The sequence below is a fragment of the Crassostrea angulata genome, chromosome 6 (assembly GCF_025612915.1).
Source record: "Crassostrea angulata isolate pt1a10 chromosome 6, ASM2561291v2, whole genome shotgun sequence".
NCBI classification, from domain to species: domain Eukaryota; kingdom Metazoa; phylum Mollusca; class Bivalvia; order Ostreida; family Ostreidae; genus Magallana; species Magallana angulata.
This window is the reverse complement of record NC_069116.1, coordinates 33,770,777-33,842,865: the sequence shown is the minus strand read 5'-3', so window position 1 is coordinate 33,842,865 and position 72,089 is coordinate 33,770,777. Positions and strand designations below refer to the sequence as shown.

The window sequence follows — 72,089 nt, the reverse complement described above, 5'->3', positions numbered from 1 at the left end:
ACGTTGTTTTGAGTGTTTTGTGATTGCGTTCGCAAACGGAAAATAGTTACAATTGGACTGACGCATTGAGAAAAGATTTATACTGGAAATTAAGACAACTTTTCTTCATTTTTAAGTCACTGGGAAAACCTCGCTTATTTCATGTCTGCAATGCAAAATCACCGTAGCCATTTAATAAATTTCAGCCATGTAATTAAACCTGACAAGCTTAGAGGGTCCAAGGATAATTCATCGTTTGAACGCTGTGATATTGATGAAAATCAAATAGAACCGTTTTAACAAGAGCTTGGACTTTTGGTGGGGTGTTTTTATCTAGTTTGTTCATCAAAACAAGCTGTCAATCATTGACCTCCTTTCTTCCAATTCGCTGAGAGAACCTCATTAATATTCATACACTTTCAAAACCGTTTCTCTGCTGTGTGAAACTGACGCTGTTTAAGCGAAATATACATCCCTGGTTTAAGTCAGACGAGTGTCATTGCGTTCAATGTATGCATATCTATTAGCCAATGGCTGGACAGTTAACCATTAGCAGACCCCACCTTCATCAAATCGGAGTTTATCAACTTCTGCCCAAAGTCCAAGGTCTTGTTTAAATGGTTCTGATTTAAGAAAAGTGCTGCATAACTATCTTGGGACAGAGTATATGTTTGACCTCTTTGATTTGGGTTGTATGCAGTTTCTTTTCTGTTGTGTTCTTTTTTACCAATTTTAACCGAATCTATCCATTTATATTCAACTAATTCATGAACAACTACTGCCCTTTAAAAACATATGCGAGAAAAATAAGAAATATCGCAAAATGACACACAAAAAAAAACATCTTCTGTTGAACATTGTAGTTTTGACATGAACTGATCTTCGTACTCCGCGTGACCCAAATAATATAAACATTGACATCACGTCAATCGTCATCATCAGTTAGAGCGCCTGTGAGGGTATCCAACCATGCGAACTCATTGGGGAGATTGCAAGGTAATAACAAATTGTAAAGAGTTTTTATGTGGCATTATGTGGATCTTTCTTTTCGCAAAATTTCAACACATCGGATATATCTACAATTATTATGTCGACATACTATATACACGGTATGGGAACCAGTACTTCTCTTTATTACATGATGAACCTCGCAGAATTTAAACATTAGCAGTTTATTTTTGTTGATGTAGGGTAAATAATTATTTGTACAGAACAACAATATAGTGTTTCTTTGCTTCAGTTTATACTAGTATAGCTTTCTATACAAATACATTTCCAATTCCCAGTGTCTTTGTCTGTTATAACACTATGAATCAATTTTGTAACGTATAATCTAATACATTTCAATATTACATCATACATTTGCTGAAAAATATATGAATATATGTAATAAGGAATCATTCTTTGAAAATAATGAGATGATAGAATACAGTCGGGCGTGAGCAAATTTTCTATAAATCCTCTCGGACTTTGTTGGGTTTGATCACCCCTGGCCTTATTTGATCACCTCAAAATACTCAAAGAATGAATCCTAGAACTATTCCTTAAAATTGTATCTCAATTCAAAATTTGTGAAGAATAAAAATAAATAAAAGAAGAAAATGTAAAATTATGCACATACGTCGGTTCATAAAGCGATGGTATTACATGTAAGTTTGTTTTTTTCTGACGATGTGGCCGGATGCGTGAGCAGTCACATTGATTGACTATATTTTATATCAGTGTTGATGTTTTTACGGCCTCTCTGATATTGACTAAATAGGTTTGGGCCGACTATGGCCTTCCCATGTCTACCACCAGCAATGAGGCCTGCAAGTTATTCGACGCTTCACTAACACAGGTACAAATAACTTTACAGCAACAATGTCATATTTAACTGATAAAATGTTGTCTTAAACGTTGATTTACATGAGTACTGGAGAAGGTTACAGGCATTGCAGAAAATAACTTACCCTCTTAAAGTTATTTCATTCTTAAACAAACACCGTAAATACATGTAGTTATCAAAATAGTTCATACATTATCCAGTTAAAAGCCCTTATTGGTTTATAGGGAAAGAAATAACAATTGGTTTTCTCAAGTGCTAAGTATTTCTTATGATATATCAGGTTTAATTTAATTCTTGTCTCTATAATTGACCTTATTTTTATGAAGCATCCAAAGATTTTTGAAAGCTACTATTTAAATAAGGTATGATTTTTACAGTCATGTGGAATGTATAACGAGCCATCAGTGGGTGGAATTGAGAACAGCATGAAACAAATGCTGGCGAGTGATCCAGATTTTGGTAACGTATAATATGTAAGAAATTTGGTAGTTTAACATCTGTTCAAATTCTATTACAGCCACAGAGTAAAAAAAAGAAGTTTGAAATTACACTGTTCGATTAGCCTCTCTATAGTTTAGCGACGATGTTGATCAAAAATATCATTAAAATTGTTTTATCATATTTTTGTTTGTTTTACATTTATCACTAAAAAATGATTTTCTACGAATTTCGTCCTTGTTCTTTATTGTAAATATCAAGCGAGGTTATCTTTTGTCATCTTATTTGATTTAAACCGAGAACCTAGGATATTTGTATTATTGTTTATTTAAACTGAGAACCTAGGATATTTGTATTTTTGTTTGAAACACATTTGAAAATCAGTGCAGAAATAATTATGTATAATTTTTGTGCAATTATTTGTACAAATAAGAATGCCTGTTTAAAGCTGTAACTAAATTACATGTCTACATTGCATATTTAAATTAAAAAAATAAACAATTTGTTTTGATTTTAATTTAAGTCATGGGTCACGTGCTAAACAATAATTTGCAGCTGGGAGGATCGGAGAAACCACTTCACTTAAACCCAGAGTTACAGGCGAAAATCACCCATTTGAATTCATTGAAAGAAAAAGTGCAATCTATCACAGAAAGAGAAAGGAGACACATAGATGCAACTAATCTATTTGCTCAAGGGTAAAATATATTATTAATGATTTATTGATTGATTGATATATATGATATAGTCCCTTGTCTTGATTTCGATGAAGGGGGTAGATAAAAAATTTTCCTCCAAGAAATGTAGGACTGCCGAAATGTTTTTGGATTCAATAATCAGAATACCGATATTGATAGTGATGCTCGTGTAACTATCCAGGAGGCGATACGAAGCTATCCAGACCTGGGAGGATATCCTGATCGACTATCCCACAGACATGATGGCCGTGCGGCAGGCCTTTCTAGGAATGATTAACATGGGCCTAGCCCAGGAAAACAAGGACATCCTGACGAGGATATTGCCGTACTATGACGTCAATACACCTGGATACAGGTCAGTAGATATTAACTGTCATGTTGTAAATTTTGAATTTACTGGGTGGCAGTAAATACAAATTTTTCAACATGAAAATAATGTATTTACTGCCACCCGATAAATTAAAAATTTACAACATGACATAACAATGCCATGTACGCGTATACCCCAAACTATAATAGAGCATTAGTAAATTATATCGTCTTATTCTGAAAACAATTTAAAGCACAACACTTTCATGAAGCTTTTTTGACTTTGCATCGAATTCCCGAAAATGTTACATTATATAATATACATAAGCAGTTAATTTGTTTAATGACCATTTCAAATATATTTGTTTGCTATATATCCTTATATCACCAAAACCAACCCTAATCAAGCAATACTAACACACTCCACCTGCAACAACCCAAGCAGTTCATGATTTGAATTTAATTTCCGTTTAACAGCACAGTGTTGGGATGGCAAGCATTTTGTTTGGAAGAAAACAATCTCTACGATCTCGCAGAGAAGACAGCTAGAAAGGTAATTCAATCTAATGTCTAATATTTATTATTGAAATTTTCTTGAAAAATATTTTGTCTGAAAAATATATTAAAGTATTTATAAGAATTTGCCGCTTACGTGAATGGCGTGACGTGGAAATTATAGTCCAAAGGAAAAATCCTCAAAAAATCCAAAAAGCTACATGTGTGTTTCATATTTACATCAACCAAGAATATTCAAATGCTAAAGTGATACAAGTTTATGCTTGTAATCTTTTTATATGAAAGTTAGCGCTGTTCGATGGCCTGAATTTAAAGCTGTAACCAATGTCCATGGCATACAAATAGGATATATATATATATTAGGTTAAACCTTCAACTTTTTATCAAGAACAGTCTTACTACATGTATTGAAGTACCTGAGTGTATATCAAAATGATGAAATTCTTCATTACTTTTGAAAGATATTTTACAAATGGTTTTCGGATTATAATGGGTAATTGTTTAAATGACACACATTCTCCATTGTTTTAGAGTCTGGAATTGGAACGTTGTGAAACATACGCCTCTCACACGCTCGCGCACGTGTATCTGATGCAAGGCATGCACGACAAGGGGATCGAGTTTATGCTGTCCACAGAGAACGATTGGAATGTACGTTTTATTTTTCTGCAGTTACACTTGTCAGAAGTAAAAATAATCCCTCATACACATATTTTTTGTCTGCAACACAATTAACAATTGCAACAAGATTAACAATAAATACATGCTTCAAAACTCAAGTTTGTAATGTCAGTATCACAGGCGACGATTGTAAATTTCTGAATTGAAACTTACTGTTTAACTCCTTTTTTTCAGAAATGTGCATTTCTTGCGTGTCATAACTACTGGCATGTCGGACTATTTCACGCAGAAAAGGTACGAGCACCATGACAACTTCTCGGGTTTTCCGACAGACGGAAAACCTCAAATTTATACATTATACCGATGATATATTTAATTATTAAGGTTGTATGGGACACCTCTATATTGTGACGTACTTCCTATCGCAATAAACAATAAAATCAAGTATAATTTTATAATATTTTAAGTTTTATGATATAGAACTTAAGTAGAAAGGAGAGTTTATTAAAATACTGGCACTTAATATATCATCTATGTTATAGGAAATATTCAGTAATGTGTTATAATTATAAAAATTATCAAACAAAATTTGTAGTTTGTACCATTGCATTTTTTAAAGGGAGATTTTGATTCTGCATTGGAAATATTTGACACACAGGTAAGAATAATTCTCATAATTTTTTCTTTGATCCTATTGTACCCTCAGCCAAGAAATAGATTTATATTTACACCTAAAATGTGACATAAATGTGACGATGTATGAAAAAACACGATTATCAAATCTTAACATAGGTAGGAGTTAGAACACAAAAATCCAAGAGCGATTTCAATTTCACGGATGCGTCCCATTTGCTCTACAGACTAAGACTGGAAGGTATTTATAAAAAAAAAAAAATAGATCCTTTCTTTATGTTATACACTCCTGTATTAAACAAAGATTTTGAATATTAAACCAAGCCCCACCGCGTCAGATATACATAGTCTCATCTTTTGAATTGAATTCAGTGTATATAATATGGGGAAACTAACAGATTGAAAATTTTATTATTGGATGAATTGAATTAATTATACTATGCAGGAGTGAACGTTGGACAGAGGTGGTCAGTGCTGAATGAGACGAGCGATACCTACATGTTTCAGCATGGCATCATGTTCACCGAAGCCCATCTCTTTTTAAAAAACGCTTGTGGTGACGATAAGAGTGTAAGGGAAAAACAACTCCAGTCATTGAAAGAATACATAAAGTGGGTATTATTTCATAGCGTGTAGTTTTTAGTGTATTTTTATATCCAGAGTTTAAATCAAAAGAAATTAGTCATATCAAAACATTTTGGCCTTCTGTGGCCTTAGCTCTTTTTTAAATTACAATATTCATAATTTCGTTAAAGGTTTTTTTTTTTCATTTTTGGTGTGTAATAATAACAAAAAAAAAACCAGTTAAATATAATTTTGCAAAAAATTATTGTAAGCAAAGAAAAACAATGCCAAGTATTTTCAAATTTTGAAACTCATTATGTTCCACTAACCAAAAACGCAGGATTGTTTTCTTTGCTTTTGTGGCAGCATATTGATGTATCCTTACCTTTCGTGATGTAGGGATAGTGGAACATGGGACAACAAAAGTATTGCAAAAGAAGTAGGCATTCCATTGTGTGAAGGAATATTGGCCTTTGAGAATGGTGAATACCAACGAGCTGTAGAAATCCTGTATCCTCTACGTTACAACGTTATCAAAATAGGCGGAAGCAATGCCCAAGTAATTGATTAAGATTGAAAGTTTAAATTAAAGATTGCATATAAAAATTTATAAAATTTAATAACATTTTCTTTCACATAACAGAGAGATGTGTTCAACCAGATTCTGATAAACGCCACCTTGAAGTCAACTGATCCTAAACATCATAAATTAGGAAGGTAGGTCATAAAAAATTTAATTCTTGAAGACTTTTCAATAGAAACCATTTTTCTTAAAGTCAATGAAAGCCTCCAAATCTTGAACATTTGCTGAAACATAAAAGCTTGATTGTACATGCAGGATTGACTTTTATGGGATGGTCCTTTCAGTCGGCACGTGACCAAATCCAATAAATCCCTTGGGCTTTATCACATAAATTTGATCACGTACTGACTGTTACAGTAATGATAACTCCTAAAAATTCAAAGAATGTACATATTATTCTTTAATACTTATATTTACATTATTTGCCAATTATGAAACATACGATTAAAATTAGTGATTTTTTTACATTATTTCTATCAAGCACCACGCTTTTGTGCAAACAGAAACCATCATTTAAAATATACCGATCTTTCAAGTGATAAAAATTGTATATGATTATTACTGCGCATTGCAAACCAACTACTTGGTGCTGTTAAACACGCACATTTATGGCAATGTGCCAATGACGGAGTTATCACAGACAAAGACACTGTATAAATAAGTTAGACAGAAGCATAAACCAATGCAAATACAAATAAACGATGCCTAAACAATTTCTTTTTTAATTAACCAGCATTCGAAGATTATATTTATAAAAGGATTTTCTAATTTTCAGGATGCTACTAAGCGAACGCCAAGTTGCCAAGATGAGCGACAGCTGGACAGAGAGGATGATGGCTAAATTGTAGCTGAACACGGATGATAAATTTTACTTAAGATTAAAATATTGACTGCTATAAATACCAATGGAGTAACATTTGTTGAGACTGAGTACTTGTTACAGTAATGAATACTCAGTCTCAACAAATTCAAAAACTTATGACACGCATGATCAAAAGCTAGAGTACGAAATGAATTCCGGTGTACTACTTAATTTTGGTAAGAAATTAAAAAAAAACAAAACTTCAAATCAATCACAAATTGACTTAAAATGGTATTCATGACCATGAAAATACATGTTATTACATCTAAATAAGAATACGTTAACTTTACAGAAGTTTTGGCACATGCTAGATAATTCTCCCTAACCTTTTTTACACTCTTTTGATGTTTTTCTTTTTAATGAAAAAAAAATGTATCAAGCAATACATTCGCTGTTTAACATATTTGTTTGTGGTTTGTTCGTCAACACAATGCTTTAATGAGACTTAAAACACACTAAAACATTTTTCACAAACCCAATAATCATAAAAACCGATATATGTCCTCTGACTGATTTTACGTGAATTCAATTCTTTATCATTTTCTTTGTATTATTTGCAAGGTTTGTTTATGATTCATCATACATGTAATGTGACTGAATATACATGTACTAATAAAACATTAAAAGAAAAGTTACGTCTTATTTACGAAAGATGAATTTAACTGGTTTTATGTTTAACTATCTGTTTATTTCATAATCTTTAATATATATTTTTTTAAATATCTAAAATTATTCATACTTACAATGGAATAATTTTGTTTTTAGCCAGGCAAGCTTTATGAAAACCCATTATTTGTAAAGCTTTAACTGCAGACTTCTGCAGAACAATATTTTCTAAGAACCCAAATTTGATCTGAGACTCGCATTCTGACGATTGTTCGTATAAGAGCACATTTTGTGGTTTATGTTTTTTTTGTTATGCATAAAAAAATTTCTATTTAAAAAATTGCTCTAGTTTTGGACTGATAAAATTATGTGAAAACAATTGATTAGTACCATTAAATTCTTCAGGAAATTTACAATTGAAATCGTTACTTTACTTGCCTCAGGCTTTTTCTTAAACATGCTTACCGAATGCCGAGTTAAGGTCAGACGACACGTTCCTCAATTTTAGATAACTTTTTCAAGGAATTTGTTAATGGTTTACTACTACTTTGACAAGCTTTCTTGCAAAAAATTAGGGTACCTTACCAAGCATTTCTGCAAAATACTAGAGTATGGAATTTCCTATATAATCTTCTTAAAATACACTTGAATTGCTGATATAAAAATGAATACATCTACAGCACAGCGAAATTCACTAGATTAGAAATATATATCCGCCTGGGCGGGGCTTTAAACTCACGACCTCTAGAACCTATACGCTTCTGGCAGTGAGCGGCCACGGATCTAACCACTCGACGATGTACACATATAACCAAATACAAGTAAATTTTGATCATTTTTAAAGTAATTATAAAATTAATATTTTTTATTGGAACTCTTTATTACGAGGAGATACAAAAAAGATTCTCGAGGAACGTGTCGTCTGACCTTAAATTCAAAATTAGTCTGCCGTTACATACATTACTTTGCCTTATCTAAATTATGTAACTTTGATCTGCAGAAACAATCATTATTTTAAATGTTGGGTATTTTTTTTTTGGGGGGGGGGGGGTGGGGGATGGGGGGTAATAAATGTGGAAAGACGAATAGGGCCACATTTAAAAATATTTTTATCTCGTTATTACGAGAAAAGATTCCGTTATAACGAGTTAATTATCTCGTTATTAAGAGAAAAGATCTCGTTATTACGATAAAGAGATCTCGTAATTTCAAGATAATTAATTCTAAATTACGAGTTATTTATCTTGTTATTACAAAAAAAGATCGCGTTATTACGAGAAAAGAGATCGTAATTACGATTATTAATAATTATCTCATTGTTACGAGGAAATATCTCATTATAATAAAGTACATAGTAGTTGTTATTTGATTTATTATTGTGAAAAAAATACATATTTGATATGTATTCCTCGTTCAATAGATCCATACCTCCAAGTCGATTGTTCACCCTTTCAGTCTATTTGTTGTCGATCATCCAGAAACATTAATTCAGCTTTGATTATTTTTAAATAACAACGATCATATCATATCTACAAAAAATAATTGGATTTGACATTTTATCTTATTTATATATTAATATTTAGTGTAAAGAACTTCATATAATTTTACTTTTTAAGGAATATTACAATTCCACTCAGAAGTAAAAGTAAATACCAGGTAGTCTTAGTCATAAAAACACAGTTCCACCAGTTACAGATAAATATATAGTTTCAATCATTGATATGCGGGATTTACCCCGGACTGTGTTTGTATGTTCATACATAGCCTATATTGAAAATAACTTTTTTTGTATGTTAACATTCTTAAGTTATTTTCATATCTATAAATTGGTCAATTGATTTTTCAATTAATCTGCTTTGCTCCATCTGAATTTTTTTTTCACTAATTTAATGAATGCCTTAATATATATTCATCCATTTTACCCAAAGAGACTCAGAGATTACATGTAGAACAATGAAATGCGCCATTTTATAGAGGTCTTTTCTAGTGTAACGAGTTATTTTCTCGTAATTACGAGATCGTTTCTCGTAATGACGAGATCGTTTCTCGTAATGACGAGATAATCAACTCGTAATATGGAGATCTTTTCTCGTAATTACGAGATCTTTTCCCGTAAATAACGAGATAATTAACTCGAAATTACGAGATCTTTTCTCATAATTACGAGATTTTTTCTCCTAAAAACGAGATAATTAACTCGTAATTACGAAATAATAAATTCGTAATTACGAGATAAAAATATTTTTTATGTGGCCCTAATCGTCTTTCGAAGAGGAACACAAAGCAGCAAGAGAGATCATTACCGTTGCACAACTGTTACCACTATCAGAAGAAAGTTCATTAATAAAACTTTTTAAAAAAAAAAATAGGATTTCTTAGAAGTCTTACGAAAGACGAATAGGGCCAGCGGAAGAAATTGGGATCCAGAAGAAAAAAAATATATCGCCCAACGTGGGGCTCGAACCCACGACCCCGAGATTAAGAGTCTCGTGCTCTACCGACTGAGCTAGCCGGGCTTGTTATGCAACAGAATGTAATAATTTATCGTTCGATTTTCATTTTCATACAGTACACAAGTATTTTTTTCTAATAAATATGGTATTGAGATGTATTTTATTATCAAAGTTATATAACATGTTGTGTTAGAAGTTCCAGGTTTATTTTCAGTACAATCATATACAATATGGATACGATATGAATACCTTCAAAATACTACATATTGTATTTTTATTGACATATTATTTTTTAACATTTATGAAAACACAATTTATTGATAGCACTACAGGATTCAGCATTACAAGATACAAGAAACAATTTTTGCTACTTAAAGACAAATCATGAATATTATGGTTATCATACTTTAGGTGCATTCAGAGTTGTACAATTGGTGGATTTGGAAATTGGCATTTGGTTGCCATCGGTGAACTATGATTGCCAATGGTAACCAAATGCCAGTACCATTTGTATGAGGCGCCGTTTTTATATTTTTGAGATATTTTCTGATGAAAAAAAATATAAACATACCTTTACAATATATACAAAAAATAAATATTTAATATCAAGAATTTGAATTATTGATGATTAAAAAATTATTATTATCAAAAAATGATTTTTGATATCAATAATTCGAATTCTTGATTTCAGAAAATGAATATTTGATATCAGAAAATCGATTTTTGATATCAAAAATTATCGTTAACTAATTGATATCCGTATATCAAATTTTTTATATAAAAAAACTCATTTTATAATATCAAGAATTCGAATTTTCGATGTCAAAAAATCATTTTTTGATTTCAGAAAATACTATTAATTTTTTTTATTTCAAAAAATCGATTTTCTGATATTAGAAAATCGAATTTTAGATATAAGAAAAAACCAAATATTTTTGATATCAAAAAATGAATTCTTGATATCAAATAATCGAATTTCTGATATTGGAAAACTATTATTGATATCAGAAAATCGATTTTCATATAAAAAAATCGATATCTATAAAAAAGAAAAAAGAAAAAAAAAGATCGTATTTTCTGATATCATAAAATCGATAAAATTCGAATTCTTAATGTCTGATATCAGAAATACCTCAAATATATTTAAACGGCGCCCCATACATTTGTATTAATTTTAACTCGTAGAACTATGAACGAAATTTGTTAAATGAAAACAAATGGTAGCCCTTAGTTAGACTTGGCCAACCAATAGTTACTATTTTATACCAATGAAATAAAAAAAAAATAGACGAAAAAAAGTTTATTCTTAGACCAGTTTTAAAACGTCCTTACAAACACAAAGTAGTCAAAATTATCTCGCAATGATTTACCATAATAGCAACACAAGCATGCTTGCAGAAACTTCTCTACAACAAAGAGAGGAGATCAATAGAATAAGAAACTATTATGAACAATTTACCCCCTGGATATATGCCTGATGAATTTAGAAAACATTTCAGACTTACAAGAGATTCTTTTGATTGCTTATCGACGCAAATAGGCAATTGGGCCAGAAGTTGACCCTATTAGGGATACTCTTATGTTCCTATGGAACACAGGTGAGTTCCGAAAGTGTACAATTTGCTATATAAATGCAAGTAATAGTCATCTTTTATATTCTGTGACCAAGATGAATTCAAATATATTGCTTTAAGCCTTTAACAAACATTTGTACAATCCACATCTTTTTTTCAATCATCTACCAATAGGTAATCTCGAGAGTTTCCGGTCATTGGCGGATAGTTTTGACTTAGGAAAAAGCTCATTTCACTTGAGTATTTCAAGAGTTGCAGGAACATTAGTGGACGAAATAAACCATCTGTTATACAGTGGCCTCGTGGTGCAAAAGCACAGGAGAAAATTTAAGTGATGCATTTGGAGAGATTTAGGAATTCCTCAATGTACTTGTGGCAGTTGATGAATCGCACATTCCTATTAAGGCTCCCAGAGAAAATCCTGATGCATATTATAATAGGAAAAAGTTTTATTCAGTGGTTCTTTCAGCAACATGTGATGCAAATTTACCATGATCATCCGAATTGTTTGTCAAGTCGGATGATCTGTTTCCCCCAGGGTTCTATTTACTTGGGGGTTTAGCTTTCCCACTCCTAGACTGGCTTGTGACACCATTTATAGACTTTGGTAACTTAACAAAAGGCCAACGTCTCTTTAGTGAGTCACAGCCAGACTAGACAAGTTATTGAGAGAAGTTTTGGGCTTTTGGAGGTCAGATTTAGACGTCTCCTTAGGTTTGATGCTTGTTACATGAACTTGATTGTCAACTCTTATTCTTTCAGCTTGTGTTTTACACAATATTTGCATCAAAGTGAACGAGGAAAATTTTGATCTGTTTGATGATGATAACACCGAAACCATGCATGTGATAATGCAGAGCCAGACCTAGTGGCTATCAAATGAATGGTGTACGACTAAGAAATGACGTAATGCAGCATCTTGTTCAATTAAATTGAATTTTAGAGTTAGCCACTCAACAATAGACATGCTGTGTCGTTTCAAAAACAGAAAACATGTTTTGTTTTTAAGCACAATTTATAGCAAAATTTATCAGGAAATAAAGTTACAAAAATAAAAGGTGAACAAATTTCATGAACATGATTGTATGCAACAGTATATAATTTGAAATGGAATAGCTTTCCTTGCTGCGGAAAAATAATTGATAAAGGCATTGCAAATTACTCGTACATGCATCTTACCAAACAGACAGCTTAAGATAGCTTTTCAATTATTTTATTCAGCATTTTGCGATTCGTGCATTTCCTGTAGAGTATTCAGAAACTTGTCATCCCTTTCTTCTAAGATTTTGCGCAATTCCTCTGTTTTGTTTTTCTTCCTCCTTTTCCTGGGGAGGAGTTGTGTTTACCTGTGATTTTTCATCCTCTTCCTCACCTGAATCTTGAGTGCCAGTTTTCGTAAGAGAGCCTCTAGCTGTTTCTGGAGCAAATGTTGGGTCTTTAGATAGAACTTCTTCCATTTCTTTTTCAAGGAGGAAAGGTCGTTGCCTGTTGTTTCCCGATTTGTTCGATTCCCCGATATATTTTCTACTATTTATTGTGAAATGTGTTGTATAGGAAACATTGTCTGAAGTTCTATTGTAGATCAGATATCCTTAATCAAGATTTTGTCGTTCATTAAAAAGCAGTTAAAAATCGTAAGGTTGCTCAAACACAAGTTCAAACATATTCTTAAATAACTTTGAAATTTCAAATTAATTTAAACATGTACATCAGTATTCGAGTCAAGAAATTAATTTTTTAAAAATAACCATTGATAAAACACCATAGTGAAGGCTAAAACCAATTTATAGCATACTTATTTGATGTAAAATTGTGAAGAACTACACAAAAGTCACTAAAACCAACACAAAGCAAAACAAAAAAAATCTTCCTTTTTTTTTATTTATTTATTTATTTTTTGAAAAGGTGAAAATCAATCATTTTAGTACTTGATGTGTTTTTGACCATAACAGCAAGACAATTTAAGAAAGCGAACTCCAGGAACTTTTACCAGAGTTAATTTATTCACACCACATCGATTTTGTTTTATTTAGTCTAATTTCAATGAATTTACCCTGACCTTCAAAAAGGCAAAGATCAAAATCATGTTAACCTTTCTCAGCTTTATTGTAAATACAACGGTAATTGGTTACTTGAGTCAAATTTATATCTGTATAAACAAAACATAAGGTCTGAAAAAATTATATTACTGACTTCAAAACTATTGAGATGAGTCAGGAACGTCTTCGGGAATATATTTATATGTTTTAGGACCATAATCATTGGAAAACCTATAAAATTCATTGGAAAACCAACAGTATAGACTTGTGAGAAATATTTGACAAACAGTAAATCAACATTGTTATACCTAATTTTCAGCCAAGTTAATAATTTTATATAAAAGTAATACTAGAAAATACTAGTAAATGTTATTCTACTTCTTGAAAATAAAAAGTACAGGTACACAAATTACCGACCCTTTCCCCAATTTGTTTAATTTTCCATCCCTCCTATTTCTCTTAATTGCCCTCTTTTCCCAATCTCTTACTCTGTATGTAGCTTACATTTTTAAAAGTCTATGTCCCACGTCCCTGTCGAAGGAGGTAGAAGCGGGTTATGTCGACTAACGGTGGTATGCTTGCAGCATTAGGCAAAGCACTCGTTCTGCAATGAACATGTACACGGACTACAGAAACAGACACAGAGAGAAACGTATCACCTGGTTCACCACTGGGTAACATCGGAAACGAACGCATAGCGTCTAGAAAGGAAAATTCACTAGGGAACTACTAGACTTAGAAGCTATCTTCTGAGACCAAACAGTAATATCAACATAGCAGCATCGAGTGTGCGGACTGTGTTTGAAACTAGCAGTTCAATACAGATCGCTAGAGATGAGGCAATATGACATCAGCATTCTTGATAAAGACAATGTAATTTGGACAGGCTCGGAAAAATGACTTGTAATATTGGTGAGACCATCATAAATTCAGGCAAGGATGATGATCGGCAGTGCGACGTGGCAATAATTATGAAGATACTGATAGAGTGGTACCGTACCCATTAAACACATTAATATCAGAAAGATTTAGTGTCATTCCATAACGAATGATACTAATAATGACGAAAAAGATATTTTTGCGACCAACTTTGGAGTGTGTGACAAAGAACTCCAAAACACGATATGGTGATAGCTATTGGAGACCTGAACGCTTAAGTTGGAAGTTACATCGGCAAGGAGGCATATATGGATGCACATGGCATTGGAAAGATGAATGAAAAATGGAGAACGTCTACTAGATTTGTGTGAGATGAATGGGCTTTTGGTTTGCAACATAATCTTTGCATACAAGGACATATTTAAGTACACTTGGGTTTCCCCCAGATTAGATAACAAAGAATCAAGTCGAATGCACCATGATCAACAAGAGGTGGAGGAGATAAGTCATAGATGCCCGGACGTACTGAGTTGCAGTCGTTAACAGTGTTTATAACTTAATTGCATGCCAAAATGCAATTAAAGTTAAGGGCAGCTAGGAAAGTACAAGGACGGAGGAAGTGATGTGAATAAATTTAAATAAGCTGAGATGAAGGAATCCTTTAAGCTAGAGTTGAGGAACAGATTCTCTACATCAAAGATCATGGATGATGAAAACGACATCAACGAAAAGTGGAATAACTCCAAGGACTATCTTACTTCTGTTGCATCTGGCACCCTGGGATAGGAAAAGTGTAAAAGAAGAATGGATAACATCTGATAAATAGACGCTTGTATCAGAAAGAAAGAAGATCAGATCCAAAAAGGCTCCAGAGGGAGTCGAACCCTCGACCTCCAGTTTACTAGACTGGCGCTCTAACCAAATGAGCTATGGAGCCTTCATATTTGTATTTAACTTTAATAACATCGATAAGTATTGGTTTTATTATTTAAATTCTTAACAAATACCCACATATTTTGTTGTTACTGTGAAATGTATAATTTATTTTGGCAAATCGACTTAATTTTGTTCTACATTAGCTGCATAAAGATATGTTTTCATAAGTTTAATCTTATCTTCACTTTTATTCGGTATTATACTAAATACGTTCTCATGTGCCTTATCACTACACGTTCGTCCTTTGTCTGGAAATAATCACCAATAGTCAACACTTCCTTCAAATGTCCACACCTAAAATGAATTAACAGTTGACTTTAAAGGGTGTTAAGATAACTTGGTTGTGCCAAATCTCAATAAATCATCATAATCTAATATATATAATAAACATTAATTATTTGTGAAGCTTTTGAGAAGACGAAAGTAAATTGTTATTGTTTGCTATTGTGGGCTCCCGAACTTCAACCCTACCGTCTTTGAAGATTTTGGTTTTGTCAGCATGGAAAATAGCTGTAGAACGCTGTTACACTCATCATACGGGTATCTTTCCGTGGCACCTGACAATAACCCTGACATAGAAGGACCACCTCAACACACATAATCACCACAAGCTTTTAACAGAGGCATCAAACATGACTTCGACAAAACAAAGTTGCGCGTTTTAATCTCCAACTTCCAAAGCATCAAAGCTAAAAGAGACTATGGAACCTATTGTGTTACTGTATATAGGGTTACTGTTGCCCTTTTTTATTTTCGTCCTCCTTCAATTGAAAACGGTTTCGCCCGTCTTAAAATCGCCCAGATAAAGTTGTTTGTCTGGTGTGAATTGGTCATCATTTACCATAGAAAACAGAGGAAATACGGCAGTGAAACAATGGCTGGTACCTGAAAGAGAAGAATGTTATGGATAGGCGATGCTCCGTCAAACAAGTCAGTGGTATTCGTGACAATGGAAGCATCGGGCATCTGACGAAATCGTAAAAGTTTAGGAGAACGAATTTTCGATTTAAGGTTGTCTGGGACATCTGTCCATATTAATGTAAATCAAAGTTGATTACAATACTCTCACCGGGTTAGAATTTTTAAATTTTACAACATTTCACAAAAAATACTTTTCAAAAAAATAATTTTAAAAGCAAAAGTTTTTAAATCGCCATCGAGACTTGAAATTATGACTTACAGACTCTTAGTGAACCATCTAACCCACTGCTGTTACGCTATTAGGTGTCAGTTTTGGGAAAGAGACCATTTATATTATTACTCTTGATCATATTTTGTATTTTGATAAATTTTAGTAAGTCACAATATGGTGATGCCATGTCGTTCAGGTAAAGTTTGTGATGCATTTGACCCATGCATTGGTAAAAGTTTAGCAGAGCGTAGTTTCGATCTACGGACCTCTGGGTTATGGGCCCAGCACGCTTCCACTGCGCCACTCTGCTGAAGGCTCCAGGGGGAGTCGAACCCTCGACCTCCAGTTTACTAGACTGGCGCTCTAACCAACTGAGCTATGGAGCCTTGATATTGATGTGATCGTCTTTGATGAAAATCAAATCGACATTAAATATTGGAGCTTAATTCTTCTTCATATACCAAAACCCTTAGTTTATTGTAACTATAAAAAGTTTATTTTGTAGTTTATCATGTCTACTAAGCTTTAATTCATTTGAACAGGATAATATTTTCTACATTGACTGCATACAAGTATGTTTGTTATCCTTATCTTTATGTTGAATAGTACATAGATTTCCACGGGCCTTATCGCTACAGGTTAGCCTGTTGTCTTAAAACAATGACTCTACGCCAGACAGTTCCTTCCAAGTTCTTTTTCACAAGTGACTTTACAAAGTCAAATGTCAATATATCCTAAAATACAATCATACTTTGTTTCAGTATTGGTTCAAATTCTTTATTTTAAATTGATATTTTTCACTTTTACATTACAGTATTTACTAAACATTGGAGAAAGTTCTTGATTGTGTAAAATTAAATTTAATGATTTGTTTTAATATGCACCTCTTTTGACCGATACCATGACCATATCCCTTTAAATAGACCAGCTTTTTAACTAACTTAGCTATTGGGCCACATTATGCATACCTTGATAAACTTAATTGATTGTTTCAAAGTATGGATATATATCTCGTAGCTTTTAAGTTACTTTTATTACCAAAATCTCCATTTTGTTGTCTTTATCGTATGCACTTCATACATTCAACGCACATTAAACTTTTTTCTTTTTAACAAGGCAATATATTTCTACATGCCTTAATACCACATATATTATTTACGCACGGGTATGACATTGTCCTAAAAATTATTTTGCAAATACAAAGTGTAGTACATAGTGTAGCCTGAAAAATAAACAAAATTTTTAAAATTATGATTGGTTAACTTAAGGCTCAAGATATGTCTAAGTTCTATTATAAATCATGTATGTTGATGTTATTTACTATTTTCATGAATAAAGTATCTGCTACACATGAGCAAGATTTACATTATTTGGTATGAGTATTAATTAAGGTACAAATAATTGTCTTTAAAAAGAGCTGCTTAGTAGAAACCTGCATGTGTCAGTTTACTGATGAATTTTTACCATTTTTTTGTACAAATATTTGATAAGCAATTCAGTCAAAATATTGTTATGTTTTGGACATTTGATTATTCATGTACTTATACATGTATGTGACCCAATCCCAGCCTTAGCAATAGCTGAAAACCTCACACGTCGCAATGCTAACAAAAAATTGTTCAAATATGTACCGTTACCAGTCTTTTTTTTTTCAAAAACGCTCGACCTTTGACTGTTCGTTTCTTGAAAAGAAAAATCTGTTTTAAGCTTTAGATTTTACTTGATGTTTGAAAGATATTTTGATAAGCATGTCCTAAATATTGAATTTTTCATTAGATCAGTGACCATTATCAAGGACTGCAAATGCATAACTTATTTGTCCTCAGATGACATATTATAAGCATCACCCCATTATCTGCCATTCATCTAGTAGACATTAGGGCTGGGACGATACTGTACTGAGCCTATTCGGTACATATCACGATTCATGAGGTGCGATACGATACATATCACGATACATTGCAATTAAATGAAAACATGAATAAAAGTTTAAAATTTATTCAACCTGCCGATGTATTACCGCATGTCCAAAGTTATTTTGTTATATTCATAATGAGCGTTGCACAATTTACAAATTACTTTAGTCTCGTGTACACTAGTTTTTCATAAACAAGTACTCCAAAAGTTTTCCACACTCCATATTTAGCTTCCTAACAGTTTTGACAACTTTACGAGGTTTTCCGCCATCTTTGTACTTTCATATTAGGCGCGCGGACTAAAAATAGCCGATATATGGAGCTCGGATATTTTTGAAAAATTAAAAAATGTTCGGTAAGGTATCGTTGTATTAATGGTAAATGTATCGATCCAAATATCGTCAAAATAAATACCGCGATGCACCGGTGCATCGGTGGATCGTCCCATCCCTAGTAGACATGTATGACCTGGTTATTTTTTTTTTTATAAAAATAGCTGTTTTTCATTAATCTACATAAACAGTGTTAACGGTAAATGGTTTTTAACAAGATATAACTGTGCTTTGATTTTTCATCAAAGCATGAGTTATTTGTTTTATGTATTTTCGTTTTGAAAATGCGAGATATTATGTGAAAGTAGGTTTTATATGATAAGAACTAATCGCATGTTTTACAAGATAATTAATCAACAAGCAACTAATTAACGTAACACAAACGGATAAGGATTAGCATATAGATATGTTCGTTGCCTCTGAATGAGAATCATGAAATTTACAAAGTTTTTAAATTAGTTTGGTCTCTCGAATGGGGGAAAAGTACAGGTGTAAATCTATTTCTGTTCTTTATTTTGGAGACTCTTGGCAGGTTTTTTTGGCATTAGTTAGGTAAACATGTGTTTTTGAATGTTTTACATGGCGAATTAATTTACATTTATTCTACATTATCTTCATTCTAATACAATATTTAAATGAATATAATATACGACGTGTTGTCTGACCTTGTGATATTTAACAGGGGATCTGTAACAGAATATTTCGATCTGATGTAAACCATTCAGAAAAATTTGGCATATTTAGGCCTATATCAAAATGGTTATATTTTTGGTTGTATGTCCTTAAATGGGATAAAAAATTCAGTTGTCATGGATTTATACAAATCAGTAAATATGGAATAAATTACGAAGACGAATTTTTTAGTCTCATTAATTTTTTTCTATTTGAGGAATTTTTACCCATTTTTTTTTTTTAAATTAAAATTAGGCCTTGTCACAAAAGATGCCACGCCACAAACATGAATTTCAACATCTTCCACACCGATTTCGGAATTATTAAATTCTTTATTGTTTAGTTGTGTTTTTATATTAAATTAGATTAAAATAGACCAAAGAAATCCATTTACTTTACATAAGAAGCTGTTCGGCAAATGAAGTAGTTGTTAGCGCATGTGTGGCAAGAAATCCAGAGGGAGGGGGCATTAAATTTCAATTATAAATGCAAAACAATGCTTCGTTAGGTACACGTTATATATCATAGATATCATTATTTAAACGCATTTGTTATCCAGTCAAATTGTGGAGATAAAAAAATGTTTGTGGTTATACTTCGTACATAGTAATTTGTCGCGCAACCTAAGAAGTGAGTGCATGGTAATTATATTCCAGCGGACTTGCGCAAAAAATATTTTGCAGATCAAGTAGAATTTGTAATGCCCAGAGGATAGAAATCAAAATCTTTGTTTTGTTTATTAAAGTGGATTGCGTTCATTGCTTCTGTTATTACTGAGATACTTTGTATAGCCTCGATAAACAAATGGGTTTTTTTAATGATATAATGGCATAATCTGAAATTAGTATTAGGAGAGTTAAAAGGTCATTTAAATTACAGACTCATATTAAATCGATCCCATTAGAATAGTGCTATTTAGTTCGGGGAGTTGCATAATTATCAGAGTAGTAGTTTACAAATACAAGAAACTTTTTTGAAGCAAGTTTAGAATAAAGGTCCAATATTATAATTCGACTACATTTCTACGCGTGGAAATGAAACCCATTATTTGAAATGTTGACACGATTATTTCTTTATCATATTTCCATTTTAAGGATGATTGGAACAACAAGAAGATGCTCAGAAAGGATATATCTGTGTATATACAATATTTACAACATGTAACAATGGATAAGGTTGATATCAAACAGAAAGCTAAGTTTTTTTTAAATAAGGTTGACTCACAGAGATATGGTATGGATTCAACAGAACATAGCTGAAATAACAAATACAAGGGGCAAAAATAAGGACAAAGTCGACATGGATAGTTTTGGAGAAATGGACTTGTCTGATACAGATGACGCTGAAGCACGTGTCCTCGATTTATTCAGAGGCGATTCCATGGAACTGGATGAAAATGTGTACGCACGATTTTGATCAGAAATCACGGTAGTCATTTCTTGGCTTATATTACTGCTGACGTCATCTGATTTACTGTTAACGTGATCATTTTCGCTGTCGTCACTGGTTTCAGACGTCATATTCGTTTCTTCTGTCGAAAATATGATGCTTGTGAAATTTGATTCCTGGCTATAAACATTTTCTTCACTTTCATTTACTACGGTGTCAGTTTCTGTACCATTTTCTTTACTTTCCAATGCATTAGTTGCATTTCCCGATCTTTCAGTGCCTTTGTTTTTATTTCTTCTGCTATCTGAAGATTTGGTAGTCATCTCCGTATCATGCTCGCGGGACATTATACTAGCGTCATTTTCTGGTGCAAACATTGAGTCATTGCTGACGTCATCACTGGTTGTCAATGGCGCCGTTGGTCGATTGGTATTTGATTGGGTCTCCTGTAATGACGTTATCGTCGTTGATTGGATTTCTGATATCATACTTTTGGGTAGAAAGTCAATTCCTACTTCCTTTAAGAGGGATTGAACAATAGTGATCCAGTTTTTATCAGCCTGTCTTGGCATGATGATAGAATCATTCACAGAATCTCCTGATGTAACCGGAAGGACGGACAAACACTTCCCGCCAAAGATCACATGATAAGCACCAATATAATCCCGAAGATAACCTCTGCAGGATCGCATCTTCTCCTTATAGCACGTTGCTGTTGCAGCTGATATTCTGAAAGATAAAATAGTTATACAATAGCGTTGAAAAAGAATCGCCGGCATGTAAACTTTATTACATCAATCATTCAGTTATCATTAAGTCTTGAAGTATTTAGAGGTGCAGTCTATTTGACTGGGAAGAATACTACTAGAAAGGGTCACACTTACATACACGCCAATCTCCGAGCGTCGTAACTGTCGGTTTTGTTTTGCATGTACAGTCCAGTTAAGGTTTGTCTTAAAGGCATTGTCAAAGTCTTCACACATCTTCTAGCGCGTCTTAGACTAGCACTATTGATACATTTCAGTTTTCTACGAAACTCTGTAATGATAATGAAAAAATTATAACCAGTTGTTTTAACTTTGCAAAATCATCGCTTACTGGATATGTATTTTGGAATTTCTTTGTCATCTAGTATGAATTGCATTGACATACATAAGTGTAAAATATGGGTGGTTTTTTTTATTGTTAAAGCCTTGTTATTAAAGTTATGTCATGAAAAATAAATGCTATGTATTTGATGTCCTTAATGTAAGATTGTTTTGAAGGGCACAAAATGTAAACATTAAAGATTTGACTATAAATTATTTGATTTTATACTTTTCAGCTTTTTGCACATTGCAATCGATGTCCTCTTTGCCATTTCGAAATCAAAAGTCATAGAGAAGAACCAGTCCGAGGGACTCCGAAGTGAGTTGTTTTCGATAGAGTTCTGGACACAAGGTAAAACACGTTCATGTACTCTAAAAAAAAAGGAGTAGTGTTGCTTCACATGTCAGTGGGAAATAATGATTCACAATAAGCGCTCATAAAAATAGAGAAGTTTTTTCTAAATGCTCAATAACTGAAAATCAATCTACATAACAAATCTGACATGTCGCACATTGATTAGTTATAAAATCTGAGTTCTTTGTTACAGCAATGATATCATAAGGACAGATAAACCTCTTAGACTATGATTGTCAAAGGAACGTGAGTTATAGTATAAGTCCTAGATGAGGTAAATTTTAATTTCGTCCTTGACTTTAAGGGCAATTCTTGTCAGGTTGTACTTTGTTTGAATTTAAAGAGAATAACGCTTGGATGAGAAGGCATTTTGTAGATACTAGTAGGTGAATGATAAGCAACCACTTCGTGATTTTTGCATATTAATGTTTATTAATATGACTTGTAAACTTATTTGAGCCATACTGTTACCTTAAACATAAAAAAACTTAATTTAATATATGTCATATGTTATCATTGATTAAGCAAGTACTACAGGTAAAAAGAATAAAATATTCATAAATACTTATTACGGCTGATTGTTAACGATTTAAAAGGTAATTATTTCAACAAAGGAATTTGATAATACGTATTATACATACGAGCACCATTTCTGCATGGACGTGGAAAACTTGTTCCTATTGATTTTATCTGGTAATAGCCTGTAATAGCCTGCTGCCCTCATACAGGTCCTCAGGGCAATGTTTGGAGAGGAAGGCGAGGTTCCAGTTTTCAAAAATGAAGTCACGTTTAAGAAACATCCATACAGAAGGAAAAGATGAAGGTTTAGTCCTGAAAAATGAAATATTAAGTATAGTCAATTTTTAAATCAGAAAGTCAATAGTAAGTTAAGAATTATAATTCAAATTACATGAATGTAATCTAAATAACTATAGCAAAACTTTTGAAATAATTCATTACCCGGGAATAGAAAATCGAATATATTTACTTAAATGCTTTCATAATTTAATTTTTTAATCTGTCTAAAATTATGTCGCATTTAAAACTGTGGGGAAAAAGTTTTGAATGCTTTTAATTAGAGTGCGTGACTCTCTGTACTTTCAGATGTATCTTGCTCCGTCGTCAATTACTAAATCTTGTACTTGGGATTTCAGAAAAAAAAGTTCCGAGTGTGCGGTTGGCATATACTGTCACCAGTTTTCAAAACAGTTCTATTTCAGTGAAATAACTATATGTGGCCATACGCTTTCTGTAATTATGAACAATTTGATTAAAATCGTATCCTTGTCATTTGTCTTCACTCCGGGGAAAGAGCTACCGTTTAAGAAAGAAATGATTTTAAGCATATTAAAATTTATGTGTTAAAGCACAAGAAGACGCGTAAAATAATTCCAAATTTGCCCTTTTTGGCATATGTCAACATCTGTTTCACCACGGCAAATAATTTGACTGATATAACCAAATTCCTTTTGTCATATCTGTGAACATTTTCAATAAAATAAGCAACAAAAAAGAAAACGAAACACAATCTTTTATTGTGTCCACTGAGTATTTGTCGTTTGTAGTTCACAAGAAACCCCAATTTTTTAAAGTACTGAAAAATTTGTATCGCGTATCAAAATGTCTGGTTTGCTAATTGAAGCATGTCCAGATGTGTAATTCTGCCATATATGTCAGATGCATCAATTATATATCGCAGTATGATAATATTTTTGCAGGTATTGATGTGATGCACAATATTAAGTACTTTTAGTTTCACTTATTCTGACTTCTATAATATTTATGAATATACATGTTTGTGTCAAATTGTTGAAGGAAACTTAATTATAACAAATATATCCAGTGCTTAAGTTATAATTAATGCTTTGATTACATGTTCTTTAACAAAAATATAGTGTAAGCTTATTTTCATGGCATAATTAATATCAAATTATGATTAAATAACTAAATAAAGCCAAGATCAGAACAAGTGTGCAACCTCTTTATGATGTTTTAACTTGAACCGTCATTTCTAATGTTCGTACAACAATGATGATTATAAATACCCTTTTCTATGATTGTCTTTAAATTGCTAACTCTAAAATAGAAACGTTAATTTCTAATTCTTAAAAGATACTTTTGGGACCTATTTTTGTGTAAAGTTCAGAAGTGTACGACTCCAATGATAAATTAAGATTAACAATACATCTACTCTTAGGAAAGGGGAAGCGGTACATTAAGTGAAGAAAATTGTAATTTGTTTGGATAAAAATTTATAAAAAATGCAATCATCATAATTCATTCTGAAATATATCATAATGTCAAACTCAAATGGCTCGTTACCTTCATAATAAGCCATGCAAAGAAAAAGAAGAGAAAATCGTGTCGAGGACATTATCAACTATGACCTTGATCATTTTACTTTAAAACTTATTTCAAGGTCACTGCAATTTTAACGACTGTATGTTATGTGCACTACATGAGCCTGATATTTACCAACAGGGTCAACGTCGACCCTCAGTCTAGAAATAGGTTCAAAGTTTCTCCACACCCATTCCCAAGAACCTCCCTTTTTGTAAAAATCTCAGCTTAATTTTGGCAAAGAGGAGAGAAAATACATTCATGACAGTTGATTTTGATCATTACACGGCACTATACGGCACCCAAGGAGCGAGACTCTTCTCAGTATACAATGGACAACCCATGCAGTTCTTTTTTTCATCAATTTGAAAATATATTAATTCAATGTAACTTCGAGAACATATGATTTTGCAATTTTAAAAAAAACTTCAGGGATTTTAGAAACAAATCTAGCAATTTATACCCTTGCACAAAATGCATGTTTTGTACAGATAGAAGATATCTTTGTTATTGAACCATTATCAATGGATGAAAACAATTGCTCGACTCGGAAATATCAAAATACATCCAGTACTTCGAGTACTTTGATTAATTCTGTAAAGCACAGTCTACTAACGTTAAACACTGTTATTCATTACAAATCTTTTAGAAATGTTAAAGCAACTCTATATTTCAAATAAAAATCTGGTAATGCTATAGACTTTCAATTAACGTTATTGTGTCTAATAGTACTCATGCTGTCTTAACATTTTAAGGTATTTAGGTCACACCAGAAACAAAGATTTCTTTTCACAAGGAACAATGCATGCAAGTTTTGCGTTAGGATTTGCAAATGTTGTTATAAACCTTTTAAAGGTGATATCTTAAAACAATTTAAAAAACAGAATTTAATTTGTTTTCTATGAGATTATATTTATGACTGGATGCTTTTCCAAGCTTTGAAATTGTACAGAAATTTTAAAAGTTTACGTATGGAATTCATATATTTTTTTATATCATTTAAATTTGAAATGTGTATCGTTATTGATATTTGTAATAAACGATACTGTTAACATTTGATATATCAATATCAATGCTCATTCTTTTTACTATCATAACAAAAAATGATCTTACCTCCCATGTCCAATTCCTTGAAGTTGTGAAGTTGAATGATGCAGATACGGTCATTTGTCAGCGTTGTATATCGTTAGCTGGTGTGCTAAAACTGTCTCCGGTCCAACCCCATGAATCAAATTTATGACATTATTCAAAAGTAAGCAATATATATGCAAAACAGTCAGGTAAGTAAAAACTAAAAGAAAACACAGTGACGTCACTCGTACATTCCAATTCATATCGTTAAAAAAGTACACCGTCTTTTAGAGTCAAATTCATTACAGTTTATGGGATTTTTTACTAATATAGAACCAAAAATAAACGCTTGTCTATAAATATTCTGTTTTGTTATAATGATGAAACATAATGACACACCAAGAAATAGTCGATTAATGCCTCAGCAAAATGGAATTTTCCTCACTTTAATATATACCTATATACCTATGTACCTGTATACCGATAAGAAAGGCAATAAATGGTATATTTAAACAAAATTATTGTTTCTAAACGCCAGAGATAATACATGTATATCAGGAAGCGTACAAGACTTTAAATAATCAACGAATGATTCTTTATTACATTTACTTATATTTATATGAATTACACTATGATCCTTTAAAACCTAAGATTTTTATACACCCAACAAGTATTAACAAACACGAATTTCATTACTTTCATTTCATTAGAAAAATAATGCTATACTTTTTTATGACAATAAGATTGAAATACCAAATAGTCTATGTCTTCATAAACTTATTTCAGGCAATGTAATGTATTGATCGTTATCATTCATGAACATTAAATTATCTTTGAAAGTTACAGAAGAATAAGAATGGTAGAGTTAAGATTGAACATCATAGGCAAGTTATTATTGAGCGAAGGTTTCATTTCATGTACTATATCGGGACGAAACTGGTTTGAATTGCAGTGGAAGACATAAAATAACTTTTTTTAAATTCATAATTTCAATCTTAATCATTTAATTGTGTTTCAAAACATCGGAAGTTATAGTACTCATTTGTTGTGTGATCTTGAGCATTGATTTAGATAATTCCATCATCATATGTACAAGATTCTATTTTTGTTGAAATGTTAGTACTGATGCTTGTTAAAGAGGGTCGGGATGGGGGGGGGGGTAAACATATAGTTTACATAATTGTATTACAAAAGGATTTTGTCCGGGACGATGCATAAGATTATACCTTGAGTACATTTGTAAGTATGCGCTGCCGATTTTAGTGTTTATATCGTTTTCTGACGTCAAACTGCAGTGAAGGGCATTGCGGCTGGGATTTTTGTGGTACATATTTTCAGAGGACATTATCAACGCTTTACATTGTCTGTATCTTGTCTTATGCAGAATCATTTCCAGAAAAAATATGCCATTTCCTTGACGTTTGGGCCAAGAAAATGGAATTTGGTCGCTGCAATTTTAAAATAAATTTGTTAGTGATACCAAGGCCGTCTAAAAATGTCTTGGCCATTTTGTAGTAATTGTCTGCCTCTGGGCACTTGAATGTTTTAATAGTTTAAACTTTGATGTGCCGTGGACTCAGAGCAATGATTTTGCAGAATACAGTGTAACAGGGATATTGGCGAGAATTTTACCACTTGCGTAATGAATACTCCATAAATACTTGAACAATTAATATTGCGCTATCAAAACAAAATACCCGTATATTCGTATATTGTATTTTGTTTTACTCGGATTAACTTTTGCTTTTGTAGTTACTCAGCCAGCTTCAACAAATGATGAATTAGAAACCACAGCACATTTCATCCAATGTCAAGAAGTCACAACTATCTATACTACTATATTAAAATAATATACTCGAATGTTTGGTCTTTAATACTGAGAAATCGGAAGAATACTGTCTTTTGTTTTATATATTTTAAACATCATTGGTACTTGAAGATTACCAATTTGTTTTCATTTTTTCTTAGTTAAGCTTCGCTAATTAATAATCAACGAAAATTCCTCAAAAAATCCCCGAAATCACCTGGATTTTTTGGATTTTACAATCTTGCGCTTCCGCAATACATTCACGCTAACGGGATCTTTAGTTTATGTTTCCAAATATCACATGTGCATAATGCTTTTGCTTTATATTCTGTTCATAAATATTAATAATTTCTTATGAGAGAAAGTATTAAATAACAAATATACATTTAAACTATGTACTCACTTTTGTACGAAAGACGAATAGGGCCACATAAAAAAATATTTTTATCTCGTAATTACGAGAAATGATCTCGTTATTTTGAGTTAATTATCTCGTTATAACGAGAAAAGATCTCGTTATTACGAGTTAATTATCTCGTAATTACGAGAAAAGATCTCGTTATTATGAGTTAATTATCTCGTTATAACGAGAAAATATCTCGTTATTACGAGTTAATTATCTCGTAAATACGAGAAAAAATCTCGTAATAACGAGAAAAGATCTCGTTATAACGACAAAATATCTCGTTATTACGAGTTAATAATCTCGTTATAACGAGAAAAGATCTCGTTATTACGAGTTAATTATCTCGTTACAGAAGAGATCTCGTTATTACGAAAAAAGATTTATATAAATGGTGCATTTCTGAAAACACCTCTAAGTCGACTGGCTCACTCTTTTTTTTCCATAAACGGTAATTCAATTCTGGTTAATGTTTAAATAACAACGGACATTATTCATTAATTTTTAAATAAAATGATCGGATCTGACATTTAACTAATATGAGTAAGTGGAAAGAATTTCATGTTATTTTCATTTCATCTTATATATTATAATCCCACTCCGAAGTAAATACCAAGTAGCCCTTGTCGTAAAAACACAATTCTATTGTTACAGTTGACTTTAATGACTATGAAGTTTCAATCATTGATATACAGGATTTACCTGAATTGTGTTCATACACAACCTATGTATATTGAAAATAATTGATTTTGTATATCAACATTTTGGAGTCTGAAAACAAATTACATGTATCCTTCTAATCAATAAATAGTTCAATCAATTCATCAATCAACCTGCTTTGCTCCTTCTTCTGAAATTTCGTTAAAACTGATTGGTCCGATTTTATATCAAATTCTGTTTATGCTACTAAGCGATGATTATGCTAAGTATGTGAATAATAAAAGACATTGCAGTAGTTCATACACTTGACATAAAGAGAATAGAATAATGGAACGCACCATTTTGAAAAGATCTTTTCTTGTAACGAGATCGTTTCTCGTAATTACGAGATAATTAACTCGTAATAACGAGATCTTTTCTCGTAATTACGAGAAAATTAACTCGTAATAACGAGATCTTTTCTCGTTATAACGAGATAATTAAATCGTAACAACGAGATCTTTTCTCGTAATTACGAGAAAATTAACTCGTAATAACGAGATCATTTCTCGTAATTTCGAGATAAAAATATTTTTTTTATGTGGCACTATTCGTCTTTCGTACTTTTGTGTTTGTGATGACAAAAAATATTTGATTACATGCAAAAAAGTTACATTATATTTGTTAGGAGAGTGAAGATAGAATATGTTTTATCGTAAAAATGAATAATGTCCTACGGACCCAGTTTTACAAAGAAAATACGTGTACGTTGTTGAAAAGATGTTGAATTCTTCCATTCTATGGAATAAAACTTTTAGTTGATAAATCGTTCCGGAGCGATTCTGCAATTTTCTGCTACATTACGAGTTTAAGGGAGGCATTCTAACTGTGGTGAGGGCCTTTCCTGAGACACAGTTAGATTATTCAAACTAAGGAAAGTGTAGTGAAACTAATATCATTATTGTAGGCTTATAGCTTTGTTATGTAAATGTCAATAATAAGGTGTGTCGATGTACTTATTTCGTAAATGTCCGATATGCAATGTCAACCCGTGCACGCACGGGTCAAAGTCGTGATATTAGAAAATTCAATAAGTTTGATTGTATCCAGATTTTGTTCTAAGGCTAGATAATTTTCATTGAAAAAGAGGCACAGTTCCATATACATGTACTTACAGAAATACTTGTTTATAAAACCATTTAGCATATCTTAGCTTATATTTGATTTTTAATAGAAATGAAATGTTTTCTTCAAAGCATTTGACGCAAGAACAAATAAGCTGAATTTATGACTACGCATTACTTTTTTTTATACAATGTTGTCAATCGGCTGTATTTCTAATCGTAAACTCAGCCGTTATTCAATGATTCGTTCAATATCAAAATCTTCCCGTCGTCGCCACCAAATATATCTATACTAGTATTCTTTGGTGTTAAATACATTATTTCAAAATTTTAATCCAAATGTTGATAAAAATGTATGATTAATAAAACGGAAGGGGGGGGGGGGGTCAGTGCGCCGTAAATTGCTTTTTAACACGTACGGAACTGTAGCTCCCAGGTCGTCTCTCCGATTTTTTTTTCAAACCAGGAGCTTTTGACCTGCAGCTAATTGGGTTATTTTTCACTGACGGAAAAACGCCATGCAAATATATCACGATTACAAAAAAAGGTCATTTTGCTTTGCAAAAATATTATGAACAGCATCAGCAACAACAACAACATGGGGTTTTTGTTCTTTTAAGTACTAAGACTTAGAGTAGTTGTGTCAAACAGCAGTATGACGTAGGTCTGTCTATTTCATTGCTGTCCGCTCAGCCATGGCTCTTTGAAATCAACAAGATTTGTCTAGCTTTTAAGCTAGGATAACGCTATTTATGCATATTTCACTCAAAATCGGCGTCATTTTTAACTCGTTTTGACGCAGGATATAGATATTTACGCCCTAGTGAACGTCCAATGTCTTGTAAAAATGGTTCTAACCTGGTATACTCTGTCCCGAGTTTTTGCTTCCACCACTTTTCGCTTATTATTTCGATAATAATAAATACCTTTGTGCTCAAACTATGTTCATCCATTAAAGGGGCGTGGTCATGAATTTGGTAAAAAATTATTTTTCCGATTTTAATATTCACAATGCTTTAGAAAGGCATTTTTAATAGGCAACCGAAATTTGAGTGTCAGTTGTTGAGTTATAAGCGAGTTACAGAGCTTGAAATTCTTGGCTATGTAAACAAAGCATTTGTTTACATTTTGAACGTTGAAGTAAAAATTTCTGTTTTAAACCTAAAATAATGTGTTAAACGTTAGGCACTGTTAATCAATGACTGAAATAAATAAAAAGATAGACAAATAAGCTGGAAAAGGGTTTTTACTGGTATATTGAGGCTATGTAAACAAAAAACAGGGCACGAGCCTTGTTTACATGACAAAGAACAAAGAATTGTGAGCCCTGTATCTTGCTTATAACTCTTCGAATGACACTCAATTTTTGTTTGATCATTAGAAATGCATTTCTAAAGAATTGTAAATAATAAAAACTTAAAAATAGAATTTAACGAAAATCGTGACCATGTCCCTTTAATATGAAAAATGTCCAGATTATCTGTTCTGAAACGCCCCCTCTATGGCTTCAGGTTTCAATACACTTCCCAAAATAGAAAGTCTACGGGGATTTTGCATTACATCAGCCATCAATAAACCGAATGATAACGTTGAAAAATTGCGCGAATTGTCCCGAGTACTTCCGAATGGAAAAAAGATGTAAACATTTCCCATTATAAATCTCCGTAAGAAATTTGTTTTCGTTCCTGAGTGTAAAGGGAAAATTTGTCAATGAAGATATCTTGGATATTTTCCATTTCATTGATTTCAACTGTACTTCTTTCACAGGTATGTGTATTTTTATTAAAAATCATCAATAAGTGAAGGAAGCAATAACTTGGGAAAGACTATAGTTGCTGATCCGGTTTAAAGTGCATTGTTATTTTTAAAAATGATTGATATTTAAATCCTTTTTTAAACTCTGCATGTCTGATTCTTTAATTATTCTATAATACACAGCTGACCCAAGAAAGATAATCTCGATGTCTTGGAGTGTACCATTCATGATATACAGATATTTTCATGCAAATGTAACCAAAACCATAGTTATGTTCATAAATCAGATTCCAATGTTTTGTTTGCGCATCCCTGTATACATGGATTAGAAATTATCATAACGTATCTGTCTGTTGCAGTCATCGATTTCAAACAAAATGCATAACTAGCGTAAGCAGTTAGATCTTTATAATTATATATTTTATTTAATAAGATAGAATATTTATCTCTACTGTAGTTAGTAAGAGTATGTAAAATATTGTGTTATTGATATGATTATAGAAATACAAAGGCATAATTATCATTGTACAAGTATTAACTGGTTTTGGGGGTTTTTTTTTTTAATTCAAATACATTTGATGAATTATATTAAGTCATGCATGCCTTACTTACAGCTGTAGTAATTTTAAAGTTTATTTCTCATGGAATATTTTAAAATCAATGACATAGTTTTAGCAACATTGGAATTTTCTGTTTCTTTTTTATTACTGTTAGACGAATGGGGACGGAGCCCAGTGTTATGAAATAGCATTTGAATTTACCGGATATGAAATTAAGATGATATGGGACACCTGCATATTGTAACGTATTTTCGATCGAAATAAAAAATAATATCAAGTATAATTTCAAAAACTTTTTTCTTCCAAAATTTTTCCCTAACAGCGAAGCGCGATGGGTAAGAGCATTAACTACGAATCTAGCTGTAAGTCACGAGTTCGAATCCCATTGGGGCATTTATAATTTTTTACTTTCCAAAAATTTAAAAACATTTTTGGTCAAATACTGTTTAAATCGAACATTTTAAAAAGTATTTTAATTATAATGTACTTTTATCCACATTAATATCGACAGGTGCCCCATACCACCTTAAAAAAAATTGACCACATGAAAACTTGAAATGTTTTACAAGTAATTAATGTACTATCCCGTTTAATATTTTTAAAAAGATCAACAAGACACACAAATCTTGAGTCTGTACATATAAAAGTTTAGTATCTCCAAGAAGAAATGCATATGATCATGTGAAGTTCATAGTAAAAAAGAGATAATAAAGTCCGACTAGATATTAATAATCTTTATTTTTAAATACAATCCATAAGTATTGTAACTAAGAGTTGTGAAAGGAATAAGATGCCTTTAATCTCTGCTTTCTAACACTCTCCTTCCTTGGTTACTTCAACGCCCCTAAAATTGCAACAGAAAACTCGAGTCATTTCAGGAATTTAAGATTAACATATCCAATAAATGGCAAAAAAGCTAAGCTTGGAATAGTTTATCTGAACTAAACTAACCCCAGAAAAACTGATCAATTTCCAATGCGTACAACCTTACATGTAGTATCCCCAAAACCCGGTAAAACGTTGTGTTTCTCGCTACAGGCAGTTATTAAACTTCAACTTACTCGCACTTGGCCAAGCACTCGTTGTCGTATGTATTCCCATCCTCTCCACACACTGGGTTCATCTCTCTCGTGCACTTGCACGGACACTTTCCTTCGGAGGCCACTTCCACATTACTGAAATAGTAAAAAAAAAAATGAATAAGAATTTATATTCATCAATTTTCAAGTTTTTTTTTCTTTGGTTCTTTTTTTTCGGGGGGGGGGGGGGGGTTAGGGTTGGGGGGGGGGGGGCGGGGGGTTGGTGGTTATCGACTCAAAGACATATAAATTAAAAAAGACGTACTCGCATTTGGCAACACAGTCGTTAGGGTAGGTTTTTCCATCGACGCCGCAGACGGGTTTCCACATTAGAAAACATGCACATGGTTTACGGCATTCTCCCTCCGATGCAATCTCAACATTTCTATCGACGAAAAACATTCCAAGTTAATCGGGGTTGAAAATTTCAAATAACAAAATGAAATAAAATCCTCACAAAATACCCATTTAAAATTTTTGGGGTGTTTTTCATAGTATGTTGTGACAATAAGCAAATTCCACTTACGCTGCTCTAGCACCACAAGCGTTTCCATAGGTGACGCCATCAACGCCGCATACTGGATTGTAATCCGCGGTACAAATCGCAGGACGGGGGCACTCACCCTTGTTCAGGACACGAATTCCTCTTTGAAGAATAAATGAATTTACGTCATATACATCAATATGAATAAGGTATTGATATTTTTATACTAGTTGTTAAGTTTGGTACTTGTGCCATTAATATTGACAGATTCAATAGAGGAAAAATCACTTATAAATATTGTAAAAACCCTTCCTCGTCTTTCTCTATTCAAAAGGCGCAAAATTGTAATTGAGAGTAGTCAAGACTCATTCATTTATAAACTGAAGAGACAAACAACAATTTTCGTAAATTAGCAACAAAAACAGCAGAACAACAAAACCACGCTCATACTTGCAGGAAGCCGAGCACTCGTTGCCATAAGATCGGCCATCAGTACCGCAAACTGGGTCGTAGTTTTTATTACAGGTACAACAAGACAACTGGTTCTCTGCTGCTTGCACACCTCTAAAATAGGAAGAGAAATTCGTGTTATAAAACAACCATTGTTACTTCTCAGGCCTTTCCGAGATGCAGAATTTACTTTTCGAGCTCTGTCAAAAGGGCCCACGAAAAATGTTATTCATAAAAGAATTTCGCTTTTTCTTTTTATTTCTTTTTTTTAAGGAAAAATAATTTGACTAACGTAACGTACAACAGAGACTGTGTTTCCATTTAATAGTGTATCATTTTTAAATAAAATGAAAATAAAGGCATTCGGCGAAACAAACTATTAAATGTACGTACGAGCACTCCATCAGGCAGGAGTTGTCGTACGTGAAACCATCATCGCCACAGACGGGTCTTAGGATCCTTGGGCATTTACAGATGGGTGGGCTTCTGGCCAGAGCGACCGCAATCACGACAGAACACACGAGGAAGGTCTTCATATTGCCGGACTTGAAAAGGAAAAACGATTTTAATTGCGTGGACCCTGAGGTTAAACCGGATGCTATGGGGAAAATTCAGCCTGCGCATGAGTTAGCCTGGTTCCTGTGCGTAATGGGTAGCTCATGGAACCAGGTTAGCACACGTTTATCTGAATCGGTATCGGGATTCCGTGCCATATGCACATATAAATTCAAAGGCGCTGTAATTGTAAAGTTGTCAGTAAACAGTACAGAAACAAAGTATTCCTTTAAATAAAATGATTGGCACGTGATATGAATTATCAGTATTATGAAATAAGTTAATGTTATGCCGAAACTACAACATGCATCATGTAGCATAATTTGCAATATGTTTTGTTGTTTTCCGAATACACATGTAGCTTAACTTTACTTTTATAGTAGGCGGGCTAGAGAACTTCCCGATTAAATTTTTTAAGCATTTAAGTATGATTGAATAATTATGTCACTGTATAAAAGATTAAATCTCAAGAAAAATGCATCAAAATATGAAATTTTTAATTTACACAAAGCTGTCACTGCATAGTTAACAAAGTAATGCGAATCGTAATGTGTGCGCAAATAGTAGAATTCACCGAATGCCTGATACTATACATGCAAATTTCATTCATAGATAGATCATAATTATTTGAGAAGTATGAACCCTTTTAATTCTAAGACAAAAAGTCAGGGCTATACATACATGTATACATAATACAACGTACACATTTAGTGGTTAAATGCAGAGGGCTAGAGTCGGCTAGAGTCGGTGGAATCTCTGATAATCTTAAGGCTTTCACGTTTTCGTTGGAAACACATGCAAATGGTCCACGTATTGTAGTCCTTTTTTAAAGGACAGCAACTTGTTGTTTGATATATTCCGCGTAATGCTTAAAGTTATTGCAGAGGGAAAATGGATTTAAGGGTAGGGTAGTTGTAAAATTCGGACATCAAGCAACGAAAAAAAAAGGAGTTGAGAATATAGAGATATATAGAAAATTCAGGATGATAAATAAATATGTAAGTTTCATGAATATTTTAAATGACACAAAAATTTTATTTACTTTACAAATAATTTACAAAAATAGTTATAGTTATTCCATTGATAGAAAAAAAAATCGAATTTATAAGCATAGAGAAAAATGTATATGATACTACAGATACTTACTGTATGTGTTGTGTAGATACTCCACAATGAACGAGTTTACTTTGTATTGAGACTGGACAGAGACCGCCTTTTATACCATTGATCGTGAGAATGAAACTACACGTAAGTTTTACGTATCGAATTTGATATCATCACACAACATGTGTTCCCCAATATTAATGACCTTTTATTATTATGCCCCATGTGCAAATTAATATTGCCTAGCCCTGGGATAAAATAACCACTAGTAAGGGTCATTTTATTCAAGTGAAATATACACATATGGTAATTTTGTGGTAATATTTGAATTGGTGATTTTAAATTCCTTTTGAAATTTTAAAACTTGTTTACAACAATAAATATTGCTATTTAAGTTTATCTTTTTAGCTTTCTTTTTTAATCTTTTTTTTTTAGGCATCATGAAGCAGTATCTATCATGTTGTTTTCGATCCCAACTCTTAATTTTTTTTTTTTCATTTAAGAATACCGACGCTTTTTTGAGTTGATAATCTATTAACAGATTTAAACTTTTTATCTGTTCATGTGTTGGTTGTGTTCTATTGGGAAAAAAATCTTTGTGTAAAATAAAATGTAACATGCCAAAGCATTTCGAACTTGCTTATATGTGATGTAATTCATTTAAAAAAGACACATTCGATTAATAGGGCTGAGTAGTCGTGACATTTTTAAAGCTTTATTTACCTCCTTAAAATGAAGAGCTCTATATAAATATAGAGTATGATACTGAAATTTGAGAGCTAGATTTTTGTTGTTGTTGTTGTTGTTGTTATTGTTTATGGTCAAAAGTATCATATATCAAAGTTTAAGGTAGATCTGATGGTTCATGTGTTGACCACTAGCCTCCATAAATTCAACATGAAAATAAACACCCAAAACTTTTTTATTTAAAATCTACACCATGTTGTTTCTCTTTTATATTCATGCATTCTCAATGCCCCATGATCAATAAATAGGTCAATAGGCGCTGAATTCTATACTTTTTTTTGTAAAGCACGACCAGAAGCAAAATCTAGTTGGTCTCTGTATAGTATTCATAACGTCTAGTTGGTCCACAATACATGTGGGCTCGTGGCACCTGTTACAGTTCCGCCCGGGGAATATGTCAGTTAATAGCACCGTATCGTGCTACAGTGATGCAGTGAATCAAGTGTATGGGTATATCATTAATTAATTCATTTTAAACATTCCACACCGTTGCATTAATAAATGAATATTATTAATGAGTAGAGGGGATTAACCGGACAACATAAGGTTCAAGACCCTTACATTCACTGTTCACAGACTCTGAAAAATTGTCCTTAAATGAAATTCTATATGAAATCCTAGCACCAAATAAACTGAGAAAATCAGATTTTGAATACGAATACAATGTATGGCCTCGGGCAATAGATCATACTGAGCTTTTCCCTGCACCAAGGGAAAAGATTCTGGTCTATTGACTGTTCAAGCATTAAATAATTGTTTTATTACCTAATTCCTTTTTTAGTTTTCGGTGTTTACAATTTGTATATTGCAGATGGTTTTCGTGCCATTATGCAATATACTCAGATTTTTTTTTCATCTTTTACAAGCACAAAACCTGTTGCATGCATTACAACATCTCTATTTAATATTAGTTTACACAAAGAAGGGGGAGTCTTCAACCCATTAGATTTTAAATAGTCTTTTACATTATATAAAGCTTAAAAACTGTTGATTATTTGATACTCCATTTTGATAACATTGAATTTAGTTTCACCAAGTACTAAAACAGCGTCTATGTAAAGGAATATACATTCCCTGAGAACTATCGAAAGGATGTAACATTAACATACTCGCGTTCTGAAATACGTTGCAGGTTCAATATTAATAGATCGCAGTCTATTGACCGGCGGTCCAATAGATCGAAGTCTATTGACCGGCAGTTCAAAATAGACGCAAATATTTAATTTATAATAAAACAACAAAATCCCTTTGATTAGGTAATAACAGTCTTTATGTTATACCTGTGTTTAGTTCAGGAGATAGTAGCTGCAGGTCTGTAGCTCCCTGTCTGAAAAAATCGGATGAACGACCAGGTCGTAAAATAAGTGTATTTTATCATAGTAACGCAATCAAGTAATAGGATCTCAAAATTAAATCAATATAGCATTGCGAAAAACAAAAAAAAAACAAAAACAATGCAAGGATTTCAGTAAATAAAATTTAATTCGATGAAAATGACTACAATTGTATATACATCAATCAAATTTTATAAAATTTATCAACATAGTACAGGCTGACTATCTTAATCTCGAACATCGAAATCTCGAATGCCTTTGGTATCGAAATCAGGGTAAGATTTATATACGGTATTTCTGGTCTCTTGCTTGACATCCTTTCTCTAGCTTTGTATGATATCAATAGGTAGAGAATTCAGAATCCGGTCCAGAAGACTGTTGCTTTGTGTTCCCTTCTCTGTCCCTCTCTGTTGACATTCTCCAACTTGGAAATTATAAATTCCACTGTAAGAAATGATAAAAATAATAACCAAGTAATATACATGTATTTCACAAGACAATCAAAAAGATTGTGTTCAGTAACAAGAAATAATTGGGGGGATGAATTTAAATTTGGTGTAGTTCTAGATTTCTTCATCATGTGATAAAATATACACGTCTTTACAAGAAGGCCATAGGGGAGGAGGAGGATGATGATGATGATGATGATGATGACGGCGACGACGAAGACGATGATGATGATGATGTCAAAACAATTCAGATTTGTGAGGAAGTTTTTTGTTCATAGTTATCTTGGGGTTTTTTTTAACAAAAAGTCACTGTAAGCTAGAAAGAAATGACATGACTCACTTGATGCAGCCAGCCACGCATCGGTTGGGATAAGTTACACCGTCGCTCCCACACACTGGGCGGTAGTGGTCCGGACAAACACAATTCCGCGGACATTCACCATTGGATATGATTATTGCCTTCCTGAGGGAAAAAAACCACACAGTACATTTTTACACAGCGTCTTATCTGTACATGATGATGTATTATTTATTTTGTGTACAATATAAAATTCTTCAGAGTAAAAAAAAGAGGGGGGGGGGGGATCTTGGTCAAATTGACTTTAGGAATCTTACGCTTGGACAGCCTTGCATGGATTGTAGTAGGTCATCCCATCCGCCCCACAGACCGGCTCGTAGACGTCAGGACAGGGGGATACAGTGGTGTAGCGTAGGCATTCACCCTCATGGTTCATCCGCACTCCTCTTTGGCAGACAACTTACAATTACAGTCAGTTACAACGAGAGAGAGAGAGAGAGAGAGAGAGAGAGAGAGAGAGAGAGAGAGAGAGAGATTTTATTAGGGTTTTTATTTTTTATTACGTTTTTATTAAAATCTCCGAATGTTTCCAAAATTACTTAATATACAACGGTTTGTAAAACTGTATTTACACGCAAGATGCCATACACCGGTTCCCGTAAGATTTGCCATTTGTTCCACACACAGGGTTATAAGTGAGATCACACGTACAGCAGAGCATCGGGTCTTGGGCCGCTGCCACTCCGCTGAAAGAATGTGATATTCGCCGTAAAGAATTTGGGATTTGTCCGCTCGAATTTTGATGAAAATACAGTTGCGAAAAGAGTGAATAAATGTACTCACTCGCATTTCATTAAACAAGCATTGGTATAGGTGAGGCCATTTTCTCCGCAAACAGGCTCATCCTTGTCTGGACATGAACACAGTTCGCTTGTTGACAGAGTGATTGAAAAAATGGATGAAATCACAGCCAAAAGTACGACGGTGATCATCCTAAAGAAAGTGTAAAGAATTAAACGGATATTTTGAATGTAAAAACGTTTGAAATTTTTGAGAAAAAATAATTTTTTTCTAAGCTATTGACCTCTAACTCTTCGGCAAAAAATCTTACAACAAATAAATTATGATTTTTTTTTCAAAGCTGGGACTGTTGCTTTACATACATATATTGCCTAGTTCCTGAGAAGAAAAAATGTTCTTAACTTATTTTCCTGTATATTTTTTTTATTTCTCATAGCTGTAGAAAACTTCTTATAAATATAAAATCATATGTTGTCTAATTCAGCGATCTTATTTTCTTACATTCCTTTGATTCATTCATTCCATTATATATAATGCCCAAACTTACTGTATCAGAACTACGATTGTTAAATCCAAAAGGAAGCATTAATGATTAGATAGCATTAGTTCTGAGGAAAAAATGTTCTTATCGTAAATTCCTATTATTTGATCAAAGCCAAAAACTTACATTTCCGTTCTTCTGGTCCCGTTCTCTTTAAAGTATACTTCAACATTTATAGTAAACTTAAAGAAGCAACTCCATGATTAATATTCATTAGAAAAAAAGTGAAATGACAACAAACATCTTTAAGCCATAATAAACAAAAGCCCCTTCCGTACTTTGACCCCCACAGACGTCCAAAATCCAAAATAAGTGAATAAATCATTTTTAAAATCTCAACATTTTCAGTGTGTCCAAAATATATCAAAAATACCATTCTTAATGAGGCTGTGTGGCCAACGAAACTAAGTTAAACCATAAGATCTACCTTCATTTCTTTAAAGGTGAATTTTAAATTTAAAACTTGAATGTTTTCCTATACGTTTATACAGAACTCTTTTTGTTCAGGAGATTTTTATGGCCTAAATATGGCCACGACCAAAGTTTTGACCAGACGAAGTTTTATGTTGATTTACTGATTCACAAAATCTGTGATTGATTATCTCATAGTTTTCCCACTTGTACATTTTCCCCCAAAAAATTTTACTTTCAATATATTTCTTGTTGAGAAGCCTTCGAGTTGAAAATGTCGATCGCTATAAAATATTTCTGGTATTTCATGATATCAAGGTAAAAGAAAAAGACTCCCTTATTTTTGTGATAAATGTCAGTAAACATCGGCTAGTGTTCCAAAATATCAGTATTAATCGTGATTAATTATTTTTTCAAGATAATCATAAGTTTGATACATGTAAAATTATTGTCAGCATAAAGATAAAAAGTGTGCGTGTTTTTTCTTAATATGAATGCACGGTACTTAAGGCCATGCTGCAATTCAGAGAGGGAGCGGGTGATGCATTTTCAATTTTCAAAGTTTTAAACTTTTACTGGTTTAATTTAAAACCTTCATCTCTGATGGATATACTCCGTGAAATAGACATATTAAAATTGTCTCGTGGACATTGACCGTCCGGTTTTTATAAACGTCACAATTAACGTACGAGTACCAGCTGTGATCAAGCCCCCGGGACACACGGTTTTAAAACGATCATAAGTCACAATAATAAAAGCAAAAATTTGTAAATTATGAACAAAACACTGAAAACAGAATAACAGCCATAGAATATAATTCATCGTCTCAAGCCACGGGTTTTGTGTCCATTCTATGTGGAAATAAAATGGACACAAAACCCGTGGCTTGAGACGATGAATATAACAAGAGGCCCATGGGCCACATCGCTCACCTGAGGAACAATAGATTTGATAAAATCAGCTCAATGGAGTCATAATACAAACTATCTGGACAATGTACAATAATTCTTGTTAATCCTGTATAAATAAAATCCATTTTCCCCTGGATATTCTTATGTTTATAATCATTAGTCCCTTTTCTAACAGGATGATTTTATAGTCATATCATATGTTGGGTATTGCAGTTCTAAAAAAGATCCCTAACAATAGTTTATATATGGGATATAAACGTACACCAAACTCTGAACCTTCTCGTGAGGCCAAAGAATTGTCCTGGGGCCAAAGTCTTAACAATTATAAAGAATCATCTGGCTGATTAGTTTCTGAGAAGATTTTTAAAGATTTACCCTATATATTCCTTTGTTAAACTTTGACACCCCCCCCCCCCCATTGTGGCCCCACCCTACCCCTGGGGATCATTATTTTCACAACTTTGAATCTACACTACCTGAGGATGCTTTCACACAAGTTTCAGCTTTCCTGGCTGATTAGTTTCTGAGAAGAAGATTTTTAAAGATTTACTGTATATAATAAAGTTTCAGCTTTCCTGGCTGATTAGTTTCTGAGAAGAAGATTTTTAAAGATTTACTGTATATAATCATATGTTAAACTTTGATCCCCCATTGTGGCCCCAACCTACCCCCAGGGCTCATGATTTTCACAATGTTGAATCTACACTACCTGAGGATGCTTCCACACAAGTTCCAGCTTTGCCGGCGAATTAGTTTCTGAGAAGATTTTTAAAGATTTACTGTATATCTTCCTATGTTAAACTTCGATCCCACATTGTGGCCCCACTCTATCCCCGGGGGGTCATGATTTTCACAACTTTGAATTCATCCACACAAGTGTCAGCTTTCCTGGCTGATTAGTTTCTGAGAAGAAGATTTTTAAAGATTTACTGTATATATTCCTATGTAAAACGTCGATCCCCCATTGTGGCCCCAACCTACCCCCGGGGGTCATGATTTTCACAAATTTGAATCTTCACTACCTAAGGATTCATCCACACAAGTGTCAGCCTTTCTGGCCGATTAGTTTCTGAGAAGAAGATTTTTAAAGATTTAATTTTTATATACACATGTTAAACTTCGACCCTCCATTGTGGCCCCACCCTACCCCCAGGGGTCATGATTTTCACATCTTTGAATTTAAATTACCTGAGGATGCTTCCACACAAAATTCAGCTTTCCTGGCCGATTAGTTTCTGAGAAGAAGATTTCTAAAGATTTACTCTATATATTCATTTGTTAAACTTCGACCCCCATTGTGGCCCCATCCTCAGGTGAGCTAAAAAGGTTAAGTTTACAATTCAATAAGTTGGTTTCTGGAAGAACAGATTTTGATCTAATAAATATTGGCAATTTTTTTTACTTTTTTAATCTTTAGCTTTTAAGTTTGTGTACAAACATAGAATTGAGAGCAAATCTCTGTATCTTGCTTATAATTCGAAGCTTAACACTCAAATATGGTTAGTAAATAGAAATTGTAAACAATTAAACACAAGAAACATGCACTACATGTATAACAAATAAAGAACACAATTTATTTTTTCGAAATGAATCATATATATACATGTATATACCTACATATTTCCGTAAGCGATATCAAACTCTATTTAAACTGAATAAACTAGAGAAAATGCCGAGCATCTCAACAAAACCTATTGCATTAATCTACCATAACGCAAAAGATACTGCCGAATTACCGATAGAATGAATTGTATTTCAGTACCCCTACATCAGATTTTGTTTAATTTGCGCAGGTAAACAGTTAACGTAACTGTTTGATTTACTGAAGTCTCTGTTTGATTTGATACGTAAAAATCACGAAATACAGACGATAGTTTCCAGGTTACAAAGCATAAATAATGAAAACAAAACGAAAATCAGAACAAGCTAACACCAACGTCATGTGTGAAAACTGTCAACGCATTGAAATATTTAGCCTCAATTTACTTCACAAAATCGGCACCAATATATTTTTCATGTTTCAAAACTTCCCTTCACACGCGAACTGTTGCACAACAAGCAAATTCATCATAGTCAGATCGACCCTTTTTCGTATAATGTCATGGCTGCTTTAAACAAAGAACCTCGTTTTAGAAGTATGGAATACGAGTCTTGGTAAAATGGGTATGCAAACCCGGGCCGTGGCAAATAAATGCCGGGGCGGATCGGCAATCGTCAATTCCAAATACGCATTATTTTGCAGCAATATCTACAGCGAATACAAATATACTAGTCCATCAAATATCCTGAAATTTTAATGAGATTGGCAGATTAATAACTGCCAATCTTTTGTTTTGCCCAGGCCAAGTCTTGCCTACCCATTTTACCGGATGCCGAGCCCGAAGCTATTAAACTCATTGAAGCACGCCTTTCCTTTATTATTATTTTCGTAATAACTTAGATTTGAAACAAAATTACCCCTTAATTTTTGCAATTTATATTTTCCTTCCCATAAGGATAATTTATGCTAAACTACGTTGAATTTGCCTCGGTAGTTCTTGAGAAGAAGATTTTTAAAAATGCACCCCACTTTTTCTACAGTTTCAAGGTTTTCTCCGCTTTGAATACAGATCGGACTTTTATTTTTGCAATTTATATTCGCCCTCCCATAAGGATGCTTTGTGCCAAATTTGGTTGAAATTGGATAAGCAGTTTTAGAGAAGAAGTTCAAAATGTAAAAAGTTTACAGACGGACAGACGGAAATACGGACGGACGGACGGACAGACGGACGACTGACAAAATGTGATCAGAATAGCTCACTTGAGCTTTCAGCTCAGGTGAGCTAATTAAAAACCAGTTTTAACAAAACGACAACTTGGTGCTGGATTACTCGATCAATTTAGTAAAAATCGAACAATTTTAAAACAATGCATGAAACGGAAAATGATACATCAGCACGCCATGATGAGTCCATCAAATAAAACAAGTTGATATTTTAAACCACAGTAATCAATATTCAGGAAAGCAATCTGTTTTCAATTTTAGTATTTTTTTTTTTTTTGCTATATATCCTTGATTATATAATCAGTGCTTCTTCCTCTTTTTTTTTTATAGATCAATTTGTTAATACTAAGGGAACATTGATTATATATTTGCAATTCCATTGTTCTTTTCCACTGTAGGCCCATACGGAGGAGCTGCAATTATTTCTCTATAATCGCAATAGCTCTGTCAGTATACTATGACGTCATAAAGGTGTAACGTTATATATACTTTTCCATGACGTTATAGATTTAAACCACTATACTAAACATCATGTGTTTTTCTCCAACTCGATTAAAATTGACGTATTTACATGTAATATTAAAACATGTTTATGATAACATTTTAAAGGAATTACTGTTATAACATATCATTGATTCTGTTAACAAATCTATGTGAATTAAAAAGATACATCACAGTCTGAATGTTTACTTTTGAAGTAATAGCTAAATGTCAAGGTCTAGGCTAATACAGGGCAAATATAAGTAATAAACAACGATTATTTAGTGAACATGGCGTTATGAATAGCAACTGCTCTGCTGGCATATTTTCCATGATGCGCTAGCGCGCATCATGGAATATGCCAACAGAGCAATTGCTATTCATAACGCCATGTTCACTAAATAACGTTGTTTATTTCTTAAATATTTAGTGTCTTTAAAAATCAATTTGTAAATCCTATGGGAGAAATTATGCATATTTACCAAATAAATTGTTCAATTTTCATAATTTTATTATCAATGGGTGGGGTGGTGGGGGTTCAAGGTCTATATTTTGGTAACTTTCTGTATGAATTTATCTATATTTGCATTCCCATTGTTCTTTTCCCCATACAGAGGAGCTGCAATTATTTCTCTATAATCGCAATTGCTTTGTCTGTATACTATGACGTCATAAAGGTGTAACGTTATATATACTTTTCCATGACGTTATAGATTTAAACCACTATACGATACATCATGTGTTTTTCTCCAACTCCATAGAATTGATGTATTTAATTAAAACATGTTTATGATAACATTTTAAAGGAATTACTGTTATAACATATCATTGATTCTGTTAACAAATCTATATGAATTAAAAAGATACATTACAGTCAGAATGTATACTTTTGATGTAATAGCTAAATGTCAAGGTCTAGGCTAATACAGGGTATTTGGGAGTGGTAAAATGCAAATATAAGTAATAAACAACGATTATTTAGTGAACATGGCGTTATGAATAGCAACTGCTCTGCTGGCATATTTTCCATGATGCGCTAGCGCGCATCATGAAATATGCCAACAGAGCAATTGCTATTCATAACGCCATGTTCACTAAATAACGTTGTTTATTTCTTAAATATACATTAATCCAATGGGAGTCTTTCGATCCCCTCTAGATATCTCGTAATTGAGTCACGAATTAGCATGACGTCACAATCAAAGTCACATGATATCACGTCATAATCAAAACGACGCAGTCACTATCACCATAGCATACACAGAGGAGATAGAAGGTAATGTAAGTTGCATAGTTGTCGGTAGTTTGCACCATCAAACATTGCATGTATGTACATAAACATTATATCTTAAATGTGGTTAAGAAGACATCTCTTGTTTCAGATCACAGTAAAATGGAGTCAAACTCAGATCTTGGAAATGGTCCAGTTATCAATATGGTATGTACAATTACAATTAGTTTTTAAAAATCATGCATCATTGATAATTTATAAAGTTGCAACGGAATTAAACAACCACTTTTGTCTTTTACTTATCTAGGAACGGGTTCCAATCACAGAGGGCCATGCAGAAGATTCATCGTTCAGATGACAAGAGAACAAATGGAATCGGAAATGGAGAAATCCAACGTCGGATTAAGAATATACCCGTATTGGAGGAAAGAAGACTACTTGCGCTAGAAAGGCACATCAAGCGTAGACGGAGGAGACGGCCGTACGTACGTCAAAAAGATTAAGAGTTCGGACAAAACAGAGCATCAGCTTGGCAAAACCATGGCGGAAGTACCAGACGACCCAGTGGCGTTTGATCATAAGGATAAACGAATACACGTATCTAATGGGAAGAGAAAAGAAGATTGCATTCTGAATAAAATCGTGGGTACGAGTATGCCAGATTTAGACAAATACGAGGAGAATCAAACTGATCAGCAATCAAACAACGAACTGATCAATAATTTTGAAGCTCAATCAACAGAGAAGGAGGTCGGACAAAATAAGGAACAGAGTTTGCAATTTGATAAGTTGGTTAAATACTTACTTGACGGAGTAAAAAATAGGTATACTGAATATAGTTGAAGATGAACTAAACCATCGGAGCAAAGAGGTTGAAGAGGAAGGTCAAATCAAAAAGGATGAAGGGGCTGGTATGGAGGTGAAGCAAGAAAACGAAGAAAATTTAACTGCCGTAAAGGAAGTAAACACTTCGCCGCCTAAAGATGCTTTGATGGAAGTACATCGTGTAAATGATAAAAAACGTGAAGAACGAGAAAGAAAACCTTCAAAATGAAGGGCATATCAAATGTTTGGAGAGAGCAAAGGACCCTGAAATCCAAACTGATGATATCAGGTAATTTTCTCTTTTACTGCATCACATGTATATTGGATCAGTCACTTACATGTACGACTTTTATTTCATTGTTTAATCTTCTTGCTTCAAAATAAAATTTTAGATCGGATAACAGTCAATGATTGCAAATGTTGTCTGTACTTGTTATACCGAGCGCAGCGAGAGGCGGGCGAAGCCCGCCTCGCGAAGCGAGGATTAATGGTAACACGTATATATAAGAAAATCAGTGAAAAATGAAAGTTGAATCAGGGGTACTAAGGCCAAAAAAAATTTCTTCCAGCCCTGGGCGCCGCCATCTTGGTAGCCATTTTGTTTTTAAAAAGTTAGTTCGATCATTGATTGATCAGTACTTATCGAAGTTTGTTGCCCCTAAACTCGATTAAATAAGTTCCAGTGTTTCAATAGAAGGTAATTCGAATTAAAAGAAATTAAAATGGAAACCAGATAATTTTCAATAGTACTTCAATCAAGAAACACGACATGTTTTATGTATGTCTTATCAAATTATCAGATGGAATATAAAAACATTAAGGTCAAGGAACTGATCTTTTAGATACCGAATAAAGTATTTAATTTTATTACAGCGGCATTCATATGAATTAAATTGATAAACAATGAAAGAAGAAATAAAAAAATAGTTCGGAATAACGATACTCTCTTCGGCTATTTCCGAAGACAAAACTTGAACGTCAGTTTTACGTCTTAAATATGACGTCACAATGTAGACTGAGCACGCGACGTTTAGTTAAACCTTGGCTAATGATTTGAATAGGCAAACAGGCGGATCCTACTGTGTGCGTTTCAAATAAATTTTATTCTATATATACAAAAATCAAACTGCACTGTGTTAAATCTGCGCTCGGTCTAACGGTCACACCGTTTACATAATAGCGAGCGCAGCTCGCCGGCGCGCAGCGCCGGCGCGAAGCGAGCTCTACCGGCAAGGCGTGTGTGAATAGAAAATTCGGACTAGTTGCACATTCATTCAACGGATTTTTTTGGCGTCAGTAAATCGGACCAGTAATGCCTTGTTTTAATCGTCCCAGTAATTCCATATAAATATGGTTTCCCATTTCACACTCTCACGAGAACAAGATAAAAGACTATGTACATAATGCATTGTAAATAAAATAATTCCATTACGTAAGACTAACAGAGTTGTCGTTCCTTCGAGTGACGTCACAATGGATTTCTTGCACATTGATCCCACAGAATTTTTCGGAGTCAGTAAATTTCGACCCACAATGCAATTTATCAATGTCGGACGATCTCACTAGACTTGATTCCTTCTCGCGAGAATCAAAGTTAAACTTTTGAGAAACAGATAAATTGTGTAATTTCAAGAATATCATGCTTTTTAAGTAAACAAAACAGTATATTTCACTTAGTTTTTTTCAGGTTTTTTTTCAAAGAGACAGACGACACTTGACCGACGTGAACTTTGACGTCACAATAAGGGGAAATTACTCTAAGCAGTTATTGTAAATCTGCTGAAATATAAATACCAAAATCTTCTCAAAATCTTGCAAAGCTAACGAATGGGGACATTTTTTTTTTAAATAGGAAATAAAACAGTTGTAACTTGCTCTCATTTGGATGAATGCTCACATTTATTTTATTCACTATATATTTACAGTAATTTCCAGGAACGTTTTTTAAAAGGGGGCGCGGCAGCATCATTCAAAAAATATTTACAAGCAAAATGAAAAAGAAATTCTCAAAATCAGGGAAATTCTAATCCGGGTAAGGAATGGTGAGTGCGTAGTATGCATTTAGCTCTTTAACTGCTCAACGGTATCTTTGTTTTCACATTAATTACATCCTCCCTGGGGGGGGGGGGGTCCAAAACCGTTTTTCTTATATGATCAGCAATTTTTTTTATACGTAAATTACATTTTTTTTTAAACGGGGGGGGGGGGGGGGACTCTATGATAAGTCAATTTTTTATATGTACTAAGTTTAAGAAAAATGTCTGCTACAAGAAAAGAGGAAATAAACTGCAATAAACATTATGTTAAAATCTTTATTATTCAACAACATTGTATCTGAGATAAATTATATTTAAATAAATAAACAATCTTATAAATTCTGAATAATGAAAATTTACTAGAAAAAAAGGCATGCTTATATTTTATTTTGCATTCAAATTCAGTTACGTTGATACTTTTATTTTTATTGATTTATCATAATTCATTATTTGATCACATGCTGCGCTCGCCCCAACGGTCGCACCGTAAAACATATTAATAATATTGAATTTCTTGCATTTATCACCATATTGTGATAAATGCTTTTAATTCCTGTGCAAGCGAGACAACTCTGCATCATTGTTCAATTCAAACGTCCCTGAGACTATAATTTTGGCATATACACATTGTTCATATGACTAAGCCTCTAATAGATACTGATTTATCAGACAACAGTTACAAGGCAGACAAGCAGCTTAGAAAATTCCCAGGTGGGTTATACCAGGGGAGGCAGGTAAGAGTTAGGGCCCGAGTCAGAACTTGATTTCTTCCTTGGGTTGTGGCAGTCACTCTGGTGGGCACCTAGAGGACTGTTCCCACCACAGTCGCCTGTGGGGGTACTATCGCGCCAGTGACCAGGGGAGGTCACCCCTGTAGGTGGGAAGTATTCCTTGGGTTCCGCTGGTATGGGCTTGCTTTGTATAAATAGATTGTGACAAAACTCGCCACTAAATGTTATTACTGTCTTTTTATCGGAAATAAATTCTCTTGTTTATTTGCTTGTTAATTCTAATATTCGGTGTATCTGGGATTAATTTATTGTTACATGTATTGATTTATGCATATATAAAGGTCTAGATCTGATTAAAAAACAAAATGCATTTCATGTTGTTTTTCAGAGATGAAAACACGGGACAAAGTAGTTCTAAGCCGAAGGAACTTAAACCAAAAGATTCCGAATCGGAAGCCATCAAATCAAATGAACTGGTAAAAGATGGAAGAGATAATGAAAAGACTAATGTAGATATAAGAAACAAGGTATTTACATATTCTGATTATTTTATATTTCGTCAAGAAAACATCGCAATACTTAAATGAAATATTAATATCCAAAGTTTTGTTTAATTTGAAAAGTAGGAAGAAGTCGATGTTATTTGGTCTTAATTACACTGAAATTTATATACATTAGTGGAAAAGTTTTTGGTCCTTGTTTTCTTTATAACTTCATCCACTGAAATAAGACTTATGTAACTTATTATTCAGTTTTGATACCGATAAAAAATGTTTATCTTTTCATTTAATTTTTAGCTTGTCCTCCATGACAACGAAGTCGATGATGATGAAGAAGATGATGATGATGATGATGATGATGGCTTTATGCCGAGAAAACTATTTTTCTTTAGTTTTTCTGAATTCAAGGTAATCTTTTACATCTATATAAGATTTTCAAATCTTTACTTCACTGCAAATATATACAACAGAATTAATTCTTTGATTACAAACTACTACTGTTCACTAATCCTAGTATATAGGTTGAAAACTGAATTATTCGTACTTTTATGAATTTAAATTCAGCGTTAATGACTATGATGTTTTTCATTTCGTTTCTTTAAGAAAGAAGAAACCTCTGCATAATAGAAGAAAAAGAATCATTAGCAAAAACAACATTCCATTTCATCACCTGGTTAATTTGATCTATATTGCTACGAGTTTAAGAAGTAAAATACTAGTATATTTTGTTGACTGTAGTTGGCTAATTTTTTTATCTAAAATCTGTTGGCACTTGATTCCTTAGATTGCAATATCAAAACATTTTTTCTTTTGGGATTTATGTCCGTTTAAAGGTAGCGAACATTACAAATAAAACAGATAACCTAGCTGCATCAGCAATGATCACTACCTTCATACACACATAATTCATCAAATATTGCATACACCACAAAGAAAAAAACCCTGAAACTTTAGATTTGCATTCCGAATCTCTCTTTGGTCACTGTCTAAATCAATTTTATGAAATAAAAGTTTATTTGAACGGACTAAAAACTGTAAACGTGCCATCCCTTGGGGGAGATCTTCTCAATACAAGTTCATCATTATGATATTTTTATAATTCACCCCTTGTCCATGCATATTTTCTTATATCGTCATTTCTATCGCCGTAATAAAATCATGGATTGAGACAATTACATCTGAAAACAGCTGCTTTAATTGAAACATTCAGAGTTTTACCGATGGCATCCTCAGAAGCACCAGTCATCACCCAATTTTAATTTGGGAAGGACTCCGAAAACGGAAGCTGATTTCTGTGAAATAACATACTCCAAATAGGAGTTTGGCGCATGGGCAGTTACATGTATATCAAAACAATACATTTTTACGCGAAAACAGGGCTCTTAGAAGATTACAACATGCAAAGCAGATTGCAATTTGAAGGTCTGAAAATACTCTTAACTGCATTACATGAAATGTTTCAACAGAATATATTTTGCAATAATAAAGGTTCGTGGGTTAATTCAAATTTTATTTTATGTTCAGTAATGGCCAATTCTGTTTTCGATTATGAGGTCGATAAAGGTAAATAATGTTTATTCATGATTTTTCCCATTTACTGTATTATACAAAATTTCCCATATACACCAGGCTAGATAAGCCTGTTACTGGTCGTGGGTCGTGTACACTCAATTCCTTTCGAGGGTCAACTGGTCTCTCCCGGGGCCTCATCCTTACCGAATATGAAGCCTTAGATATGGAATACAAGGTGATAGCCTGCCTCTTGAATAATATTCCCATTACAACTGTATGGCATGAAATTTCTCATTTTGACCAGGCTAGCTATACCTGTTGCTGGTCCTGCAAACCGTTTTTTTTTTTGCGGGCCAACTGGTCTATCCCTCGGTCCCCATCCTTATCGAATATATTCATATGGAGCCCAAGTATGGAATACAGGGTGTTAGTCCACCCTTTTTGCCAGGCTAGCCAATTATGACAGCTGTCAGGTCATTTCAGAAAGTGACAAGTTTTAATATATCTCTGCTTCACATAAAAAAAGTTATTACGAAAAGACTATTACTTAAAAGCAAAACACAGAGATGCCACATTATGGGATTAATTAGAATTAATATCAGTTTTAAAAATTGAACATGAGCATTTTAAAAGGAAACGGGTTTAGCACATTTGTGCTCCACTTTATCCAAAAATTAACCAAAATATAGCACTTAACACATGGGTGGCAGAAATGTCATGACTTTTATTAGATAACAATATTTTGATTAAGTAAACAAGTGTTTATGGTAAAATAGCACAAAAGGTTTATATAAGTGCAGTCGGACCTGGAAATAACAGTATCCGACTGCAAATATTGTGCCAAATGGATTTCCTAGAAATCCTACCGCCAACTGAGCGGCCGCATTTTGACAGGAATACCTCAATTAAATGGAGAAAATTACACTTTCTTAACATGTTATATGCCATCCCTGAAGAAATTTTCAAATTTGCCCCCAAATCGGAGACATGCCAAATCGGCAAAATTAAAAATTGCCTCCGAATCGGAGACCTGCCAAATCGGCAAAATCAAAAATTGCCTCCAAATTGGAGACCTGCCAAATCGGCATAATACTGAAATTGCCTCCAAATTGGAGACCTGCCAAATCGGCATAATACTGAAATTGCCTCCAAATCGGAGACCTGCCAAATCGGCAAAGTGAAAAATTGCCTCCAAATCGGAGACCTGCCAAATCGGCAACAACAAAAAAACAATAACATTGCCGCTAAACCTGCCAAATCGGCAAAATACTAAAGTTGCCTCCAAATCAAAATTGAAAATTCTCTTTAAATTGGATACTTGCCAACTCAGAATATCCCAGCATAATAAGAAATACCAACTCAATAACTATGTGACTAACCGATTTTTTACCAACTCTACTAAATTTATTCGCTCTACTCCAAATCGACAACCTGCCCACTCTTTGAAAAAAATGCCAACTCGACAACTACTGGGTATATATTATCAAATAATAGCAACTGACAGATTCAGATAAACTCTAACAATGTCCTCCAAATCAGAGGTCTGACGACTTGGTGTGTACACACTTGTACAATAAAAATACCCAATTTGCAACAAATTCAATGACCTTGCCAATCCACAAACCAAATTTGTGCATGATACTATGCCTCAAGTAAACAAATATTACCAATTACAGAAGCTTAACCAACTTGTGAAAATGATATATTTATAGAGTTATAAACTAGGAAATTTGTTTGAACCATTTTGAATGAACTGCTTTAACGCATTCTGTAATGTTGTTAAATAATGAAAATTGCCTTAATTTGTAAGATGCACCCCATCAGGCAAAATTAAGGTGGGGTGAAAGGCTAAAATTTCTAGATATTTAATCGATGTCCCACCATGATTAAGCACAAATGTAGCAATTGAGCTGTTAATGCGTTTTCTTGAAATTTCTGCAGAGATGTTTGAGATAGCATACCTCCAACAAGACCTAGGTAAAATTTGGGACCATACAATGCGTGTAGTGGGGAAGATTTCAAAAATTTCCCTTAAGGTACGTTTCATGAACTTTTGTAGACCTGACAATGAAATATCTGCTATGTCATTCCCCCCCCACAATGAATGACTAAAAGTTTCGGCACTGGGTACTTAACTTGCAATTCTTGGATAGTCGACAAGAGATTACACCACCGCAGGCCTGAAACACCTTTCCAAATGATACTCATATCTGTTCTTAAGTTTGTATTGAATTCAGGATCTTGGGAGATATGTTCTCTGGCCCTCTTTACTATGGAAGACCCAACAATCCAAATGTATTCTGAAACTTAAATAAGGAACACTGTACATTGTAAATGCTGTAACCCTCTGTCACAATTTGTTGTCCCAATTAAACTAATTCTGGTCTAAGATAATGTTTGTATGCATTAGATTGCCATCTTCCCATATTCTGTATTTGACTTTCAGGTATACCTGCCATATACAAATGAGTTGCAGCACCTATTCTAAAAGAATGGGATTTGAATGTTTTGAATTGTTTGAAAAGTTCAGGCACTTTTGTAAAATGCTAGAAAATTGAAAATGATGTTAAGGGTTCGGCATTAATATGACAAAAAAGTGGGCTTAATTGGCTTGGCCTACATTGCAAGTAAGAGTTAAGAAACTGAAAGCATACATTTGATTCTGGGGATTTTGTGATGGTAAATTTATAGTTGTACCACTACCAAACTGATCAGTCTTGGAATATCTTAAAAACAAGAGAATTGTATCTGAATCAATGTATGTATCTGATAACTGCAGTATTTTCTCAACAGAACTGTGCCGAGTCAGTGTTATCTCCGCAACTCTGAACATACCAAAAAATGCTAGGGAAAAGCAGCACCAAACAAGTGACTTTCATACACCGATTTTGTCAAATTAGGTAAAGCGCTCAATATTTTACTCAACATTGAGTATGTAATGGGACTTCTGATATCTTGTGTAGAATTTTGCTGTCTAAAACCTGTCAACATTTTTTGAACAATAAAGGCCTTAACTGTATTATGATACCCATGCAACTGCAAGAAAAAACCCAGGCCTGCCAAATATGACTTGGCAGTAGAATAACTTAAATTTCTTGCAAAAAGATATGCCAACAAATTTATTAACTGATCAACTGTAGGTGGCCAAGTATGCTGCAAACTAAATTGTGCCCGAAACAACTGAAAAGCTTGAACTGCTTTTTCATATGCATTTGTAGTATTAGTTGATAAGCTTGATTGGACAAACTTTTCGACATGGTCAACAAAAGTTGGTAAAATATTGTAGGAACTTGACAAGGATAATGGTCTGCCCAAGGCGCAATGTCTCGAAACTTCTTCCACTGAAAACGAGAAATGGAGTCAGCAATTTGATTTTTTGAACCAGGTACATGTTCAGCTCTAACCTGAATATTAAACTGCAAGCAAATCAAAACGAGATATCTTACTAGTTATATCACTTTTTCATTCTTTGATGTCTTATTGTTGAGAACATGAACTAATGCCAAATTGTCAATGTGCAATAACAGCTTCTGACTCTGTTATGCTTCAGTCCAAATTTCAATGCCTACAACAACTGGGACAAGTTTTATCAATGTAATATCAGTGACTAATGATTTTTTCCAACTTTCAGGCCATTTGTAAAATGCCCATGCTGTCTTAAAAATTATGCCACAACCATGAGATGCTGAACTATAAGAATAAAAATGTAAACATTGATCTGATTGCCAGTTCAATGAAGGAAATGTTGTTGTACCGTTAAATTCTTTCAAGAAAGTTAGCCACATCTGCAAGTCATATTGAATTCCCCTTGACAACCTAATAAGATGATGGGGCTTAGATGCACCAGACATGAGACCATACAAACGACATGAAAACTCCCTTCCAGCTGGCAATGCCTCAGTGATAAAAGCTAGAGAACCAGACAGAGACTGAAGTTGCTTAAGTGTAATTTTTTCTTGTCTTGAACTTCCATAATATGTTCTTGAAGTTCTACCACCTTGTCGGAAGGGACAAAAATTGATTGTTTAACTGTATCTTTGCCTAGTCCCAAAAAACTAAGACATGTAGATGGCCCCTCTGTTTTTTCTTTTGATAATGGAACACCCAGCAATTGACATAAATCTTGAAATTGGTCTATCAAGTACTGACAATTTGTTGAACCATGTGTGCCAGCAAACAAAAAATCATCTAAGTAATGAATAACATCTGTCAAAGTTGACTTGTATTCCAATGCCAAGTGCAAAAAGGAGGAAAATTTCTCAAATAGAGCACATGATATAGAACAGCCCATAGGCAGACATTTATCAATTTATCAATCGCCCATGAACTTAAATCCCAACAGACTAAAATCCTGAGGTCTAACAGGTAATAACCTAACCTATAGGAATTGGAAACATCCTTTTCCCAATCATAGCAGTGGGCCCCAAATCTGTATCATTAGAACTGCCTTATCAAAAGAAGAATATTTTACAGTTCATTCCTGAGGGTCTATAAAGTCATTGACACTTCTGCCAGCTGGGGATGATAAATTCATAATCATTCTCCACCCCTTTGCTTTTTTGGTACGACCCCAACAGAACTACAATGCAGATTTGAAATGGAAGATTTTTTTAAAGGCCCCAAGATCCGACCTAGTTCTATTTCTTTCTGTAATTTTGCTAAGAGATGATACCAAATTTTTACAGGATAATGCAATGCGAGGACCAGTATACTGCAATGAAAACCCTTGTCTAAATCCATGTAATAATTCACGCGCAATCAAAGGGTTGGGGTACAATGAATGCCTGTATTGTAATTTGTCTAAATTGATTGGGGAAAGGCCTAATTCCCAAAGACCATGTACTTTATTGTCTATTTGGCCTGTAGAGTCTTGGGCGAAACGAATGAGAGGGAGTTGACGAATGGGTCTGTAGCATAGAGGGGACCTTGGAAAATTGTTTCGATTGGCCTTGCCAGCAGTTTACAGATGGGTGACCCTGACCACATTTCAAGCACAGATGTAAATAAGGACAATTTTTTCTTGTGCAGCTGGCTTTTAAGTTGAAGTCAATGCATTTTGCATAGGGCCCCGGCATCGTAATTATAGGCCAAGTTTTTTTTAAAGATCTGTAGAGGAAGTTGGGGAATGGATAGGACTGTTATATATATGTTATATATATTTACATTTCCAGTGTCTTTGCCTGTAATAACACTACGAATCGATTTTGTACTATATAACCCATAATACAAGTGACGCCAAAGTGAGGCGCCAGCGGGGTTTGCTTACTTAAATTTAAATATTTAATCGTACGATGGTTTAATGTTATATAAATATAAGTAATAAGGAATCATTCTTTGAATATTATGAGATGATAATTTCGGTCGGGACGTGATCAAATCTATCATAAAGCCCTTCGGGCTTTATTGGATTTGATCACGCCCCAACCAAAATCATCACCTCATAATACTCAAAGAATGATTCCTTATTCCTTATATAATAACCAAAGTTCCGCATCAATGTTACTCCAACCTAAGAGTGGGATTGTAGCTCGCCGAAGGCGAAACTGAATATCATGATAAGTTTGTGTGGATTTTAATTTTACGTTCATCAGCATACTAAGGTTTATTTAATTAGTTAATCGACCACAGAATACTTAGTCTAGTACTAATTACTATTCGTATAGTAAATTGTGAAAAGCGAATACAACTCCATCTTCTGAATGCCAGTAGTCTGCATAAATCATCAAAAAAGCATGTTATTGTTTATATTTACACTTTCTTTTAACAAATTAAGGAATTGAAAAAGTAAGTAAAAGTAATAAATTATTGTTAAAGTACATCAGTACGTTAAATAAAAGATGCAGTCAAGTCGTCTTATATGGGAATTTGAGTCTGACATAATCATGATTATTGATGCAGTCAGTGATTTTTCTTAGATTGATGACGGTTTCGACCGATCGATAAACTTGTTATAACTGGATTATGTAGATTTCAGCCCTAGCAGCTCCTATAAAGCTATTTATTGCATACTTAGTATAAATACAGGTTTTTGGCACATGTGATACAGATGACATCACAAAATTCGTATCGGCCTCCGGGGCTGATACAGGTTATCAGCCCTACAGGGCTGATATGGATCCGTATCACACCCCTTGCGGAACTCCACTGCCTTTTTTCGCTTCGGCATTTTTGCCTGTTTACAGACGAAAAATAAAACATTTTCAGTTACAGTCGATATTTTTAAGTGCAGTTGAAAACTTCAAATGCTAGCAAATGTTTTAAAGCAGTCAACTTTTAAAACCTGATGAAATTCTGTTCCGTAGCTTCATGTTTGTTAAAACAAGAAAAACTCATATTTTTATTAAATACATGTACATATCCAGACTTTTTTCACATGATATGAATAATCAATTTGTTCAAGTTGATGGGTTTTCTTTTTAAATTTATTACTAAGTATGTAATAAATACAATAATAGATACCCTTTTTCATATCACAGCTTGTATCACCCCTCGACCGATATCAACCCTCGGGCCTTCGGCCCTCGGGCTGATATTGGAGTCTCGGGCTGATACAAGCTGTGATATGGAAAAGGGTATGTTTTAATCTCGATATATTTTCTTAAGAAATAGAGGAGATAATACTCTGTAGATGTAAATATGAATTGATAAATACTTGTACTTGTATACAAACTGCCCGACATTGTATTCATTACCATGAAAAAAATCCAAGAATTCTGTATTGAAACCACCCTTTTTCTGAAAGAAGATAAAAAGATAGAAATGAGATTTTGCATTGCAAACAACGTAAAAGTATCCAAATGATACACAGTTTTTGTGGTAAATTTGCAAGGTGTATCTAATGGATACGTACGGAAGCGTATTAGTGCCATTCTATATATATATTTTTTTAATTCCAACTTTAAAGTTGGAATTTCCAACTTTAATCTTGGATTTTCCAACTTTAAAGTTGATTTTTCCAACTTTAAAGTTGAAATTTCCAACTTTAATGTTGATTTTTCCAACTTTAAAGTTGAAATTTCAACTTTGAAGTTCGAAATTCCAGGATTAAAGATGGAATTTCCAACTTAAAAGTTGTAAAAATCAACTTTAAAGTTGGAAATTCCAACGATTCCAACTTTAAAGTTGGAAAAATCAACTTTTAAGTTGGAAATTCAAACTTTAAAGTTGGAATTTTAAAGAAAAAAAATACAGAGTGGCACTAATGCGCTTCCGTAGATACGATATGTCAGACTTTTTCATTATTTACACTTGTCAATTTCTCCGGGTAAAAAAGGGAGCATATCATGAAGCAATCATGGCTGTGTGTCTTTTAATGATTACAAAATTTAATATTTGAGCTTAAAAATTTGAGTGTATTCCTTTTTTATAAAGCTCTTCTTCTCAAGGAAATTAATATTGTCTAAAACGACCACGACCATCGAAATCTTAATCAGCGTAAGTGAATGTTGCAGTGCAATTCTACCCATAATCTTGCTGTTGATATTAAAACAATAATTGGTATATAGAACATTAAACCGCGTCACGTAACGGTCAATATTCTTGTAGACTTCAAGTAACCAAATACAGACGACAACATGGCAGAGCGAATATCTGTTTTCATTGCATTTCTCTTTTATAAGATATATTTTATTTACATGTATATACAGATGGTTTTGGTCCTCGACAATTTTTTTTCCAAATCATGGGAATGCTCTTCTTGAGTCGAGTCCCGTGTAAACGTGACGTCACAATCAGTCATGTAGTGTAACGTCACAATGAAAAACAACGCAATAGCTATCACTACAACAAACAATTCAGAAGATATGGCTGGTAATGAAATATCCTGCGTTGTATTCGGTTGATTGCATCGTCAAATATAATAATTAGATATCTGTGTAAAAACAGTTACTATTTGTTGTGATTATAGAAGGCATACATTTATATCGTTTCAGATTAGAAAATGGATTCACAGTCACAGTTCAGTTATGGTCCGGTTATCAACATGGTAAGTGAAATTACTGAGAGAAAAGTGAAAAAGTCTATTCACTTTACTGATATGGTATTCTGAGTATAGTTCTCCAAATACACTATGCTCCCCCGAAAAATAAATCAATTTGTAAGACTCTGTGTGTCAAAGTTTGACCGATATCGTTTTCATTAACATAGATATAATGTTATAGTAGGTGGTACTCGTTTGTGGTTTTTTAAAAATATCATTGAAGATTAATTACGTTGCAACATAATTCAGCCGTCCTTTTTATCCATGAATTATCTAGGAAGGTCCAGTCACAGAAGGTCAGAAAATTCAATGTTCAGACAAGAGAGCCAATGGTATTGGCAATGGAGAAATCCAACGTCGCTTTAGAAATGTCCCCGTATTGGAAGAAAGAAGACTTCTTGCGCTTGAAAGGCACATCAAGCGTAAACGGAGGAGACGGCCGTACGTTAAAAAGATGAAGAGTTCGGAGAAAACAGAGCATCTTGACAGAACCATGGGGGCTCCCAATGGAAAAATGTCAGACGACCTTGGAGCGATTGATTTTAAGGATGAGAGGATACAAGTATCTAAAGGGGACGGGAGAAAAGATTGCAATCTGCATAAAATCGAGGGTACAGTGATGGCAGCTTTAGAGAAATATGAGGAAAACCAAACTGATCTGCAAAGAAAATATGAACTGATTGAGGACTTTGAAGTTCAATCAACAAAGATGGAGATCGGAGATGATAAGAAACAGGATGTACAGTTTGGCAAGTTGGTTGAATACTTACTTACCAGAGTAAAATCAGAAATACTTGATAAAGTTGAAGATGAATTGAAGAATCAGAGCAATGTAAAACAGTTGAAAGTTGAAAACCAAATCAAAAAGGATGACGTGAACTGTATGGAGGTGAAGCGAGAAGAAGAAAAGTTCACCCACGTGACCGAAGTGAACACTACGCCGCCTAAAGATGCTGGGATCGAGGCAAAGCATGTGAATAATGTACAGTTGAAGAAAGAGAAAGAAAATTTTCGAGAGGAAGGGCAAAAAGATTTGAAGAAAGCAAATGACACTGAAAACAAAATTGATGATATCGGGTAAACTTCTTTATTTCCTCTTTTACAACAAACCATAGAACAGTGATTGATCTTCATGTCATATATTTAAAAAATTGTAAGAAAGCAATTCCATAAGGGAGATGACATGTACAGACAACATTCACAACGTTTGATATTAAGATTTTAATTTATTCTCAGGGAGGAAAAAGCTGAACAAAGTTACAACACACTAAACACTGGATCAAAGGAGCCTTCGCCAAAAGATCCTGAATTTGAAGCCGTCAAATCCAATCAGCTGATAAAACATGAAGTAGATGAAGGAAAGACTGGCTTCGACACAAGAAACAAGGTAATGTCACATTTCCTGATTATTGTATAGCTTTTCAAGAAATAAAGAGGACTTCAAAATATTGTGATAACTGTTATAGTTCGTTTCTTAATGTGTATTTTTCCAAAGTTTGTTTAATATGAAAGAATGGAAGAATTGAAGTCGCACGAGTGTCAATTATTTCCGTAAAGTTAACGAGTTAATTACTAGTAAATGACTCTAGTTGTATTTTCCGTCCAATGTTTCTGTTAATAACCCAATTGACTGAAATAGGATTTTCCAGTATAGCTTATCATTTAGAACATGTAATGATCTCCGGGGAGGGGGGGGGGGGGCACATGTATCAAAACATGAAAAATCAACAGATTAGTATGAGAAAGTTTGGGTTGTTTAACTTGTTTTGAACAAATGGTTAAAGAAGACTTCAACAAAATTTCGATTAATGAGAAAAGCTGTTATATCATCAACATAAAACGTGTGAATAACAAGTGATTTGGCCTTCAACGAGAATAGATGTACATAATATCAAATTATGTGCATCTATTTTGGTACATTAATAAAATCAAAATCAAACTTTTAAAATATTGCTCATCTACAATACGCTATAAAAGTGTATAGGGTGTGTAGGGGAGCAATATTACAAGTTTAATTTTAATTAGATAATTTTGTATCCCGGCCCCATTTCATGCATAATCCCGATAACATTTCTAACGTTTTTTCTTTATTATTGATTTTAGTTTGTCCTTGGTGATTATGACGATGATGATGAAGAAGAGGACGATGAAGGCTTTATGCCGAGAAAGCTTTTCTTCTTTAGCTTTTCTCAATTTAAGGTAATTCTTTACAACTTTAATAATAAAACCTTAAAAAAATATTTTAATACAATAATAAAATACAGAATTGATTTATAAACTTTGCTTGATTTCATACAACTATTGGTCACACCGATATATTTATATATATATATATATATATACTTGAGAAAATCGATCTATGATACTAGTATCAGCGAACATGAAATACGGTATGTAAAATATTTGTTTTTTCGTTTAGGAAGAAGAAACGTGCGCATGATGCATATGGAAGAACCTTATTCCAAGAATCGAAATTCCCAGCAAAATCAAAATCCGTCCGGTTAATTACAATGATGAGTTTTCGAGTTAAAAAAATAAAAGAAAAACTTAATCTATGACTTCGTTTTCTATGAAAATTTATAAGAAAGAAGTTTTTCTCAATAACAAGGCACAGAACATGTAAAAAATATTAAGCCTTTATAGAAATGTTTTGAAATGTCGACCGTTGCAAGTCAGACGAGTACATGGAATTAATAATCCATATTTTTTCATTTATTGAACCCCTTCTATACAGGAAGTAATAAATTGGGAAAAAATACTTTTATTGATCGATTATAATAGTGAGGCTGGATGGTCAAAAATTAACATCGGATCTTCCATTTAATATATGAAATATAATTTAGGAAAGAAATAGTCCTAATATTTTAGCTTTAAAATTTTCTTTATTTATATTTTTAAAGGAGATTAATATAGTCTGAAATACTAGTACCAACGACCATACCTTCGTTCTTAATTAGGTGATGATTTATGCGGGTATGAAGGTAATGGGCATTGTATGACCTGTTTGAACCTCTGACGAAAGCATATACCGGTACTTGTAATTTTTAATATCTACATTTCTAGCTCTCTGGACTTTATCCATATAGAGTTAGTGAAAGCTCATGCTTTAAGGAAGCAAATATTGCTGACCTTGGTTTTGAGTTTTGTTTTTTTCTGGGGGAGGGTCTTTTTGTAACACTTGATACTACCTTCACATTGTTATGAAATTATCGGGCATTACACATTTATTAAGCAATGCTCGCTTCCTTTATACTCAAATGAACCACTAAAAAGAGTGAACCACCAGGGAAAACGTTTTATTGTTTATACATGTATTTTTACGTTCCTTTCAGATTTACGGTCTAAGTAATATTTAAAAGTTCGCCAGATCCTCCCCCCTCATGCTTCCACCCTCTAGATCCGCGCGTGTACATGCAATTCTATAATAGACATTAAAATCTCTCTTCAAGAAAATATAAATATTTTCTTACAGCTACTAGTAACCGTGCAGGTTTAAAATTAGTTGATGCTCACCTGAACCGAATGTTAATCTTAACTTTTGGCGTATTTGTCCGGGAAAAAAAAGGCGATGAATAAGCTTGTCTTCTCATGCAAACAAGATTTTAATTAATGGGTCCATTTAGAGTTTGGGAGTGAAATTAAACACGATTAATATTTGTTGTTTTAAAGATAAAAGAGTACCAAATGCATTTTGGTGATAAAAAAATTAGCTTAATGATGATCAGCCCAAAAAGGCTGACAGCTTAGATAAGCCAACTGGTGAACACTCTGGAGAATAATAAATACATGTACATCTAGTGGCCCAAACAATGAACAGAATAATTTAACCACTTTTAAATAACTGAACAGTAAAGTACAACGTGACTCGACCAACTGATGTATTTTTTTACGACGTGCGATCCTCAGCAAAATTCAATCATGAAAGAGAACGTGAGTTAGCTCACATGCCTCACGCTCCTTCGAAAGGTTCGACATTACAGAAATATAATTGAATCGGAATTTCCTGATAATATGCACATCCACTAGAACACAGTGTCCTATATACCTACAAAGTATCACGAAAACTCGTTGCGTGGGGGTATTTAATATCAGAGAATGATTTTGTTTTTTACTTTAGAAAATGTTCATAATTGTATTTAGATTACACACTAGTCAACATAAATTACTTGGCTTGATGGTATCACTTAGAACAATGTTTAAAGCTTGAGGTGCAAAGGTGAGCATGAACATGAACTATTATTCGCTTATATTGCTGATTTTATTAAGATTATTTCGCTCAGATTTCTTCGTAGTTTTTCATTGGTGTTTTTACCATATTAAACTATCTTGTTTTGATTGCCGTTTCCAGGGAAAACCTTTCGAAACCCTCGATTGTATAACGAAATATACTAATGGTAAATCAGCTTCACTATTTTAAGCTCGACAATGATAGTGATGATCAAGGCGGATTAGCGACTATAACAATATTGAATCAAAGGCCTGAAGGGCCACAATGGCGTCGAGTTAAAGTTAATTTGAAGAGTAAAAACCTAAATAATTTTTTAAACAAGTGAAAAGCTGTCAATGAGACAGCTAACTGGGTTTTCTTTTTATATGTGAACTGTATCCATAATCCATGTCAACCCATATCCAGTGAAATAAAGTACCTCATATGCAATATTTTGCTAAAAAAAAGACTAAGTTCAAAAGCTGGTATTTTTTTCATAAATGATCAGAAATAAAAATCCTAAAAATATTCACACCTCTGATACATGTTCAATTAATCTGCAAAAGAACAACTTTTTAAATAAAACTGTAGGAATAGTTATCCGTACAATGAGGTAACCCTATATGCAATATTTTGCTAAAAATTGACTAACTTCAAAAGCTGGTATTTTTTTCACAAATTATCAGTAATCAAAATCCTAGCAATATGCACACCTCTGATATATGTATAATTGATCTGCAAAAGAACAACTTCTTATCTTGAAAACTGTAAGAGGAGTTATCCGTACAATGAGGGTACGCTATATCATATGCAATATTTTGCCAAAAAATGACTTAATTTTTTTAATTTTTTTCATAAATTATCAGTAACCAAAATACAAGCAATTTTTTTTCATAAATTATCAGTAACCAAACTCCTAGCAATAAGCACACCTCTGATATATGTATAACTGATCTGCAAAAGAAAAAGTTCCTATCTTGAGAACTGTAGGAGGAGTTATCCGTACAATGAGGGTACCCTATATGCAATATTTTGCCAAAAATGACTAAGTTTAAAAGCTGGTATTCTTTTCATAAATTATCGAAAATCAAAATCCTAACAATATGCATACCTCTGATATATGTGTAATTGATCTGCAAAAGAACAACTTCCTGTTTTGAAAACTGTAGGAGGACTTATCCGTACAATGAGGGTACCCTATATGCAATATTTTGCCAAAAAATGACTAACTTCAAAAGCTGGTATTTTTTTCATAAATTATCGAAAATCAAAATCCTAGCAATATGCATACCTCTGATATATGTATAACTGATCTGCAAAAGAACAACTTCCTATTTTGAAAACTGTAGGAGGACTTATCCGTACAATGAGGGTACCCTATATGCAATATTTTGCCAAAAAATGACCAAGTTCAAAAGCTGGTATTATTTCCATAAATTATCGAAAATCAAAATCCTAGCAATATGCATACCTCTGATATATGTTTAATTGATCTGCAAAAGAACAACTTCCTATTTTGAAAACTGTAGGAGGACTTATCCATACAATGAGGGTACCCTATATGCAATATTTTGCCAAAAAATGACCAAGTTCAAAAGTTTTGTTTTCCATAAATTATCGAAAAAAAAATTTTTTCAAAAAAAATAGAAAATGTTATTTATCACATAACTAATAAAATTACAATTCATTACAAATTTGCTCACCTAATTCTTAAAAAGTTTTGAATTTCAATTGAAAATTTAAGTTTATAGAAATATCTTAGGAGTTAAAAATTTTTTAGATTTTTTTTCTCTATTTATATGGAAATAAATATTTAAATTATTATTGTGTTTAATTCTATATATTGTATACTGCTGATAACCACTCTGTCTCTTATTATCAATTTCATCTAAAATTCACAAGGATCCAAATGACACGGGCCGAAAAGATCGGGGGTAGATAAAAGAAAGCACCCATTCACGTTGTTTACAAAGTGAAAGTAGTTCACTGATGTACTTATCGCTCGATTAGGAAGTTTTGTTTCTACAAGATCAAACATTTGTGCATTGTCAATTTTCGATATGGATACAAAATCATCTATTTTGCAGGCTAGTACATTTCATAACCAAATTGAGTATGTAAGCCCAGCTATCGCATGTGTCTCGGTGCTAGTGTATTCATCCGCTGAAACCGAGACATATTGTTTTCAATAAAATGTGAACATTTTTAAAGACGGCAACCATTTCGAATCTGCAAACTTGTTTTGTTGACGTACAGTTCTGCTCGAAATTGAAGTATGTCATCTATTTTTCTTGAAACACATACGAAAACTTTGCACTCATTTGAGTTGTTTGGCTCCTAAAAATGTAATTTCCGGTCGACGCCATAAAAATGGAAATTGAAGCGTTTTACTTTACGTTTACTTTTTCTGTATTATTAAAAAACGTATGCTATTTAGCAGGAATTACATACAGTTGGATTTGATTACAGTGTGTATACACTTTATATTGAAAGATGACAGTAAAACAAATTACCAGTAACGATAAAATAATTTCTTTATTGAAATACAATAGCATCTGCTATCAATATCATAAATTATACAAAACACCAGATCTCCTTTGTACAGAACATGATTCTGCTATATTCCCTGCAGTGTAAAAAAAACATTAAGGCATTTCTTTCTGATCGCACTCGGACACTTTGATTCATACAACATATCACAGATACATATGTATGGTACTTGTAATTCTACGCACTTGCTCAAAAATCAACCAACCATTAACACAATACCGCTCATCCAAATTCATAAAAATCACTATTTTTTTTTTTTTACCTCGAAAGCACAATCATTTTATATACTGTTCTTCTGATCATCTTACTCAAACATTTTTTCACACACATACACACACAAAAAATAAATTTATGCACTTCATGATAAAATAAAAACGATGAGGAGAATTAATATTGCGGTGATTTACAATGCCCAATTGCCCCTCCTACTTCTACCCTTGTTATCGCCTGTATTTATCGTAGCGCTCCCTCCCCGGACTAGAGTGGCCGTTTCTCCTGCGTTTTGTGGAATGTCTTTCTGGGGAATAGTAGTGGTCCCGGTCTTTGTAGTACTTTTTCCGGCTGGCCGACTTGTAGCGGTCGGGAGACCTGCTCAGCGACCGACTGATACTCCTGGAACGAGACACTTTCTTTCTCTTGTGGGAATGTTTGTGTTCTTTGGATGTCACGTAGCGATGTTCCCTGTCATTGCTAGAACTGATATATTTGTCCTTTTTATGCTTCTTTGGAGCGGGAGATCTTGATCGGCTGCGTCTTTTGTGTCTTTTGGGGCTTCTACTGTTACTCCTACTTGAAGAGGATCTGCATAAAAAAGTACAAGCAATGAGTAATTTTTTACTATTCAACCTTTCAAATAACAAGCAATCTGCAAGTTTTTACAGGGTTCTGAGAAATAAAATCTTCATGCTAACCTTCCTCTACTTCTGGATCTTGATGCTTTCACATTGTTTCTTCTGAAATACATGTACAAGAATATATATTAAGTTCATGACATTTTCATGTTCATGGTTTTCTATATCACATATTTTTCTAAAAAATACAGTGTTCATAATACTTACATAGAACCGTTCTCCGAGTGTTTGTCATCCTCTGCTTTGATCCGCTTCAAAGCAGGTAATAAGGCTGGGTTAGGGCTCACGTTTTTTGGAGAAGCTGTAGATATGAAAAAAAGTCAGTTGATTGGTTTGAATCAAAATTAACATTTAGAAAACATTACATAGAGACAGGGATGGGGTAATGGTAATTTGTAATGGTAATTGAGTGTAATTAATTACAAATTTTGATGCAATTGGAGGTAATGTGTAATTGGCCTCATTTTCAATTACATGTAATGGTAATTTAATAAATTACTTTCAAAAAAGGCATGTAATTCCAATTACTTTTCAATTACTTTCAATTACACACTGATGGACATATAAATATTAAGCTGTCCACTACCCATGGTACATTAGGTCAAGTTCGAAGAGTAGTTAAAAAGCATTGAACTAATATTATATATATCATTACTATACTAAATATATTTCAAAATGGATTTTTTCAGTGATTCAATATTTAATGATGTTTCCCAAATTTAATTAAGTACATGTATTTGATGATTTGTTTTATCTCTTTTTTCTTAAAAAATACTTATTTCCCTTCTTATTAGAATAATTAGTGTGTCAATTATCATTCAGTTAGTTTAAAACATCACTGTTTAATTTACAAACAAAATCAGTGTTATCGAAATTATATAAATATCAAGTCATGCTTTGTAATTGATAGCCTAAAATACACAGAGCTAAAATGCATGGCTTCAAATGGGTTTAAGTTTTTTATGCCTAACATGTCCACAGGGTGTGTTCCCTTATTGCTAACATTTTGATAATTATGTAGAGAAAAACAGATGTGAATTGTGTTTTGATAACAATTAAAGTCTGCCCTCTACCCGAGGTTAAACTGTACTTTGGCATTGTATTTACAAAGAAAAAAGATAGTGTATAAAAATGCAAAGGAGAAAGTTTTCATATAATAGTTTTTCATGCAAGAAATACTTTAGTTGACATGGAAGGTGTAGGTTAGGGGATATGACTTTTAAATGTTTATTGAATATCAGGGTGTATGGGACTCCTTCATATTGTGACTACCAGTACCTGCATTTTAAAATAAACAATTAACAAATTCTCAAACAGTGAAATTATTTTGATTATGAGGAAATTTTATTCGTATCATAGATATACCTCCTTAAATGTTTATGTGTTGTATATAAATCATGGTTTTAGTAAATTTTGAAGAAAATGTAATTTGTAATTTAATTAATTAAATCTGCAAAGTAATTGTAATTTAATTAATTACATTTGAAAACTCTTGTAATGGTAATGGTAATTTAATTGAAAAATTTAAGCAAGTAATCGTAATTTAATTAATTACTTTCCATTGTAATTGACCCCATCCCTGCATTGAGATATTGTTCGAAAAAACAAAACAAAAGAGCAATAGTTTACATTGTCTCGATGAATCTCGAGGTGTACCATGGTCGGACGAGAGACCCTTGGCCCGATTTTTGGCTTCCATCTGGGCTTTCTTTAACTCATTTACTTTTGCCTCCAACTTTTCATGATTTGGCTGAAATAATAAAGAAATTCATGAAATAAAATTGGTAGAAAGATGTAATTTTATGAGTACAATTTCAAATACCCAAGAATAACAAGAGAGTAAAATTATACACTATGTTTACACATTTCCTTTATTTTTCATTCAAGAAATTTTTTAATAAACTAAACCTGTCCCAATATTTGCACAAACTTACTTTTGGCCTGGCATAAAGCTTTAAGATAGTGAGACAGATTTCCTGTATGTGGCTTTCATCCACATTGAAGATGGAAAACCATGAAGGACTATTTGGCAATGGAATCTGTGGAACAAAGTGTTTGAATCAGTTAACACATACATGTACTTATGATGAACTTTATTATCCATTTTACTAATTGCTATAAACTCATAATTAGTGTAAAATTCAATATTGTATGCATTTAGTGGAAGAAGCATTTTGAACAAACCTGTAGCTGTCTAGCTGCTAAGTATATACATGCACAGGCAATGGTCTCTGGCTGGAATCTCACAAACACTTCTGTTCTAAAACTGTCATTCATGTAGTTCCTACAAATAAAGACAAAAAATTTGAAAGAAAATTGATACATAATTTTTTTTATTTACAGTCCTCTTCTACAACAAGTCCATATTTAAGGTTATTCTTTAAATATTGTGTAGTTTTTTTTTTCACTCAAACACTATTTCATGTTCATTCAATACACTTTTTTTTTCTCAGGTCATGTTCACTCAAAACACTTTAAACCTGAAAATCATCTCCTTGTTTGTGTTTCAGAGAAAACCATTAAAAATACCAACCATTTTCCTTTTTGCTGCAGAGAAAATTTCTTTCCACATGGATATGGATTCCTGTGCAATTAATAATTGGTTAAAAATAAAGAGAAATGAATATTATCTAGACAGATAACCACCATCTGCTTGCTTGCCATGCCAAAACTCCCACAGTCTTCCAAAAAGTCATATTCTTCAGGAAATTTCTTTTTTTTCACACAGGTCCAGTTGTCGATGAAACACTTTATCACAGCTGCAAAAAGTTTCTTGTCAAAGACACACTCATATTCAAATGGATGACTCCTAAAAATGTTCCCTCTTCTAAAATGTTTGTGAGACAGTTTATCATACTACAAATCAACATCCACTTTACATACTAAAGTTGTTTTTTCTTTTGTGAACAGACATTAAAGCATTTGCTTTTTTTTCTCTCTTGTTCTCATTTCAGCAAAGACAAAAAAAAAAAAAAAAAAACATTTAAAGCAGAAAGATAAAATGTTCATGTGTTAAACTCTTCCACATTATATCAACAACACAACTGAGTGTTTCCATCCCAAGATGGAATACTTCAGTTACTTTCTGGCCGCTGTGTCTTCCGATCTGGGGTGACTTGAGTCTGTTTTCTGTCCATGTGTCACCTGTGAGTGAGTCAGGCCAAGGTGGAGAAGACGAGGGCTCTCTAACATTGTGGAGCATTTCTGGCAGCTAGGCAGACGTTGCAATGACAGACATCTCTACCCACCTAATTCTGGGGTAGGCAAAAAGGAAAAGTTCAGCATTAATATGGTTTTCTCATACAACACACAGAGATAAGCTAACATTCTGAAGCTATTGAATGAACATTTTTTTTTTAAAGAAGACCCTTGATAGACCGAGCAGTCAATCCATTTTAATTCATAGCAACATAATAAACAGAACAGTTCCTAAAATCATTGATAAATGTGCTTTAAATCAGGATACAACAAAATTTTGAAAGAAGTAAGAATGCCATTTGACTGACAGATTTACATGTTTTGATACAAATACATATAACTTACATAATTCCAAGTTAGTAGATCAGCAATCAGTTTATTGTTACATATAATTATTTTCACAGTTGTAATCCATCCGTTGAGATTTTGATACACAATTTAACAAGGCTTTTACAAATTGAAAATAGTTGAAATACTGTCTTTTTGTTGTTATTCATTACAAAGAATTAAAAGTTGATTTCAAATAGTTTGATCATTGAGGTAACTGCTCCTCAATCACCAGTTCTAAGTGACCTAACTAATGGTGCGTAAATATACATGTGCGACATCAAGCAACTTGATACAAAATCATTCTTTTGTTGGAGAAAAAAAAAATCAATAAAAATTTACACCAAGACAAGTTATCCAACATAAAAAGTATACGAAATAGAAAATTATATATAAAATACCTACCAAGCACACTGCACAAGTCTCTGATTTTTCTCAGCTTCAAGTACTTGCAAGTACATCACAATGACCTGAAAAACATCACAGCGTGATAACAAAAGGTGTAAAACTTCAGACGAATCATGGCTTGACTGCAAAAACCATGCCAACCACTCCATGCAACAGCTCTTACAGGCAAACACAGCTGTTTTTCGAGAGAAAACATTAATAATAACATTTTGGAGCTTTAACACTAATTTCTAAATCCAATTTTAGCAGAATAAAAGACCGAAATATACCTTGTGTGGGTGCTGAACATGGACACAGAATCCAAGCTCCTTCAGTATACGACGCTCAGCTTTGATCACTTGGTTTTTAGTGGTGATGTAATTCTGGTCTAATATCAGGGGATGAATTGTTCTACAATTAAAGAATCAGAAAACCATGGCATACCCTGACAAAATACGAAAAGTTTTTTTTGTTAACCCACAATTCCTCCATAATGACTTTTCTGCTGCTTATCACTTGACAGAATGCTTATCAGTGGCTTAAATAATTTATGTAAAGTGGAGATAATCTAATAGCATGGCAAATCTACTTCAAAACTGTTGAAACATGATGACAAGTTGTATTTAACCAATATTACCATGTCTAAAATGAATATTATGTATCATAAAAAAAGAGAGGCTACACATGCAACACAATATGCCCTTACAAATTAGGCTAGATTTAGAGAATGTTATCTCTTATAACTGCAAACAAAAATGTAATTCCGTAAACTACTGACAATAGGAAATCTTTGTTTGATTTTTCAATTGAAAAATATTTTCTCAGGATGGTATTAAAGAGTCAAAAGAATGCATCATATAACATTGATTACCAGATTTTCAAAGGATATTCCATAGTTTGAAGTTTAAACTATAGACATGAAGCCACTGATAGCAAAATTTGATGCACCCGGTCTTAAATACAAACCATTCACCACTGACATTTCAGTGATAAAGTTGCTGGCCACAAGTAGAGAAACCATGTTTGGGGTCATTGGTCACCAAAATCCCCCAATGGTTTAATGCTCAGAGCTCACTCCAGAAACTGTTCAATGCAGCAAAGAGAAAAACAACATTAATAGAGGAATTGTGAGAAAACATGACATTCTCTGAAATCACATAACAAGTGCCCCTAAAAAACAATGAGTTTGGAACATTGAAAACATAATACATTACATATATACATGTACAACACACAAATAACAGCAG

The 72,089-nt window shown here is 33.2% G+C and overlaps 6 protein-coding genes, 3 non-coding genes and 1 pseudogene across 10 annotated transcripts in view; 3 read left to right on the top strand and 7 right to left on the bottom strand.

The window, feature by feature from the left end:
- The first annotated feature begins 838 nt into the window (after nt 1-838).
- LOC128190618 (tetratricopeptide repeat protein 38-like) lies at nt 839-7,475 on the top strand. Of its 2 annotated transcripts, XM_052862737.1 has the most exons (15): nt 839-975; nt 1,742-1,819; nt 2,185-2,266; nt 2,769-2,943; nt 3,125-3,298; nt 3,730-3,805; nt 4,300-4,419; nt 4,624-4,683; nt 5,009-5,047; nt 5,182-5,263; nt 5,468-5,633; nt 5,986-6,145; nt 6,230-6,303; nt 6,945-7,046; nt 7,081-7,475. In XM_052862737.1, the coding sequence occupies exons 1-14, from the start codon at nt 949-951 to the stop codon at nt 7,015-7,017; spliced, it is 1,386 nt and encodes a 461-aa protein (XP_052718697.1). In that variant the 5' UTR covers nt 839-948; the 3' UTR covers nt 7,018-7,046; nt 7,081-7,475. The 2 variants fall into 2 exon arrangements, with proteins under 2 accessions (XP_052718697.1, XP_052718696.1); XM_052862736.1 differs by having other exon boundaries at nt 6,945-7,475.
- A 2,605-nt stretch (nt 7,476-10,080) lies between these two features.
- Nucleotides 10,081-10,153, bottom strand: Trnak-cuu (transfer RNA lysine (anticodon CUU)). Its single transcript has one exon. It is a non-coding gene; the product is annotated as a tRNA-Lys (tRNA).
- A 5,292-nt stretch (nt 10,154-15,445) lies between these two features.
- On the bottom strand, nt 15,446-15,519 carry Trnat-agu (transfer RNA threonine (anticodon AGU)). Its single transcript has one exon. It is a non-coding gene; the product is annotated as a tRNA-Thr (tRNA).
- A 1,443-nt stretch (nt 15,520-16,962) lies between these two features.
- On the bottom strand, nt 16,963-17,036 carry Trnat-agu (transfer RNA threonine (anticodon AGU)). Its single transcript has one exon. It is a non-coding gene; the product is annotated as a tRNA-Thr (tRNA).
- A 3,664-nt stretch (nt 17,037-20,700) lies between these two features.
- On the bottom strand, nt 20,701-25,967 carry LOC128189995 (uncharacterized). The gene is made up of 5 exons (XM_052861844.1): nt 25,856-25,967; nt 23,044-23,233; nt 22,277-22,419; nt 21,844-21,997; nt 20,701-21,688 (listed from the first exon to the last, which is right to left on the bottom strand). Exons 1-5 carry the CDS (start codon nt 25,860-25,862, stop codon nt 20,812-20,814), a joined length of 1,371 nt encoding a protein of 456 aa, XP_052717804.1. The 5' UTR covers nt 25,863-25,967; the 3' UTR covers nt 20,701-20,811.
- Nucleotides 25,968-32,820: 6,853 nt separating this feature from the next.
- On the bottom strand, nt 32,821-35,967 carry LOC128189042 (serine protease inhibitor dipetalogastin-like). Its single transcript, XM_052860452.1, has 7 exons — nt 35,816-35,967; nt 34,508-34,659; nt 34,115-34,228; nt 33,707-33,826; nt 33,446-33,565; nt 33,163-33,276; nt 32,821-32,945 (listed from the first exon to the last, which is right to left on the bottom strand). Exons 2-7 carry the CDS (start codon nt 34,648-34,650, stop codon nt 32,912-32,914), a joined length of 645 nt encoding a protein of 214 aa, XP_052716412.1. The 5' UTR covers nt 34,651-34,659; nt 35,816-35,967; the 3' UTR covers nt 32,821-32,911.
- Nucleotides 35,968-37,996: 2,029 nt separating this feature from the next.
- Nucleotides 37,997-40,143, bottom strand: LOC128189043 (serine protease inhibitor dipetalogastin-like). The gene is made up of 6 exons (XM_052860453.1): nt 40,070-40,143; nt 39,445-39,594; nt 39,234-39,347; nt 38,919-39,047; nt 38,644-38,766; nt 37,997-38,298 (listed from the first exon to the last, which is right to left on the bottom strand). Coding segments are annotated over exons 1-6 (639 nt in total). The 5' UTR covers nt 40,072-40,143; the 3' UTR covers nt 37,997-38,177.
- Nucleotides 40,144-45,718: 5,575 nt separating this feature from the next.
- On the top strand, nt 45,719-50,564 carry LOC128189594 (glutamic acid-rich protein-like; annotated as a pseudogene).
- An 8,704-nt stretch (nt 50,565-59,268) lies between these two features.
- Nucleotides 59,269-61,869, top strand: LOC128190515 (uncharacterized). The gene is made up of 5 exons (XM_052862594.1): nt 59,269-59,328; nt 59,600-60,399; nt 60,559-60,709; nt 61,426-61,521; nt 61,742-61,869. The coding sequence occupies exons 1-5, from the start codon at nt 59,284-59,286 to the stop codon at nt 61,760-61,762; spliced, it is 1,113 nt and encodes a 370-aa protein (XP_052718554.1). The 5' UTR covers nt 59,269-59,283; the 3' UTR covers nt 61,763-61,869.
- A 4,169-nt stretch (nt 61,870-66,038) lies between these two features.
- The window catches only part of LOC128188712 (cyclin-L1-like), a 6,893-nt gene continuing 842 nt past the window's right edge, over nt 66,039-72,089 (bottom strand). Inside the window, exons 4-11 of the mRNA XM_052859934.1 lie at nt 71,133-71,253; nt 70,861-70,925; nt 69,115-69,214; nt 68,865-68,969; nt 68,560-68,680; nt 67,138-67,231; nt 66,991-67,032; nt 66,039-66,880 (exon numbers count right to left, since the gene is read on the bottom strand). Of these exons, the coding sequence (XP_052715894.1) occupies nt 66,520-66,880; nt 66,991-67,032; nt 67,138-67,231; nt 68,560-68,680; nt 68,865-68,969; nt 69,115-69,214; nt 70,861-70,925; nt 71,133-71,253 (1,009 nt within the window). The 3' untranslated portion in view covers nt 66,039-66,519. The remainder of the gene's footprint in view (nt 66,881-66,990; nt 67,033-67,137; nt 67,232-68,559; nt 68,681-68,864; nt 68,970-69,114; nt 69,215-70,860; nt 70,926-71,132; nt 71,254-72,089) is intronic.

Excerpts from the sequence above, each read along its gene's own strand:
- LOC128190618 (XM_052862737.1), top strand. The coding sequence starts at position 949 with ATGCGAACTCATTGGGGAGATTGCAAG. Across the intron at positions 5,264-5,467 it reads CTACAGACTAAGACTGGAAG|GAGTGAACGTTGGACAGAGG; the intron begins GTATTTATAAAA and ends TATACTATGCAG. Across the intron at positions 5,634-5,985 it reads TCATTGAAAGAATACATAAA|GGATAGTGGAACATGGGACA; the intron begins GTGGGTATTATT and ends TTCGTGATGTAG.
- LOC128189995 (XM_052861844.1), bottom strand. Across the intron at positions 21,998-22,276 it reads AATGTGCAAAAAGCTGAAAA|AGTTTCGTAGAAAACTGAAA; the intron begins GTATAAAATCAA and ends TTATCATTACAG. Across the intron at positions 21,689-21,843 it reads GCTCGGAGATTGGCGTGTAT|AATATCAGCTGCAACAGCAA; the intron begins GTAAGTGTGACC and ends TTTATCTTTCAG.
- LOC128189042 (XM_052860452.1), bottom strand. The coding sequence starts at position 34,650 with ATGAAGACCTTCCTCGTGTGTTCTGTCGTGATTGCGGTCGCTCTGGCC. Across the intron at positions 34,229-34,507 it reads TCCTGCCTGATGGAGTGCTC|AGGTGTGCAAGCAGCAGAGA; the intron begins GTACGTACATTT and ends TTCCTATTTTAG. Across the intron at positions 33,827-34,114 it reads GAGTGCTCGGCTTCCTGCAA|AGGAATTCGTGTCCTGAACA; the intron begins GTATGAGCGTGG and ends TATTCTTCAAAG.
- LOC128189043 (XM_052860453.1), bottom strand. Across the intron at positions 38,767-38,918 it reads CCATGCAAGGCTGTCCAAGC|GAAGGCAATAATCATATCCA; the intron begins GTAAGATTCCTA and ends TTTTTCCCTCAG. Across the intron at positions 38,299-38,643 it reads TGCGTGGCTGGCTGCATCAA|TGGAATTTATAATTTCCAAG; the intron begins GTGAGTCATGTC and ends CATTTCTTACAG.
- LOC128190515 (XM_052862594.1), top strand. The coding sequence starts at position 59,284 with ATGGATTCACAGTCACAGTTCAGTTATGGTCCGGTTATCAACATG. Across the intron at positions 60,400-60,558 it reads AACAAAATTGATGATATCGG|GGAGGAAAAAGCTGAACAAA; the intron begins GTAAACTTCTTT and ends ATTTATTCTCAG. Across the intron at positions 60,710-61,425 it reads GCTTCGACACAAGAAACAAG|TTTGTCCTTGGTGATTATGA; the intron begins GTAATGTCACAT and ends TATTGATTTTAG.